The sequence below is a fragment of the Pleurodeles waltl genome, chromosome 9 (genome assembly GCF_031143425.1).
Source record: "Pleurodeles waltl isolate 20211129_DDA chromosome 9, aPleWal1.hap1.20221129, whole genome shotgun sequence".
In the NCBI taxonomy this organism is placed as follows: Eukaryota; Metazoa; Chordata; class Amphibia; order Caudata; family Salamandridae; genus Pleurodeles; species Pleurodeles waltl.
The window spans coordinates 312,005,708-312,077,796 of NC_090448.1; the positions used below are offsets into that span (position 1 = coordinate 312,005,708).

Below are 72,089 nucleotides of genomic sequence, written 5' to 3' on the forward strand. Positions count from 1 at the left end.
GTGTCATACAGGTGCACACACACCATACCTAGAGCAGAACATAACTTGGATCCGCTAATACAACAGATAATTTGTCTTTTTTAAGCATCTTGTGGGCTATCATTCTTATATCTTGAGATAAAGAGGGGGAGATCAAACAAGATTTAACAATTATGTAACTTATATAACATTTTTTCAAGTGAGAATAGAAAAAAGAAAAATAAAGGGGGGAACTGTAGCTAAAACTAAGGCAGCATTCTACTTGCAGTACTGTTTGCTTAGTCAACCCCTGCCTGAATAACCTGTCACTGCATTTACAAGACGGGAACAAACGCATTTATGTTCTAGAACAGTGGTTCCCAACCTTTTGACTTCTGTGGACCCCCACTTTACCCTTACTGGAGCCTGGGGACCCCCACTGAATCTTTATAGGACTCTGGGGACCCCCTACTGAGTCATTACTGAAAGGTGAGGACCTAATCTGTTGATGTTGTTTAGTTTTCTAAGCAGTCGCGGACCCCCTGAGGAGGCTTCGCGGACCCCCAGGGGTCCCCGGACCACAGGTTGGGAACCACTGTTCTAGAACCACTCTCTCTAAGCTGGTTTAAAAAGCCTTTAAGTAAAAAGCCATGCAAGAGTACCCCAAACCACTCATTGCTGAAAAATGCTCCTGCAACTTAAGGGTAAGCTCAATCCAGATCTTATTTTTTACACTCGACACAATACCATTTGGTACTGAAATTTTCGCCATTGAATTGAATGCATGGGGGACCAAACAACTGCGTAACCACAAAAAGACAATCTCTCCCTCGCGCAGCTTCACTGGTTGATTTTCTGTCCCCATCTACACTGAGAAGGTGATGATCCATTCAATAAGTGATGGTTTGGCCTTTTCTGCACTTGGATTTGTTATTCCACCACCTCCCCTGCACTCGCATCACCCAACCCTGACTCCTTTAATAGACATCACCTCTCTCCCCTCGTTATGGCCTGACTGACTGAATCCCTGATTCTAGTAACTACTTCTCAGTCTCCTCCCTTATTGAGCGAAGGTTCTTGAAAGATGGCAGCTATCCCAGCCACTCTCCACCTTACACAGCTTCTCCTTCATATATGCACACCTTGATGCACAAACCTGTCCTATTCTCATTCCCCTAATCATGATTAAGGGCCCCATTTTTCCGTTTTTACTGATTTTTACAGATAAATACAGACAGAAATTAATGTGTTTCCTGTCTTTCTATATTTTTTAAAAGCAGAAGAATACAGAAAATGGTCTTCATGTGAGTGACTCTCCATGCTGTCCTTCATGAATTCCGGACAATCGGCTGAGCAGATAGACATCATGGACATGTCAAGGTTTCCTTGAATAAAGGCATATGTTAACTTATATTCATACAGTAGGCTAATATTTTCTTGAAGGTGCTGCATTTTCTCATATTTGGCTCCTGAATTTTCTATAACGTGACGGGCATCAATGTATAAAGCATGTTTATCAGTGAAATAAGTGTGGAAATATACCATTTCACAACTCAATTTATTCTGAAAACATTAAATAAAAATGAAGAAATACCAATAAGGTGGACAAAAAATAAATATAGATAAATACAAACAGAAATCTTTAAAAAAATTACCATAAAACCGAGAGCCTTAAACATGATATAACTAACTTCCACTCTCTACCACCCACTCCAAAAGACTCATCTTACCAAATTGCTGATAGCACCCTCTAAATGGGAACCCTTTCAACCCACACCATACTGTCTCTACATGTACCCACTCAAACTTCTCTCTTCTTGCACCCAAAAACTTTTCTTCCATTACATTCCTAAGTCTCTCCCCGGTCCCTATTTTGCCACTTATCTCTGCAAACTCTGCTTTGGATTTGATGATAATAACATTAACTGATGCACTAACAAACTCATCTGATTCTGACGATCATGTTTCTCCTCAGACGATGGGAAGATATATATCCACTTTCTTTCACAGTTGGGTCCCTCCCAGATTCAAACTCTTCAACTCCTTCTTTGAATCAGAACTTTGCCATGTCAGACACCAATCTCTACTTGGCTCAAAACTCACTACTTCTTTGGACCTCCTCCATCACAGCTCTTAGATAAATTCTCTGAGCCAATCAGAGTTTGGCTCTAGGATTCTATGGCCAGACAACCTCCCCTCAATCAACCAATCATCATGCAATGTGTACTTTTGTCAAGAGATAACCAGGAACCTTGTCCTTACCAACCAAGCCCTTATGTCCCCAAAGAGGATATCTGTGGGGGAGGGATCCGGGCTACAGAGGACACGGACGCAGATTTCAAGAACCCTTGACAGGGATTTTACGTGATTTATTTGAGTGACAGGAGAGGTGGAACAAAAATATAATGGTAGGTCTTCTTTTCTTCCCTTGTTTTTCTTCTGCATGAGCGTTGGATTGCTACGGGTCTTTCAACGGTTTTCTTTTCTCCCTCTTAGGTGGCGCTCTGGGTGTCCTCCTCTGGGTATCGCGATTTCTCTCGAAAGAACAAAAAGGACACAGCAGGTAAGTGGGACGGTATTTCCTTGTTTCTTAATTTTAGGGTTTAGTGTGGGGGAGGTGTGAGGGGATACGAAGTGAACGATAATAAAATTAAGACAAGTGATGTTTTTAGTGGGGAGTTAGGAGCTTGTGAGGGTAGGCTGTCCTGGGCTCTGTTTAGGCTAGAGGTCGGGTGGGAAGGTGCCCTGGTAGCTCCCCAGTCCTTGTCCTCCCCCTTCTACTTCTCCCCCCTCTGCCTCCCCTTCTCCCTCCTTATGGTGGCCGCCCTTGAAGAGGGCACGTACCTTGTGCAGCCACGACCCTCCTGGGCCGTGGCAGGCTGTCTCGTTTCCTCTCGGTCGTTCCGGCTTTACAGGGTCTGTATGGAGTGCCGTTGCAGCACGGCTCGTTGCTCCGGTCACGGGCGTCTCCTCCCGGTCGGGATCTTTCCTCGTCTTCTCCTCTCTCCTCGATGGGGATCCGTGGCGTCTCTCCTGCTCCTTCTTCCTTTCGCGCTCTTCTCTCGCGGCGTCTTCCTTTTGTGGTCGCTCGGCAACCCGGAAGTCCGGTGCCGATTGTCGTCTCCGCCCCCACGCGTCTCCTTGACGACGTGGACGGAAGCCGGAGGAGGCGTTCGGCGATCGCGAGAGTTGCGCGAAGGTAGGCGAGGCGAGCGACGCCCACCTACATACCCCTTCCCATGAACGGGACTGGTATAGGACCGTGGAGTCTGGGCAGCCGGAGAGAAAGTCAGCGGGACATTGTCGAGACCCAGGAATGTGACGGACCTGAAAGGTAAAGGGTTGTAATTCAAGGAACCAGCGCAACACTCGGGAATTGGTATCCTTATGGGATGCCAACCATGTCAAGGGTGCATGATCGGTGTAAAGGATGAAAGGGCGACCCAGGAGATAGTATTGTAAACATTCTATTGCCCACTTTATGGCAAGGCATTCCTTCTCGATGGTAGGATAGTTTGTTTCCCTAGGTAACAACTTCCTACTGATATATACAATGGGGTGATCAAGTCCCTGATCGTCCGGCTGCGCTAATACGGCCCCTAACCCGACATTGGAAGCGTCGGCAAAAAGATGAAAAGGTCTGGAAAAATCAGGACATCTTAACACAGGTTCTGTAGACAGGAGTTCTTTGAGACAGTGAAACCCCTGGAGTTGTGAGGGAGAAAAAGGAGGAAGGGTGTTTGAGTATTGCTTCTTTAACAGGTCAGTAAGGGGGCCCGTAATGGTCGAGTACTGTGGTATAAACCGTCGGTAGTACCCTACCAACCCCAGAAATGAACAGAGTTCTTTCTTAGTTTTGGGGAGTGGTATCTGTCTAATGGTGTCTACCTTATCTTTTTGTGGACTCAACACTCCCTTACCGATGACATAACCAAGATAAGCAATCTGGGTCTGTCCCAGGACACATTTTTTTGGATTGGCGGTAAGGCCTGCGGCTGCCAGTGCTGAGAACACTTTCTCTAGATGGAGGAGGTGGTCTGGCCAGGTAGGACTAAAAATGACAATGTCGTTGAGATAGGCGGCTGTAAAGTCATGGAAGGGTCTCAAAAGCCGATCCATCAAGCGTTGGAATGTCGCCGGGGCACCATGAAGGCCGAATGGGAGGACGGTAAATTGATATAACCCCGAAGGGGAAACGAACGCTGTCTTCTCTTTGTCTGATGGAGCTAAGGGAATCTGCCAATATCCCTTCGTCAGATCAATAGTGGACATAAAACGGGCCTGCCCGATTTTTTCTAGAACTTCATCTACCCGGGGAATGGGGTAGGTATCGAAGAGTGACACCTCATTGAGTTTTCGGAAATCGATACAGAAGCGGACCGAACCGTCCGGTTTCGGCACTAGAACTACAGGAGAGCACCATGGACTTGTGGATGTTTCAATGACTCCTAGAGATAACATCTTTGTTATCTCTTCCTCTATAAGGATTTTTCTAGCTTCGGGGATTCAATAGGGATGTAGGCGCACAATTTGGCCCTCAGGTGTTCGAATATGATGTTGAACCAAAGAAGTTCTTCCCGGAAGTTCAGAGAAGAAGCTGGCATAACTTTGGATTAGCCCCATTAACTGTTGTGTCTCCATCTCAGAAAGGGACTTATTGATACTGGGGAGTTTTTGTGGGTCTGGTTGGGATGTGGGGCATAGTTCCAACCCTAGTGGGTTTGTCGGGGTGATCAGGTATCCCCTTGCAGGTGCATCGTTGTCGTTTCCCGGGTCCTCCCATTTCTTTAATAGATTGATGTGATAAATTTGGGTTCGTCTTGGGTGGTTATTTAGTTCAACCAAATAGGCAACCGGGGTGACCGCTTTTACTACCCGATACGGACCTTGCCATTTGGCTACTAGCTTATGTTCAGAGGTGGGTCGTAGGATCAATACCTTATCGTTGGGTTGTAGTACCCGTAGTTTGGTACCCTGATCATAGTAGTTTTTTTGATTTTCATGGGCTTTCTCTAAATGGTGTCTTACATCCTCCCAAACCGTCTGGAGATGGGTCTTTAATTTGTGAATATAGTCTAGGATGGGTCGCTCCTCATTGTTCTCCTCCTCCCACAATTCTGCCGCCATATCTAGTAAATTGCGGGGTTGTCTCCCAAATACAAGTTCAAACTGGCTATGCCCGGTAGAGGATTGTTCATGTGTCCTTATTGCATACAACACTAGGGGAAGTTTCTGATCCCAGTCTTTTCCCGTCTCGCTCACTATTTTCCTCAAAAGGGTTTTGACCGTGCGATTATATCGCTCTACTAAACCATCCGTTTGTGGGTGATATACTGACGTCTTTATCTGGAGCACGCCTAGGGACTTACATATCTGTTTCATAAGTCCAGATACGAACGGTGTCCCCTGGTCAGTAAGGATTTCTTCAGGGAAACCAACTCGGGAAAAAAATATGATCATGGCTTGTGCAACTGCCTTAGTGGTGGTACCGGTAAGTGGAATCGCCTCTGGATACCTGCTCGCATAATCGACCAGGATGAGAATATGGGTGTGTCCTTTACTGGATGGCAAAAGGGGTCCAACTAGATCCATACCAACTCGTTTGAATGGGGTATCGATAATAGGTAATGGCCGTAACGGGGCTCTTCTAGTGGCTCCCGGTTCTACTAGTTGACATTTTGGGCAGTGGGCACAATATCGTCAGATATGCGCATATACTCCGGGCCAGTAAAACCGTCTCAGTAAGTATTCCTCGGTTTTCTCCCGGCCACAATGACCTCCCCCCGGTTGGTTATGGGCTAGGAAGAGTACCTGAGTTCTGTACGGTTCGGGAACTACGAGCTGTCTCTTCTCCCCATTTACGTTTGTGGTTACTCTATATAGCAAGTCCTTGTGTACCAAGAAGTAGGGACCTACCTCTCCAGTAGAGGCGGGTTTTGGCATTCTTCCAGGCATTCCCTAGGGTAGGATCTTCGCGTTGACTCATTCTAAAAGATATGGGGGCGCTGTCTATATTGGCCACTAATCTCTCTTCTTCCTTCCGGACTGGTTTAGTTGAAAATCTCTGTTTCTCTGCTCTCTTTTCTTTTCGTGTTAACTTTTTCCTTTTGGGGGGGCTATATATAGAATCATCCCAGAAAGGATCAGTACCCCACCAATCATCCACCGGATTACGCTTCCGTGTTTGATCCAGGATCTCATTAAACCTCTGATAATCAGTCCCAATGACACACTCCTCTATTAAGTTATCCATGAGCCCCATGGAGAGGAGGTCAAGGTGAGTGTTCCATTCTACTTCTACCACCGAAAGGGGGTACTGAGCACGGTCCCCGTGAATGCAACATATCGTTACCCAATGATCGTCATTAGGTTTGACAGGGCTCATTATACTACGATGGATTACCGACTGACTACATCCAGAGTCAATCAAGGCCATGACCGGAAGTCCATTTATCCGAAGAGGGTGTTTGAAGGACACATCACTTTTCCCCAGGCACAGGACTCTTCCTCGAGTAACTCCTATTTCCATCGGCTCTACACCCTCATGTTTTTTTGGACATCCACGGGCGATATGACCCCACTCCCCACAACTGAAACACTAAGGTTGTTGCATGGGATTTCTCTCGATACTCCGGGAGGGTCCTGGTTCTTCAGCTGTTCGTCTGGGTGGAAAATGGGGAGGAGCTATAGGCATTTTACCCAAGGGCCGGGGTTGTTGATGTTTCACATCTATAGACCTGTGGTAGGCGCATGCCAGGTCAACGGCTGTCTCGGTGTCTATTTTAGGGTGCTGCCTTATCCAGTTTCGGGTGCTGGGAGGCAGGGAATCAAGGTACTGTTCTAAGATAATGACTTTGATAACGTCCTCACGGTCAGTCCCTACGGGTCCAAGCCATTTTAGTCCCAGGTCCTTCACCCGGTAATAATAGGTATGTGGGTCTTCGTTGGGTCCCCATTTAACCTTGCAAAATTTGGCCCTATAATACTCAGTATCATGACCCACACGCTCTAAAATACTTTTCTTTATCTCAGAATATGGGGTGGTGCCACCCGGATTGGCAGCCTGATAAGCGGATTGAAGAGTGCCCGTCAAGAGGGGAGCAATGTATTGGCCCCACCTATTTTCAGGCCATTGAGCTGAGGAGGCTACTCTTTCAAAGTTCGTGAAAAAAGAATCGGGATCTTCTCCCTCCTGGTACTTTTGTAATACCGAACTTGGCACGTTTGGATGTACCTTGCTGGCAGCGATTGTGTCGGTCAGTTTTTGGAGAGCAGTCTCATGGACCAGTTGATTACTGGCCATTATAGTGGCCTGACTCTTTAGTGCGGTTTGCAGGGCCTCTCTGTCCTCCTTGGCCTCCCTTTGTTGCGCTTCCCACACTAACTGGAGGTGGCGTTGACCTTCCGCAAGTTGTTTCATCATGTCCTCGAGGCTGGGTTTGTCCTCCATAGTTGTATCGTCTCTGTATGCCCGTATGGAACCGGAATCCCACTTCTGACACCACTGTGGGGGAGGGATCCGGGCTACAGAGGACACAGACGCAGATTTCAAGAACCCTTGACAGGGATTTTACGTGATTTATTTGAGTGACAGGAGAGGTGGAACAAAAATATAATGGTAGGTCTTCTTTTCTTCCCTTGTTTTTCTTCTGCGTGAGCGTTGGATTGCTACGGGTCTTTCAACGGTTTTCTTTTCTCCCTCTTAGGTGGCGCTCTAGGTGTCCTCCTCTGGGTATCGCGATTTCTCTCGAAAGAACAAAAAGGACACAGCAGGTAAGTGGGACGGTATTTCCTTGTTTCTTAATTTTAGGGTTTAGTGTGGGAGAGGTGTGAGGGGATACGAAGTGAACGATAATAAAATTAAGACAAGTGATGTTTTTAGTGGGGAGTTAGGAGCTTGTGAGGGTAGGCTGTCCTAGGCTCTGTTTAGGCTAGAGGTCGGGTGGGAAGGTGCCCTGGTAGCTCCCCAGTCCTTGTCCTCCCCCGTCTACTTCTTCCCCCTCTGCCTCCCCTTCTCCCTCCTTATGGTGGCTGCCCTTGAAGAGGGCACGTACCTTGTGCAGCCACGACCCTCCTGGGCCGTGGCAGGCTGTCTCGTTTCCTCTCGGTCGTTCCGGCTTTACAGGGTCTGTACGGAGTGCCGGTGCAGCACGGCTCGTTGCTCCGTCACGGGTGTCTCCTCCCGGTCGGGATCTTTCCTCGTCTTCTCCTCTCTCCTCGATGGGGATCCGGGGCGTCTCTCCTGCTCCTTCTTCCTTTCGCGCTCTTCTCTCGCGGCGCCTTCCTTTTGTGGTCGCTCGGCAACCCGGAAGTCCGGTGCCGATTGTCGTCTCCGCCCCCACGCGTCTCCTTGACGACGTGGACGGAAGCCGGAGGAGGCGTTCGGCGATCGCCAGTGTTGCGCGAAGGTAGGCGAGGCGAGCGACGCCCGCCTACAATATCCTTAACATTCTTAAAAATAACAGCTGACACTCCTTAACTCCTTCCTTATTCACCTCTGGCATCAACTCTTCCGACGAGTCACCTATCAGCAACAATGTATCAGCTAAAACCATCCCAAGGATCTCCGTTCTTAGGACTCAGGGGAATACTTCCCTTCAAAGATGTCAGGAATATCAACACTGTATGCATTACTTGTGGTCAGAGTGGAAGAAGTTGTCACTGGTGCTAATCAAGGTAGATGGTCATCAGCATTTATAGTTTCTTCCATTTAGTCATTCACAGAATTTCTAGTGCTTAAATGAGCCGGTGGTGTGGAGTCCACTGGCACTCACTTTTGGGGACCGGCACTTTTTCCCCTCATCAGATATTGACAGTAAGCAAGAGATAGAAAAACACACAAATAGGAAAGAAGAAGGAAGGGAGAGATAGAAAAGTGTGCAAAACGGGAGAGCACAGGGACCAGCAAGAGTGAGTTAAAGGAGCAGCAGTGTTTGGTATTTTTTTAAAAAGGCCTACGGTAAATTCAACACTTCGGAGCCTCGGTATTTGTTGCACTCATTTTTCATAGCACTGCTGGAGCAGAGCTTTGGGCACTGGTACTCATTATTTTACAAATTAAGCACTGGGCATTTATATCATGAATATTATTTTCACCTAAGTAATATTGAATGCAGATTTTAGTAAACATTCTATAATTCTAAGCTGGAAAGATGGACACTGGTATAGGGAGTGTTGGGTGTGTGTTTCCCAAACCCAGATGTCGCACAGAGAGTGGCACTCATATTTTAACTCTAGGCCCAAATTTAAGAAAAGTGGTGCTGCATTATATGCAGTGCGACTTTTCTTGTTCCCCTTAGTGCTCCCCTAACGCCACCATGTGTGTGCCTTTTTAACCCCTTCGCTGCCAGGCCTTTTCCCCCTCCTGTGCCGAGCCTTTTTTTGGCTATTTGGAGCAGTTCGCGCTTAGGCCCTCATAACTTTTTGTTCACATAAGCTACCCACGCCAAATTTGCGTCCTTTTTTTCCAACATCCTAGGGATTCTAGAGGTACCCAGACTTTGTGGGTTCCCCAGAAGGAGGCCAAGAAATTAGCCAAAAAACAGGGAAAATTTCGTTTTTTTCAAAAAAATTGGAAAAATGGGCTGCAGAAGAAGGCTTGTGGTTTTTTCCCTAAAAGGGCATCAACAAAGGGTTTGCGGTGATAAAATCACCAGCTTCCCAGCTTTCAGGAACAGGCAGACTTGAATCAGAAAACCCAATTTTTCAACACAATTTTGGCATTTTACGGGGACATACTCCATTTTTACGATTTTTTGTGCTTTCAGCCTCCTTCCAGTCAGTGACAGAAATGGGCATGAAACCAACGCTGGATCCCAGAAACCGCAACATTTTTGAAAAGTAGACAAAAATCTGAATTCAGCAAGGGGTAATTTGTGTAGATCCTACAAGGGTTTCCTACAGAAAATAACAACTGAAAAAGAAAAATATTGAAATTGAGGTGAAAAAAACATCAATTTTTCTCTACGTTTTACTCTGTAACTTTTCCAGCAATGTCAGATTTTCAAAAGCAATATACCGTTACGTCTGCTGGACTCTTCTGGTTGCGGGGATATATAGGGCTTATAGGTTCATCAAGAACTCTAGGTACCCAGAGCCAATAAATGACCTGCACCCTGCAGTGGGTTTTCAATCTATGCCGGGTATACAGCAATTCATTTGCTGAAATATAAAGAGTAAAAAATAGCTATCAAGAAAACCTTTGTATTTCCAAAATGGGCACAAGATAAGGTGTTGAGAAGCAGTGGTTATTTGCACATCTCTGAATTCCGGGGTGCCCATACTAGCATGTGAATTACAGGGCATTTCTCAAATAGACGTCTTTTTTACACACTGTCTTACATTTGGAAGGAAAAAATGTAGAGAAAGACAAGGGGCAATAACACTTGTTTTGCTATTCTATGTTCCCCCAAGTCTCCCGATAAAAATGATACCTCACTTGTGTGGGTAGGCCTAGCGCCCGCGACAGGATATGCCCCAAAACACAACGTGGACACATCACAGAAAACAGAGCTGTTTTTAGCAAAGTGCCTACCTGTAGATTTTGGCCTGTAGCTCAGCCGCCACCTAGGGAAACCTACCAAACCTGTGCATTTCTGAAAACTAGAGACCTAGGGGAATCCAAGATGGGGTGACTTGTGTGGCTCAGACCAGGTTCTGTTACCCAGAATCCTTTGCAAACCTCAAAATTTGGCTAAAAAAACACATGTTCCTCACATTTCTGTGGCAGAAAGTTCTGGAATCTGAGGGGAGCCACGAATTTCCTTCCACCCAGCGTTCCCCCACGTCTCCCGATAAAAATGATACCTCACTTGTGTGGGTAGGCCTAGCGCCCGCGACAGAAAACGTCCCAAAGCGCAACGTGGACACATCCAAATTTGTGAAGGAAATTTTGCAAAGTGCCTACCTGTAGATTTTGGCTTGTAGCTCAGCCGCCACCTAGGGAAACCTACCAAACCTGTGCATTTCTGAAAACTAGAGACCTAGGGGAATCCAAGATGGGGTGACTTGTGTGGCTCAGACCAGGTTCTGTTACCCAGAATCCTTTGCAAACCTCAAAATTTGGCTAAAAAAACACATGTTCCTCACATTTCTGTGGCAGAAAGTTCTGGAATCTGAGGGGAGCCACGAATTTCCTCCCACCCAGCGTTCCCCCACGTCTCCCGATAAAAATGATACCTCACTTGTGTGGGTAGGCCTAGCGCCCGCGACAGAAAACGTCCCAAAGCGCAACGTGGACACATCCAAATTTGTGAAGGAAATTTTGCAAAGTGCCTACCTGTAGATTTTGGCTTGTAGCTCAGCCGCCACCTAGGGAAACCTACCAAACCTGTGCATTTCTGAAAACTAGAGACCTAGGGGAATCCAAGATGGGGTGACTTGTGTGGCTCGGACCCGGTTCTGTTACCCAGAATCCTTTGCAAACCTCAAAATTTGGCTAAAAAAACTCATGTTCCTCACATTTCTGTGGCAGAAAGTTCTGGAATCTGAGAGGAGCCATGAATTTCCTTCCACCCAGCGTTCCCCCACGTCTCCCGATAAAAATGATACCTGACTTGTGTGGGTAGGCCTAGCGCCTGTGACAGGAAATGCCCCAAAGCGCAACGTGGACACAGCCAAATTGGTGAAGGAAAACAGAGGTGTTTTTTGTAAAGTGCCTACCTGTAGATTTTGGCCTGTAGCTCAGCCGCCACCTAGGGAAACCTACCAAACCTGTGCATTTCTGAAAACTAGAGACCTAGGGGAATCCAAGATGGGGTGACTTGTGTGGCTCGGACCAGGTTCTGTTACCCAGAATCCTTTGCAAACCTCAAAATTTGGCTAAAAAAACACATGTTCCTCACATTTCTGTGGCAGAAAGTTCTGGAATCTGAGAGGAGCCACGAATTTCCTTCCACCCAGCGTTCCCCCACGTCTCCCGATAAAAATGATACCTCACTTGTGTGGGTAGGCCTAGCGCCCGTGACAGGAAATGACCCAAAGCGCAACGTGGACACAGCCAAATTGGTGAAGGAAAACAGAGGTGTTTTTTGCAAAGTGCCTACCTGTAGATTTTGGCCTGTAGCTCAGCCGCCACCTAGGGAAACCTACCAAACCTGTGCATTTCTGAAAACTAGAGACCTAGGGGAATCCAAGATGGGGTGACTTGTGTGGCTCGGACCAGGTTCTGTTACCCAGAATCCTTTGCAAACCTCAAAATTTGGCTAAAAAAACACATGTTCCTCTCATTTCTGTGGCAGAAAGTTCTGGAATCTGAGAGGAGCCACGAATTTCCTTCCACCCAGCGTTCCCCCACGTCTTCCGATAAAAATGATACCTGACTTGTGTGGGTAGGCCTAGCGCCCGTGACAGGAAATGCCCCAAAGCGCAACGTGGACACAGCCAAATTGATGAAGGAAAACAGAGGTGTTTTTTGCAAAGTGCCTACCTGTAGATTTTGGCCTGTAGCTCAGCCGCCACCTAGGGAAACCTACCAAACCTGTGCATTTCTGAAAACTAAAGACCTAGGGGAATCCAAGATGGGGTGACTTGTGTGGCTCGGACCAGGTTCTGTTACCCAGAATCCTTTGCAAACCTCAAAATTTGGCTAAAAAAACACATGTTCCTCACATTTCTGTGGCAGAAAGTTCTGGAATCTGAGAGGAGCCACGAATTTCCTTCCACCCAGCGTTCCCCCACGTCTCCCGATAAAAATGATACCTGACTTGTGTGGGTAGGCCTAGCGCCCGTGACAGGAAATGCCCCAAAGCGCAACATGGACACAGCCAAATTGGTGAAGGAAAACAGAGGTGTTTTTTGCAAAGTGCCTACCTGTAGATTTTGGCCTGTAGCTCAGCCGCCACCTAGGGAAACCTACCAAACCTGTGCATTTCTGAAAACTAGAGACCTAGGGGAATCCAAGATGGGGTGACTTGTGTGGCTCGGACCAGGTTCTGTTACCCAGAATCCTTTGCAAACCTCAAAATGTGGCTAAAAAAACACATGTTCCTCACATTTCTGTGGCAGAAAGTTCTGGAATCTGAGAGGAGCCACGAATTTCCTTCCACCCAGCGTTGCCCCACGTCTCCCGATAAAAATGATACCTCACTTGTGTGGGTAGGCCTAGTGCCCGTGACAGGAAATGCCCCAAAGCGCAACGTGGACACAGCCAAATTGGTGAAGGAAAACAGAGGTGTTTTTTGCAAAGTGCCTACCTGTAGATTTTGGCCTGTAGCTCAGCCGCCACCTAGGGAAACCTACCAAACCTGTGCATTTCTGAAAACTAGAGACCTAGGGGAATCCAAGATGGGGTGACTTGTGTGGCTCGGACCAGGTTCTGTTACCCAGAATCCTTTGCAAACCTCAAAATTTGGCTAAAAAAACACATGTTCCTCATATTTCTGTGGCAGAAAGTTCTGGAATCTGAGAGGCGGCACGAATTTCCTTCCACCCAGCGTTCCCCCACGTCTCTCGATAAAAATGATACCTCACTTGTGTGGGTAGGCCTAGCGCCCGTGACAGGAAATGCCCCAAAGCGCAACGTGGACACAGCCAAATTGGTGAAGGAAAACAGAGGTGTTTTTTTCGAAAGTGCCTACCTGTAGATTTTGGACTGTAGCTCAGCCGCCACCTAGGGAAACCTACCAAACCTGTGCATTTCTGAAAACTAGAGACCTAGGGGAATCCAAGATGGGGTGATTTGTGTGGCTCGGACCAGGTTCTGTTACCCAGAATCCTTTGCAAACCTCAAAATTTGGCTAAAAAAACTCATGTTCCTCACATTTCTGTGGCAGAAAGTTCTGGAATCTGAGAGGAGCCACGAATTTCCTTCCACCCAGCATTCCCCCACGTCTCCCGATAAAAATGATACCTGACTTGTGTGGGTAGGCCTAGCGCCCGTGACAGGAAATGCCCCAAAGCGTAACGTGGACACAGCCAAATTGGAGACGGAAAACAGAGGTGTTTTTTGCAAAGTGCCTACCTGTAGATTTTGGCCTGTAGCTCAGCCGCCACCTAGGGAAACCTACCAAACCTGTGCATTTCTGAAAACTAGAGACCTAGGGGAATCCAAGATGGGGTGACTTGTGTGGCTCGGACCAGGTTCTGTTACCTAGAATCCTTTGCAAACCTCAAAATTTGGCTAAAAAAACACATGTTCCTCACATTTCTGTGGCAGAAAGTTCTGGAATCTGAGAGGAGCCACGAATTTCCTTCCACCCAGCGTTCCCCCACGTCTCCCGATAAAAATGATACCTCACTTGTGTGGGTAGGCCTAGCGCCCGTGACAGGAAATGCCCCAAAGCGCAACGTGGACACAGCCAAATTGGTGAAGGAAAACAGAGGTGTTTTTTGCAAAGTGCCTACCTGTAGATTTTGGCCTGTAGCTCAGCCGCCACCTAGGGAAACCTACCAAACCTGTGCATTTCTGAAAACTAGATACCTTGGGGAATCCAAGATGGGGTGACTTGTGTGGCTCGGACCAGGTTCTGTTACCCAGAATCCTTTGCAAACCTCAAAATTTGGCTAAAAAAACTCATGTTCCTCACATTTCTGTGGCAGAAAGTTCTGGAATCTGAGAGGAGCCACGAATTTCCTTCCACCCAGCGTTCCCCCACGTCTCCCGATAAAAATGATACCTGACTTGTGTGGGTAGGCCTAGCGCCCGTGACAGGAAATGCCCCAAAGCGCAACGTGGACACAGCCAAATTGGTGAAGGAAAACAGACATGTTTTTTGCAAAGTGCCTACCTGTAGATTTTGGCCTGTAGCTCAGCCGCCACCTAGGGAAACCTACCAAACCTGTGCATTTCTGAAAACTAGAGACCTAGGGAAATCCAAGATGGGGTGACTTGTGTGGCTCGGACCAGGTTCTGTTACCCAGAATCCTTTGCAAACCTCAAAATTTGGCTAAAAAAACACATGTTCCTCACATTTCTGTGGCAGAAAGTTCTGGAATCTGAGAGGAGCCCCGAATTTCCTTCCACCCAGCGTTCCCCAACATCTCCCGATAAAAATGATACCTCACTTGTGTGGGTAGGCCTAGTGCCCGTGACAGGAAATGCCCCAAAGCGCAACGTGGACATAGCCAAATTGGTGAAGGAAAACAGAGGTGTTTTTTGCAAAGTGCCTACCTGTAGATTTTGGCCTGTAGCTCAGCCGCCACCTAGGGAAACCTACCAAACCTGTGCATTTCTGAAAACTAGAGACCTAGGGGAATCCAAGATGGGGTGACTTGTGTGGCTCGGACCAGGTTCTGTTACCCAGAATCCTTTGCAAACCTCAAAATTTGGCTAAAAAAACACATGTTCCTCACATTTCTGTGGCAGAAAGTTCTGGAATCTGAGAGGCGGCACGAATTTCCTTCCACCCAGCGTTCCCCCACGTCTCTCGATAAAAATGATACCTCACTTGTGTGGGTAGGCCTAGCGCCCGTGACAGGAAATGCCCCAAAGCGCAACGTGGACACAGCCAAATTGGTGAAGGAAAACAGAGGTGTTTTTTTCGAAAGTGCCTACCTGTAGATTTTGGACTGTAGCTCAGCCGCCACCTAGGGAAACCTACCAAACCTGTGCATTTCTGAAAACTAGAGACCTAGGGGAATCCAAGATGGTTGTGATTTGTGTGGCTCAGACCAGGTTCTGTTACCCAGAATCCTTTGCAAACCTCAACATTTGGCTAAAAAAACTCATGTTCCTCACATTTCTGTGGCAGAAAGTTCTGGAATCTGAGAGGAGCCACGAATTTCCTTCCACCCAGCGTTCCCCCACGTCTCCCGATAAAAATGATACCTGACTTGTGTGGGTAGGCCTAGCGCCCGTGACAGGAAATGCCCCAAAGCGCAACGTGGACACAGCCAAATTGGAGAAGGAAAACAGAGGTGTTTTTTGCAAAGTGCCTACCTGTAGATTTTGGCCTGTAGCTCAGCCGCCACCTAGGGAAACCTACCAAACCTGTGCATTTCTGAAAACTAGAGACCTAGGGGAATCCAAGATGGGGTGACTTGTGTGGCTCGGACCAGGTTCTGTTACCCAGAATCCTTTGCAAACCTCAAAATGTGGCTAAAAAAACACATGTTCCTCACATTTCTGTGGCAGAAAGTTCTGGAATCTGAGAGGAGCCACGAATTTCCTTCCACCCAGCGTTCCCCCACGTCTCCCGATAAAAATGATACCTCACTTGTGTGGGTAGGCCTAGCGCCCGTGACAGGAAATGCCCCAAAGCGCAACGTGGACACAGCCAAATTGGTGAAGGAAAACAGAGGTTGTTTTTTGCAAAGTGCCTACCTGTAGATTTTGGCCTGTAGCTCAGCCGCCACCTAGGGAAACCTACCAAACCTGTGCATTTCTGAAAACTAGAGACCTAGGGGAATCCAAGATGGGGTGACTTGTGTGGCTCGGACCAGGTTCTGTTACCCAGAATCCTTTGCAAACCTCAAAATTTGGCTAAAAAAACTCATGTTCCTCACATTTCTGTGGCAGAAAGTTCTGGAATCTGAGAGGAGCCACGAATTTCCTTCCACCCAGCGTTCCCCCACGTCTCCCGATAAAAATGATACCTGACTTGTGTGGGTAGGCCTAGCGCCCGTGACAGGAAATGCCCCAAAGCGCAACGTGGACACAGCCAAATTGGTGAAGGAAAACAGACATGTTTTTTGCAAAGTGCCTACCTGTAGATTTTGGCCTGTAGCTCAGCCGCCACCTAGGGAAACCTACCAAACCTGTGCATTTCTGAAAACTAGAGACCTAGGGGAATCCAAGATGGGGTGACTTGTGTGGCTCGGACCAGGTTCTGTTACCCAGAATCCTTTGCAAACCTCAAAATTTGGCTAAAAAAACACATGTTCCTCACATTTCTGTGGCAGAAAGTTCTGGAATCTGAGAGGAGCCCCGAATTTCCTTCCACCCAGCGTTCCCCAACATCTCCCGATAAAAATGATACCTCACTTGTGTGGGTAGGCCTAGTGCCCGTGACAGGAAATGCCCCAAAGCGCAACGTGGACATAGCCAAATTGGTGAAGGAAAACAGAGGTGTTTTTTGCAAAGTGCCTACCTGTAGATTTTGGCCTGTAGCTCAGCCGCCACCTAGGGAAACCTACCAAACCTGTGCATTTCTGAAAACTAGAGACCTAGGGGAATCCAAGATGGGGTGACTTGTGTGGCTCGGACCAGGTTCTGTTACCCAGAATCCTTTGCAAACCTCAAAATTTGGCTAAAAAAACACATGTTCCTCACATTTCTGTGGCAGAAAGTTCTCGAATCTGAGAGGCGGCACGAATTTCCTTCCACCCAGCGTTCCCCCATGTCTCTCGATAAAAATGATACCTCACTTGTGTGGGTAGGCCTAGCGCCCGTGACAGGAAATGCCCCAAAGCGCAACGTGGACACAGCCAAATTGGTGAAGGAAAACAGAGGTGTTTTTTTCGAAAGTGCCTACCTGTAGATTTTGGACTGTAGCTCAGCCGCCACCTAGGGAAACCTACCAAACCTGTGCATTTCTGAAAACTAGAGACCTAGGGGAATCCAAGATGGTTGTGATTTGTGTGGCTCAGACCAGGTTCTGTTACCCAGAATCCTTTGCAAACCTCAACATTTGGCTAAAAAAACTCATGTTCCTCACATTTCTGTGGCAGAAAGTTCTGGAATCTGAGAGGAGCCACGAATTTCCTTCCACCCAGCGTTCCCCCACGTCTCCCGATAAAAATGATACCTGACTTGTGTGGGTAGGCCTAGCGCCCGTGACAGGAAATGCCCCAAAGCGCAACGTGGACACAGCCAAATTGGAGAAGGAAAACAGAGGTGTTTTTTGCAAAGTGCCTACCTGTAGATTTTGGCCTGTAGCTCAGCCGCCACCTAGGGAAACCTACCAAACCTGTGCATTTCTGAAAACTAGAGACCTAGGGGAATCCAAGATGGGGTGACTTGTGTGGCTCGGACCAGGTTCTGTTACCCAGAATCCTTTGCAAACCTCAAAATGTGGCTAAAAAAACACATGTTCCTCACATTTCTGTGGCAGAAAGTTCTGGAATCTGAGAGGAGCCACGAATTTCCTTCCACCCAGCGTTCCCCCACGTCTCCCGATAAAAATGATACCTCACTTGTGTGGGTAGGCCTAGCGCCCGTGACAGGAAATGCCCCAAAGCGCAACGTGGACACAGCCAAATTGGTGAAGGAAAACAGAGGTGTTTTTTGCAAAGTGCCTACCTGTAGATTTTGGCCTGTAGCTCAGCCGCCACCTAGGGAAACCTACCAAACCTGTGCATTTCTGAAAACTAGATACCTAGGGGAATCCAAGATGGGGTGACTTGTGTGGCTCGGACCAGGTTCTGTTACCCAGAATCCTTTGCAAACCTCAAAATTTGGCTAAAAAAACTCATGTTCCTCACATTTCTGTGGCAGAAAGTTCTGGAATCTGAGAGGAGCCACGAATTTCCTTCCACCCAGCGTTCCCCCACGTCTCCCGATAAAAATGATACCTGACTTGTGTGGGTAGGCCTAGCGCCCGTGACAGGAAATGCCCCAAAGCGCAACGTGGACACAGCCAAATTGGTGAAGGAAAACAGACATGTTTTTTGCAAAGTGCCTACCTGTAGATTTTGGCCTGTAGCTCAGCCGCCACCTAGGGAAACCTACCAAACCTGTGCATTTCTGAAAACTAGAGACCTAGGGGAATCCAAGATGGGGTGACTTGTGTGGCTCGGACCAGGTTCTGTTACCCAGAATCCTTTGCAAACCTCAAAATTTGGCTAAAAAAACACATGTTCCTCACATTTCTGTGGCAGAAAGTTCTGGAATCTGAGAGGAGCCCCGAATTTCCTTCCACCCAGCGTTCCCCAACATCTCCCGATAAAAATGATACCTCACTTGTGTGGGTAGGCCTAGTGCCCGTGACAGGAAATGCCCCAAAGCGCAACGTGGACATAGCCAAATTGGTGAAGGAAAACAGAGGTGTTTTTTGCAAAGTGCCTACCTGTAGATTTTGGCCTGTAGCTCAGCCGCCACCTAGGGAAACCTACCAAACCTGTGCATTTCTGAAAACTAGAGACCTAGGGGAATCCAAGATGGGGTGACTTGTGTGGCTCGGACCAGGTTCTGTTACCCAGAATCCTTTGCAAACCTCAAAATTTGGCTAAAAAAACACATGTTCCTCACATTTCTGTGGCAGAAAGTTCTGGAATCTGAGAGGCGGCACAAATTTCCTTCCACCCAGCGTTCCCCCATGTCTCTCGATAAAAATGATACCTCACTTGTGTGGGTAGGCCTAGCGCCCGTGACAGGAAATGCCCCAAAGCGCAACGTGGACACAGCCAAATTGGTGAAGGAAAACAGAGGTGTTTTTTGCAAAGTGCCTACCTGTAGATTTTGGCCTGTAGCTCAGCCGCCACCTAAGGAAACCTACCAAACCTGTGCATTTCTGAAAACTAGAGACCTAGGGGAATCCAAGATGGGGTGATTTGTGTGGCTCGGACCAGGTTCTGTTACCCAGAATCCTTTGCAAACCTCAAAATTTGGCTAAAAAAACACATGTTCCTCACATTTCTGTGGCAGAAAGTTCTGGAATCTGAGAGGAGCCACGAATTTCCTTCCACCCAGCTTTCCCCCACGACTCCCGATAAAAATGATACCTGACTTGTGTGGGTAGGCCTAGCGCCCGTGACAGGAAATGCCCCAAAGCGCAACGTGGACACAGCCAAATTGGTGAAGGAAAACAGAGGTGTTTTTTGCAAAGTGCCTACCTGTAGATTTTGGCCTGTAGCTCAGCCGCCACCTAGGGAAACCTACCAAACCTGTGCATTTCTGAAAACTAGAGACCTAGGGGAATCCAAGATGGGGTGACTTGTGTGGCTCGGACCAGGTTCTGTTACCCAGAATCCTTTGCAAACCTCAAAATGTGGCTAAAAAAACACATGTTCCTCATATTTCTGTGGCAGAAAGTTCTGGAATCTGAGAGGAGCCACGAATTTCCTTCCACTCAGCGTTCCCCCACGTCTCCCGATAAAAATGATACCTCACTTGTGTGGGTAGGCCTAGCGCCCGTGACAGGAAATGCCCCAAAGCGCAACGTGGACACAGCCAAATTTGTGAAGGAAAACAGAGGTGTTTTTTGCAAAGTGCCTACCTGTAGATTTTGTCCTGTAGCTCAGCCGCCACCTAGGGAAACCTACCAAACCTGTGCATTTCTGAAAACTAGAGACCTAGGGGAATCCAAGATGGGGTGACTTGTGTGGCTCGGACCAGGTTCTGTTACCCAGAATCCTTTGCAAACCTCAAAATTTGGCTAAAAAAACTCATGTTCCTCACATTTCGGTGGCAGAACGTTCTGGAATCTGAGAGGAGCCACGAATTTCCTTCCACCCAGCGTTCCCCCACGTCTCACGATAAAAATGATACCTCACATGTGTGGGTAGGCCTAGCGCCCGCGTCAGGAAACGCCCCAAAGCGCAACGTGGACACATCCAAATTTGTGAAGGAAAACAGAGGTGTTTTTTGCTAAGTGCCTACCTGTAGATTTTGGCCTGTAGCTCAGCCGCCACCTAGGGAAACCTACCAAACCTGTGCATTTCTGAAAACTAGAGACCTAGGGGAATCCAAGATGGGGTGACTTGTGTGGCTCGGACCAGGTTCTGTTACCCAGAATCCTTTGCAAACCTCAAAATTTGGCTAAAAAAACTCATGTTCCTCACATTTCTGTGGCAGAAAGTTCTGGAATCTGAGAGGAGCCACGAATTTCCTTCCACCCAGCGTTCCCCCACGTCTCCCGATAAAAATGATACCTCACATGTGTGGGTAGGCCTAGCGCCCGCGACAGGAAACGCCCCAAAGCGCAACGTGGACACATCCAAATTTGTGAAGGAAAACAGAGGTGTTTTTTGCTAAGTGCCTACCTGTAGATTTTGGCCTGTAGCTCAGCCGCCACCTAGGGAAACCTACAAAACCTGTGCATTTCTGAGAACTAGAGACCTAGGGGAATCCAGGATGGGGTGACTTGTGTGGCTCGGACCAGGTTCTGTTACCCAGAATCCTTTGCAAACCTCAAAATTTGGCTAAAAAACCACATGTTCCTCACATTTCTGTGGCAGAAAGTTCTGGAATCTGAGAGGAGCCACGAATTTCCTTCCACCCAGCGTTCCCCCACGTCTCCCGATAAAAATGATACCTCACTTGTGTGGGTAGGCCTAGCGCCCGTGACAGGATATGCCCCAAAACGCAACGTGGACACATCACATTTTTTCATTGAAAACAGTGCCTACTTGTAGATTTTGGCCTCTAGCTCAGCCGGCACCTAGGGAAACCTACCAAACCTGTGCATTTCTGAAAACTAGAGACCTAGGGGAATCCAAGATGGGGTGACTTGTGTGGCTCGGACCAGGTTCTGTTACCCAGAATCCTTTGCAAACCTCAAATTCTGTCTAAAAAAACACATTTTCCACACATTTCGGTGACAGAAAGTTCTGGAATCTGAGTGGAGCCACAAATTTCCTTCCACCCAGCGTTCCCCCAAGTCTCCCGATAAAAATGATACCTCACTTGTGTGGGTGGGCCAGGTGCCTGCAACAGAATAAGGCCCAAAACTTGTAGAGATAGAGGGGATAGCACAGCAAGTTTATAAGGACATATTGTTTTATACATCTTTAGACTGACTCTGCTTTGGGGACCCACATAAGTGAGGTGTCATTTTACTTGGGAGGCTGAGGGGAACACTGGGGAGTAGGAATTTTGTGCTGCAGTGGTGATCCTACGAAGAAAAGTAAGGAAAATATGCTTTTTTAAGCACATTTTGAGGTTTACAGAGGAGTCTGGGTAAGAAAATGTTGGGGGATCCACGCAAGCCACACCTCCCTGGACTCCTTGGGGTGTCTAGTTTTATAAAATGTCTGGGTTTGGTAGGTTTCCCTAGATGAAGGCTGCACACAGGACCAAAAACATAGGTGCCCTCTCCCCCCCAAACACAGGTAGTTTTGTAATGTATCGTTTTGATGTGCCCACATACGTCCGTGATGTGCCAAACACAAAAATTTTGAAAAGAAACACAGTTAGGTTATGTGAAAAAGACCCCTCACCCACCAACCAAGTTGGTGGCATGCTTCATCATCGGGGTCCCACCTGAGGCACCTAGCGTGTCACAGGTGTGCTGCGACGCCTGATTACAGCGGAGCAGGTTTTGTCATTTTTACCACACATACTGGTTGGATTTGGCACGAGGGTGAGTGATGGTTCAGTGGATCAAATTTTACTAACAAGAGCTTTCACAAAAATGAAATGCACTGTTAGTAACTGAAAGGCAAAAAACTGAACCAATGACTCAGCTCGTGAGCTGTAAAGCCGCGACAAGGCACCAACCGCTTTACAGTCCATTCACACAACTTTCATACATGACACACACAAGGCCATTCACACCGCCAGCCACGGGCCCAGCACATTACAACACTCACATCGACAGACAGCGCCACTCAAGGGCCCATCACTTACATATGCCCACATGCCTGATACAACAATCACACCAGCTGATGGGAGTGTGTGGACTGGTGTTTGGCTGGCAGTGTGTTGCAGTAGCCAACAGCAAGTCAATATGTACACTCTCAGCCAAGCCCCACTCCACCCACAATGGCATCATTTTTTTATTTTTTTTTAACAGAGGAACCCCTACTAAGTAGAAAGAATTACAAAACTACAAACACAAAAGCTCTAACTAAGAACATGACAGAAATGCTAACCATGAAACTAAACACATGAAAATACAAAACAGACATGAGTTTACACTCATGGTTGTTCCCAGAAATTCTTCTGGGTGTGGTAATTCTTAAAACAAGCACCGACACACAGCCCAGGCTTTGAAGGACAATCTGGGCAGTACATTCGAGTCTCCCTCCGGATACCTCTTCGAAAACACACTCTACATTTCTTAGCTGGAAAGTCTTTTTTGGGTGTGGGAGGAATGTGCTCAGCAAAGTGGCGATCTTTCAATCTAGCCACATCCTCCACCACTGCTCCTCTAGGAACTCTGGCCTGTTCCACCACAATAAGGCTCTCTATCACTGACTCCTGAAATTTCACAAATGTCATCTTTGACTCTGGAGACCTATCCCTAAACACAATAAAAGCATTGAAGGTTGCTAAGTGGAAGAGGTGAAGTGCTAACTTCTTATACCAAACGTAAGACTTACGAATAGCAGTATAAGGTTCCAACCTCTGGTCAACTCTATCTACACCTCCCATGTGCTTATTATAATCTAAAATGCACACAGGTTTGCGCACTTCAGCAACCTGGCCCCAAACAGTCACAGGGGAAGTACTCTCATCATGGATGGTACTTAGCATGTAGACATCCCTCTTGTCTGAAAATTTCAAAGCTAGCAGCTCCTCGTTCCGCAAGGCACAGCACTGTCCTCTCTCAAGTTTTTTACAGACAAGCTCCCTTGGATAGCCTTTCCGGTTAGAACGTATTGTGCCACAAGCAACTGTGTCCACTCTAAACAATTCTTTGAACAATTGCACACCAGTGTAGAAGTTATCTACATACAAATGGTGACCTTTGTTGAACAGTCGTCTACCAAGATCCCACACAATTTTCTCAGTAACTCCAAAAGTGGGAGGACAACCAGGGGGGTCAATATTGGAATCCCTACCAGTGTACACACGGAAACTATACACATATCCTGTCCTACTTTCAGACAGCATATACAATTTAATTGCATATCGTGCCCTTTTGCTAGGAATGTACTGCCTAAAAACCAAACGACCCTTGAAGAGGACCAAAGACTCGTCCACACTTAACTCTTTGCCTGGAACATAGACCTCCGAAAACCGATCTACAAAATGATCAAGGACAGGCCTAATCTTAAAAAGACGGTCAGAATCTGGGTGATCTCGTGGCAAGGCTAATGCATTGTCAACAAAATGCAGCATCCTAAGAAGAAGCAAATACCGATTACGACTCATGGTCGCTGGAAATATAGCTGTTGCCATCAAGGGACTAGTAGACCAATAAGAAGCCAGTGACGGCTTCCTTATCAACCCCATCAAAAAAGTCAAACCCAAAAACTTTTTTAACTACTCAAATTTGTGGGAATCCACTGGGCAGCTCTAGAGTGTGGCCTAAGTCTAGCAGCGTTGTCCCTCAAATGCTGCTCCGCATACAAATTAGTCTGCTCAACAATCTCTTCCAAAAACACATCATCCATGAATAACTCAAAGAAATTGATAGGCATAAAGTTCTCTGTATTGGCGTTACACCCCGGGAGACCAGTAAAGGCAGGCAACTCTGGCTGCTCCATGTTTGGGGCAACCCAGACATCAGGTCTTATAACGGGAAACCTTTCAGCCCCAGGTTGCTGCACTATTGGCACATCAATGTCCTCCTCTAAAACAGGCCCTTCATCTGCACTGAGTGTGGCTTCATCATCAGAAGATTCCCCTCCAAGAGAAACATCACTGCCAGAATCTCTGACTTCCTCCTCTGCCTCAGATGCAGAGTCCGTCTCATAGTCATGATCAGACTGTGACTCAAAAAGCATACCAACCACCTGCTGAGCGGTCATCCTGCGGCTAGCCATGATCTCTCCTGCTAAAATTAACTGGACAAATTCACCACCAACAACCAGCACTGTGTAAGACAAGTAACAAAGTGTAGCTTTGTTAGTAAGAGTTATAAACTCAAAAACGATACCGCTCACTTGCCTGAAAAAGCTTGATTCACCAGCTACTACACAGCAATCACCAATGATATCCCACTAAAAAAAAGAAAGAAAGGCAAATTAGAAATAAGACAAAACAAATATCATTGTGCACAAACCTAAGGACAATTTCACACACAATCCTGCATTTAGTACACCCCCTACAAACATGTCATTCATGCATGGCAACAATACTCCTTTGGAGAAAATTGTTTTTACTTACCTAAAACATGCAACTGTGCAAACTGCAGGTCAACCACCGCCAAAACCGCAAGGAGCCACAGCAAATAAAGCAAAAGCTTTGAACTAGAACAAAAAGGAGGAAAACATTTTTTATCACAAATGCAAAGACTTCTTCAGTTGACAAACACCCCACCATCAAACATTTAGAAATTGGTGCCTAAGTGGATTCTGCCATAGGGGCAGATGGGCCTACTAATAAAATAGGCCTGTCTACCCCAAGGAAGCCAGAAAATACCTTTAGTAGTGTGTCCCCATGGAGAGCGACCCTTGCCAAAGGGGACAGCCCTAAAAAAAAAACAAAAAAAACACACACAACACTATCCCTGGTGCCTAAGTGGCTTCTACCCCCCTTGGGGGCAGGTGGGCCTAACAAAATAGGCCCATCTGCCCCCAGGGGGTGTAGAAATGGCCAACAGGTGAATGCCTCCCTTGGGGGGGTGCCCCGTGACCAAGGGGACGGCCCCCCCCCACAAAAATAAACAAATAAAAAAAAATCCCTGGCGTTCTAGTAGTTTCTGCCCCCCTTGGGGGCAGACCAGCCTAAAAATAATAGGTTGATCTGTCTCCAAGGGGTGCAGAAATGGCCTGGGTACATGTGCCCCCAAAGTGGGGGGCGACCCTTGCCCAAGGCCCCCCCCATCCACTAACACACACACACACACACACACTATCCCTGGTGTCTAAGTGGCTTCTGCCCCCCTTGGGGGCAGGTGGGCCTAAGAAAATAGGCCCATCTGCCCCCAGGGGGTGTAGAAATGGGCAACAGGTCAATGCCCCCCTTGGGGGGGGGGCGCCCCGTGACCAAGGGGACGCCCCCCCACAAAAATAAACAAATTAAAAAAATCCCTGGCGTTCTAGTGGTTTCTGCCCCCCTTGGGGGCAGACCAGCCTAAAAATAATAGGCTGATCTGTCTCCAAGGGGTGCAGAAATGGCCTGGGTACATGTGCCCCCAAAGTGGGGGGCGACCCTTGCCCAAGGCCCCCCCCATCCACTAACACACACACACACACACACTATCCCTGGTGTCTAAGTGGCTTCTGCCCCCCTTGGGGGCAGGTGGGCCTAACAAAATAGGCCCATCTGCCCCCAGGGGGTGTAGAAATGGCCAACAGGTCAATGCCTCCCTTGGGGGGGGCGCCCCGTGACCAAGGGGACGCCCCCCCACAAAAATAAACAAATAAAAAAAAATCCCTGGCGTTCTAGTAGTTTCTGCCCCCCTTGGGGGCAGACCAGCCTAAAAATAATAGGCTGATCTGTCTCCAAGGGGTGCAGAAATGGCCTGGGTACATGTGCCCCCAAAGTGGGGGGCGACCCTTGCCCAAGGCCCCCACCATCCACTAACACACACACACACACACACACACACTATCCCTGGTGTCTAAGTGGCTTCTGCCCCCCTTGGGGGCAGGTGGGCCTAACAAAATAGGCCCATCTGCCCCCAGGGGGTGTAGAAATGGGCAACAGGTCAATGCCCCCCTTGGGGGGGCGCCCCGTGACCAAGGGGACGCCCCCCCACAAAAATAAACAAATAAAAAAAAATCCCTGGCATTCTAGTAGTTTCTGCCCCCCTTGGGGGCAGACCAGCCTAAAAATAATAGGCTGATCTGTCTCCAAGGGGTGCAGAAATGGCCTGGGTACATGTGCCCCCAAAGTGGGGGGCGACCCTTGCCCAAGGCCCCCCCCATCCACTAACACAACACACACACACACACACTATCCCTGGTGTCTAAGTGGCTTCTGCCCCCCTTGGGGGCAGGTGGGCCTAAGAAAATAGGCCCATCTGCCCCCAGGGGGTGTAGAAATGGGCAACAGGTCAATGCCCCCCTTGGGGGGGCGCCCCGTGACCAAGGGGACGCCCCTCCCAAAAAATAAACAAATAAAAAAAAATCCCTGGCGTTCTAGTAGTTTCTGCCCCCCTCGGGGGCAGACCAGCCTAAAAATAATAGGCTGATCTGTCTCCAAGGGGTGCAGAAATGGCCTGGGTACATGTGCCCCCAAAGTGGGGGGCGACCCTTGCCCAAGGCCCCCCCCATCCACTAACACACACACACACTATCCCTGGTGTCTAAGTGGCTTCTGCCCCCCTTGGGGGCAGATGGGCCAAAGAAAATAGGCCCATCTGTCCCCAGGGGGTGTAGAAATGGGCAACAGGTCAATGCCCCCCTTGGGGGGGCGCCCCGTGACCAAGGGGACGCCCCCCCACAAAAATAAACAAATAAAAAAAAATCCCTGGCGTTCCAGTGGTTTCTGCCCCCCCTGGGGGCAGATGGACCTAAAAAAAATAGGCCGATTTGCCCCCAAGGGGGGCAGGAAAGGCCAACAGTTCTCTGCCCCCTTGGGGGGGGCGCCCCTTGCCCAAGGGGGCCCCCCCCCCACATAAATACCCATAAAAATAAAAAAAAACTGGTGATCTAGTGTTTTCTGCCCCCCTTGGGGGCAGATCTGGCTAAAAAGTAGCCAATCTACCCTCAAGGGGGGCAGAAATGGCCCTAAAAGACATGCCCCCCAAAGGTGAGCGACCCTTGCACAAGGGGGCGCCCCCCCATCCACTACACACACAATCCCTGGTGCCTAAGTGGCTTCTGCCCCCCTTGGGGGCAGATGGACCTAAAAAAAATAGGCCGATGGGGGCAGAAAAGGCCAACAGTTCTCTGCCCCTTGGGGGGGGCGCTCCTTGCCCAAGGGGGCACCCCCCAACACATAAATGCAAAAACAATTATAAATCCCTGGTGATCTAGTGTTTTCTGCCCCCCTTGGGGGCAGATCTGGCTGAAAAGTAGCCAATCTACCCCCAAGGGGGGCAGAAATGGCCTAAGAAATTGCCCCCTAAAGGGGAGCGACCCTTGCCCAAGGGGCCGCTCCCTGCAAGCCGAAATCGGCAAACATATACAAAAAAAAACAATCCCTGGTGTCTAGTGGGCATTCCTGCTGCCCGATCGCAATGCGATCGGGCAGCAGGAATGCTCAAAGAGACACCGGGGGAAAGGAAAAGCCTTTCCTTTTCCCCGGTGCCTCTTTCTACAAAGCCCCCCACCCACCGGGAAGAGATTCTTACCTCTTCCTTTCTCGCCGCACAGGAAGCAAATGGCTTCCTGTGCGGCGAGAACCCCATAATGAAGTCAGCGCGCGATCGCGCGCTGACGTCATTATGGGGGGGTGGGGGGGTCGGGGTGGAAGGGGAAGGGCTTCCCCTTCCATCCCTGACTTTGGGGGGTGGGGGGAAGCACACAGAGGGAGCGAGAGCGCTCCCTCTGGGCTGTGTGCCGAGGACGTAGTGGTTACGTCCTCGGCACAGCAGCACTGTGCCGCGGGACGTAACCACTACGTCCGCGGCACAGAAGGGGTTAAGGATATGGTGCACCATGGCGCAGGTTAGGGACAATAGCATCAACATTTTTGACGCTATTGTAGTACATTGCACTATTAGCGCCAACAATTTTGGCGCTGATCCTAAAAGGTACATAGCGACCCATTAAGTATAATGGTGTGCCCCTTTTTAACGCCTGCTCTGTGTAAAGGGGTATATAGTGGCACAATGCATGCATTGCGCCACTTTCTAAATCTGCCGAGGTGAGGCGTATTTGGCCTCGTTGTACCACATTAGCATCCTAGTGGAGAAGTGTAGCACAATGGGTAGAGCGGCAGACCTTGATGCAGAGATCTGGTCCAGGACCAGGGTTCAATTCCCTCCTCAGTTTGTCTTGGGCTCAATTCCCTTGGACCAGATAATTCTCGCCTTGGTGCCTAATCTAATTAATGGGTCCCACTCTGTAACTCTGGGCAATAGCTTGCTTAATCTCCACAACAGCGCTTGGATGCTTGGCTTCACCCTGGGGCTGTCCAGGAGTGAGTGCCTCACATGGAAAAGCCAGGAGGGGTTCCACAGCAGTATGTGTACAGCACACTGAGACCCTAACGGGTGAGTAGTGCGCTATACAAGTGCAAAGTTTACATCCTAAAAAATTACGCTAATGTGGTGCAAGGAGGCACTAGTGCCTCCTAAATTTGAGCCATTATGCCTGGAACAGACCTAATGTGGCGAAAGGGGTTACAAAGTGGCACAATGCATGCATTGAGCCACGTTGGAAATCTGGTGCGGCGAATTTGGCCTTGTTGAGCCTCATTAGCATTATAAAAAATGACGCTAATGTGGCCCAAGGAGGCGCTAGGCCTTCCTAAATTTGGGCCTTTGTCTGCTTATATCGTTCTATTTGAAATCTAAATAGTATTGATCTTCTTAATGTTATCCTTTTCGTGGGCTTGGCTGGAGTTTTTTAGTGGAACTGCTTCTTGTTGGAAAACCATCATCTGGGTTTGTATGAACTTGGATATTTCATTAAAGCCTGTTATTTTTCTTGCCTGTTTCTATTTGAACTAAACTTAAGTTTTCGGCCAGGGAGTCACAATCTCCCATTTTTCTAAAAACGTTGAATCCAATACTAGTTGTGATTTCCTGAACGTATTTTAAGCTCCATTCCATATTAGTCAAGCCAGTAAAGGATTGGGTTCTGCACGCATACATCATTGCATTGCAGGAGGGTCAGGCTTCGACTAATGTCATATTAAATGTTGCAGGTAAGCCATTTACATTCACAAGCACACACAGCTACAGAAATGCTACCCAGCTCTAAAAGGTATATTGTGCACAGTATTTTAGACAATGTGAGGTAGTTCAGTTGAGAAGACAATATAGTAATTATTGTTTGCTTATTCTCTTCAGGACTCGAATGCATAAGACAAATACATATCAGCTACAAGAAAGGGTGCTACGCAGTAACATGTGTCTTCCTCAATTCCCGACCCCCCTCCTTGATCTCGGGAATGTCTTTTAGCCTCCTCAGAGTACAAAGTGGGTGAGACGGAGCAGCCTCAAAGTCCAGACACCCTCATAGTGGAACTGTGAGCCTGACAAAAGGGGAGTTAAACAAAGTAATCTCCTCAAGATTCTATTAGATTCCCTCCCAATGCCATATTAAATCTTTTATCAACTCTGCCAAGAATCTCCAGTTTGAAGTAGTCAGATTGGCAAACAAACTGACTTTTTCTCTTAAATTTCATGACACTACTGCAAAATCTAAAATATTTGCTGCATTCTTTTATCGTAAAGTCAACAACTGTAGCTATGCCTTCCAGATTCTTGGAAGCACATCCTTCCCAAATCTTAATCAAAGTCAACATGCTTGTCTTCGATCAAGCCTCCGTAGATGATGTCAGAAAAATGATCAAACCACTCCAATGACCTGGTACCATGGAACAATTCCAAAGAACTGGCAACCTGCTTTTGCCTAAATGAGTGAAGTTAGAAAACATTTCTCTTTGGCAAGTTGTGTTCTTTAATTTTTTAAAAATTAGGCTGATCATGTCTTTTCATAAAAAATCCACAAGAGATTTTAATAACGTTTGTCCTTTTCCTGCCTCCTTCTGCTTTGACACGGCAATTGAAAGCTGTATGCCGGCACAGCTTACCCAGTGTCTCTAAAAATGATCTTTTTGATGAGCACCAGTCTGACCTTAACCCAGCTCAAAGTACTGAAATCATATTGTTACAAGTTGTAAATAATGCACATTGCATACTTGATTCTGCCAGCTCCTGTTGTTTTGTGCTGCTCGACCTATATGTCACATTTGATACAGCAAACCATTCATGCATATCAGGATTCTTCATGAGCGTATGGGGATTGACAGATTTATTCTGAAATAGCTTGACTTTCATCTTTCAAAGTGCTGACAGCAAATAAAAATTGATAATTGTATGTTCAGGCACAGTGATGCTCAAACAACTGGTCGCACAGGGTTCCATCCATACTCTTTATAACCTCTAAATTGAATCCCTTAGATTCTGATTCAGGTACTTCGGCATCAAGGGTCATCAAGAAGGGTGGTTCCTCTATTGGGGCGCTGGCGCATTGCCCCTCTGTTTATTTTGCCCTCTTGATAAAATGTGAAAAGAAATAATGTACAATGTGTGTTTTGGGCCACAGGTGACATAATTTTATTTTCAGCCATGGCGCCGGCGGGCCGGGCCCTGTTGAACTGCAGTAGGAGAGTGAGGTGGTTATGAGGCTGGCAGGGCTGGGGCTTAAAATTGACATGACTTCTCAGCACTGTCTATATTAACTGGCAGCAGGTAGCAATGAATGGGAATTGCACAATTTGCACTCACAATTGAGCATGTCAGATTGGCCCGTTGCCTTTCAGCATATGTTAGAGGCTAACTAAGAGTTTTGATCACATGTCACCTGCGCTCCTAACTTTTCAATGGCTTCTAATAGAAGAAGGGGCTAAGACAGCATGCATCGACCACAGAGTTCTACATACCGACAGTATGGGTTAGCACTGCAGCAAAACTGAAACGATGCAGTGGGTCCAGATCCATGCATACCTCTGAAAGACTTCTAGGTCCTCCAACTTTCAAATTAGAAAACACAAGGACACGATATTTCTTTGGGAATGTGACTCCAATCTGGAACTCCCTTCTCCCAGATCTGTGAATCTCTACATCCTTTTTTAATTCTTTCTCACTTGCTAGTCTTAAGCTCTCTTAATATTGCTAGACCTATCTCTACATTGTATTACTTTATGTTTCCTGCTCACCATTTTTAAAAAAATCATCTTTATTGAAGGTTTGACAAACTGTTCATAATACAAACAGAAAATTGCTAAAATCAATGGATGAACATCATCAAACATGTACATAATACCGAAACATTACTTGAAATTGCACTCAAATTTTCGTTATCTCAGTAAGTGCTGATACTGATAATATACTATGAGGGTAACAAAACACTGCTGTATCATATAGCAAATTATAAACACCTGTCCATATCTAGCAAGGATTTTGCTGAAGGCTGTCGGCTAAGCTACATTAAGAACATAAGAACAACAGGTAAACTTATGAAACCCTGCACCCCCGCCTCACCTGGAGCCCTACAACAGAGTCAGATGTGAGTAGGAGACTCAATGCCAGTTACCAACATCAGAACTAGCATCTGGATTGTATTTTTGTTACCTAATGTGCTAAAAAGGAGGCAATAGCCATCAGTGCTACAAGATGAATGAAGAGGGTGAATATAAGGGAGTGATGAATCAAGCCGGGGTAAGTAAGGCCTTGGTCATGTGCTTGGGGATGGGGCAGGAAGCCCTCTTAAAGCCATGAGAGAAGGATGCATGAGAGTGTCTGGCAATCACGTTGTCTTAATTAAGGGGGTTTAGCATCGCCCTTTGAGTACTTTTTGAAATCTTCATGTTTCCTACTCACCAAATAACCTCCTGTTTTTTGATTTCCTTGCCTTGGGTCTGCACCACTCACACGAACTTTTCTTCTCTATATTTTTCTGCTAATCCCGGCAGTTTCTCTAATCTTCACATGGATTAGGACACTCCCCTGCTCCAGCTTCCCTTAGCATCCTACTGTTTCCTTCAAGGTATACGTTTGCATTGTTGTTTGTTACAATGATGTTAATCTCTTCTGCATCAATATTCTTTTTGTTTTTGAATAATTTTTAACCGTATCCCTACGTCTTTTGCTCTGATGCCTTTGGGGCAAGTGGTTCCTATTTAGAACTGCATAAATAAATACATAAATAAATACATTGCTAGCATTGATAACAGTTCTTGTACATAAAAACAATAAAGAGAATGTTCTAATGCTGTTACTTTGAACCCCCTCCTCTTGCTACGTGTGTTTTGTTGATGTTTTGACTTTCATTCGTGTTTTCCTTTTCCTCTCTAAAAATTGAAATGTTGCTGTTTTTATTGTATTGTTTGCAAATAAATAGAAATTATAAAAAAGTTTATTTCTTTGAACAGTGGATTTGTTGCTCCTTTTTGCTTGCTGAAATGCAAAAACTTAACAAATGTGGAGTCAATTCGAGAAACCTTGTGTGATGATTGGTAAGAGTGCCTTGTTATTGACCATAATGCAACATTATTCTGAAGCTAGTACTCCATGAGAGATGGGTTATGTGTAGAAAAATAGTTGAGGCCCAATTCACAAAGGTATTTACGTCTAGTTAAGTTCTGAGTGTGGAGAACTGCAGTGTGGAGATTTCACTCCGAGTGTGGAGACTCCGCCACAGGTGCACAGACTCTGCACATGCAACTTGACTACACATAAGTACTTTGTGAATTTTGCCCATACAAAGCTTGGTATAAAGAATAACTTTACATATGGTAGCAGTGTATAAGCCAACTGCACATCCCAGACCAGTGAATGGGCTTAGTACAATAATGCACCAAATGTTCCCAATGACACAATTTGTAAAAGCAAGGCTGCTGTACATGTTGCACTATTGCTTCCTACTAGATACACACAGAGGGCATCATTTCCAAGAATCTGATGTGCTGCTCTATGATCCCTTAACAACACAATGGATGCATTGTAGTTACAATACAGAGCTTCATGGCACATGTTTTCATAGATGTGTCAGAAATTCTGATGCGCCTGTTGGCGCTAATTTCATGCATTGCTTGACTAGCATAAAAAAATGAGGCTACTCCGGCAATGCGACGAGGCCCCCATAGAGAAAAGCTCTGTGTCAATTTTACGCCTGCTCTGAGGTAAAATTCTGATGCAGTGAAGTCTCAGAATGATGCAGTGAACTGTTGTAAATTTCACTGTGTCAGTTCTGCGTGGCTTTTCGCGTGGGAATGCTGACCCTACATTCAATGTACCTGGCGCAGTTATAATGTGATGCAAAGGTTTACAAACTGACGCATATGGCCCAATGAGTCAGTATGTGAATCTGGAGCAGTGTAGAGCAAGGCCAGTACTACTCCTCTGTCAAAACAAAATGATGCTATGATGGCATAAGGGCTTTGCAAATGAGGCCCAGAGTGTGAAAAAACCCACATTCAATAAAGCCTTGTAAAGGATCCGGCGAATGCCTCCACAGAAGGTCCATAAGTAAAGTATCACAGAATTATAAGTATGTAAAGTAAAGAAATACATTTAAGGAATGTATTAAATACAAAAATACCATCAATTCATGTCCGCAGGTTAGCAAAATGTGGTAAAAAATAATACGTGAATTTTCAAAATACAAGTACATAACAGCGTTTCATCCTACGTTAAAGATTCTATAGTGTGGTCAGGATTATGTTACTACAGGTGTGACCCCACTCTCTAAAAAAACGTCCCATATGAGAATTCTCTTAATTTATTCCTTGGCTGCTACTGATATTTTGAGAAGTCTATATGTGATTAAAAAATTGCAAATATTTAAATAAATAACTGCAAGGAAGATATTTATTTAAAAAAACCTTTCACATCATGAACGCCTTGTCATTTTTGAAAGATAATTTAACTAAGCCTTGAAGAAGTCACCTTTTGAAGAAACAAATGTCGGCTGTTGCTACAACCCCACAAGTTGTGCTCTACTGTACATCTTCATAAACTCCAGCTTCTGATTAATTCAACTATGAGTTTCCATCTGCCTTTGTCTCAAGTCCTCACTTGTTGTTTTGAACAAATTTTGTTAACCTGTGAACATGGATTCAGTGTATTTTCGTATTTAAAACTTTCAGGAAATATTTTTATTTAATTAACCTACTTTTTCGGATGTTTTATTGATTGTACATTTATAAGACTAAAACTTTGGGTGAAAGTAATAGCAGTCTGACATCAGCATTTATCAGCATCCCACGTGAGGCCACCAAACTTAATTAAAAACAGAAGCGTAAACAGTGAAGTCGACATAGGTTACAAGCGTCACATTCCCTTTAGGGGCATAACAAACTGCTGGGCCCCTGAAGGTCTGGTTGACGGTACAGGCTTGGCCAAACGAAGACAAGACAGCAATCACAGGGGTGATAGCACAGGAGGTAGTGATGCTCCCGTGTGTGGAAGATTGTCCTATGAGTTCCCCTTAGAGCTCTCAAGAGGTCCTGCCCTCCCCTAGGCACAGGGGGAGGACCTCAGGTGTTCGTAGAACCCATCCAGGGCGCGGGACCTAGAGCAGGGCCCAACCGTCCTCTCATGTATCATGGTTGCATGGCCAGTATGATAGAAGAGAGATCAGTGAGGATCAGGGTATTCTGTGATACTTATGGACCTTCTTGGGGATGTGCGCCGGATTCTCTACTAAGCTTGTAAAGCTGGCATCCATCCAGTCCAATGCACCAGAGGGGAGGGTTACAATAAATGCATTTGGCCTGGTGTATTTAAATGTTGAATAATTGGGTATTGCATGAAGAATCGGTGGAATGTTTGGTGACGTCAGTGTGGAAGGGAATCACAATTACCTACACATCAGAGTTATCATATATGGAAATCCAACTCCTAGATCATTTATGGCTGAAACCCCGATCTCAACTAAATGAATACATGACATTGGGATTTGTGTGGGACCATGTGCTGTTCTTTCTCAGGCTGGCATTGCAACCAACAAAACAAGAAAATACAAGGAGGGACGTGACAAATTACAATCTTTCGTGTTATAAAAAGAAGGGAAATGATGCAGCATGAAACAAGTCTCAGTAGGGCTTTCTTTGATGTAAAGCAAATTGAATAGGATATGATGTCATCGGAGTAGTGAATTTGTGCGTGCTTGATTTGATGGGCAATTATATTTAAAAAAGTGGGAATTGTGTTTTCTGCTGAAGACAAAACAGAAATCATCTAACTTAGAACATGTCAAGCATTACCGGCCCATTTGGAGAGAAAAAAACTCATTTTTTTCTCGCTGTGCTTATAAGCATTTTAATAATACATCACTGGACTGAAATAGCAGGTGGGTTATTATAGGCAGCTGCAAAAATGGCAACAATAACACGACACATAATGCAACAATAATACTTGGTGAATAACACATCAGTAAAAAGCATCTTATAATACCCACAGGAAAGCCAAAGTCAATGAGATTAACAAGCATTTGCAATGCAACGGGTCTCGCGCTTGCGTTGTAAACTCCTAACCAGACTTTTCTTGCCACATAAATTGAAAATGAAAAGTAAAATAGTTTCACTTAAGCGAGCCGATTCACAGTGCCACGGCCGCCATAAGCATCAGCGTGAAGAGACACACAAAAAGAAAAAGAAGTTCGCTTGCAGTCAAAAGTGCAATTAGCCATGTAACAGGGGGGATGGCCAAGGTGGTAAAAAAACCTCCCCAACGAGGGACAAACGTAAACCATTTACCAATGTCATCAAAGGATTTTTGAAGGGCAAGCCCACGAACGAGTGATAGTGATGGGCGTGCGGTGGACGTGGTTAAAGCCCAGATACATACCAACACGTCGGAAAAGCAGCGCTTGCGCACTGCCATGCTCGACCTAACAAAGGACTGGTGGTTCACTACCAGCACATTGCATGAAGGAGGAGAATTTTGGGGTGATAGATGCCCAGATTACAACCAATGATCATGAGTTATGAAGACATCACAAGGACCTTTCACTTTTGACATTCTAAGCAAAGGTGAACAAAAATGCTTTGAATGAAACAAGGCAGTGTGTAAATAGTGCAAATTATTTCCCAAATGTTTCAGTTGCAGTAGCCTGCCCACATATCCACCTGGTAGCACCAGAGCAATGAAACATGTTTAGGAACAGGAAAATGCGACACACTGTTAGCATGAAGAGGTATGTGACATTCATTTACCATTCACATGTGTGTACACTTCAGAACAGCTGCATTCTAATGAGAGCTTGGCTCCAAGGGAGGATGGAAAGTAAAATGATTCCCACTGTCAATCAGCACAGGGCTGACTGTGTCTCATTCTAACAGGAGAGACCTACATGGAGCGGTCAGCAGGACAGAAGGACGAGGTAGGTATAGGTTGTTGAGGGAACATTGGCACAGCTCAGGGAGTGTGTGTGGCAATGTGCCACCATCCACTAGTCAAAAGGCGCTGGAACTAGCCAGAGACCCAGTTATCCCTTGTTCCAGAGCTATGGGTCTAGTGCTTAATTTGTGTGGATGGGTGGAGGTGGCATGCACCAGCACTCATTGTTGGGGACACAGACTGAATTGTTATCATCAGACTTTGCCCCAGACCAAAGATACCAAGGAATAACCAAGGTTGAAGAGAAAGATAAGAAAACAGAAACAGAGGAGGGTAGAAGGAATAAACCTGCAAGAAAAAGATATGGGATTTAATGTGGTGGAACGAAATAGCAGGAGGTGAAATCAGCACTAGACAGACCAAGTGTTCAGTAGGCCTGACCGTCAGACATACTGTGATTGCCTCCAAAGAAACACCTTCGGTGCCTGCACCAGATTGTCACTTGTTCTACATTTTAAACAGTGTTTTGTTTTTCTCTAGTCAGAAGTACAGATCTAATTCCTTACACTGCACTATCTGCCAAAGGATGATGTATTTTGCTGGCCCACTGTAGTTGGTGTCAAGGTGATAACACAGGAAAGATGGGACATTGATAGTGTGACAATAACATGACATATGTATTGATATCACACATTCACCATTGTGGCATCTTGGCACTGAGCAACAAATGTTTATTGTTACCTTACCCATTTGTATTGATTTTATCAACCCAGACTGACCTCTGTGTCAAGATCCTCCTCTGTTCTATTAGGAAAATAATCATCAAGCGTTGGGAGATATTACGAACTGAAAAGGATTTTGGTAATTAATTTGCAGAGAAACTTGTGTTTGCTTATCAACGCTCTAAGGGCCTCATTTACGAGGCCCGTGGTGCAGGGCAGAGCAGCAAGTGCTTTGCTGAGCCACTGGGAAAAGGCAGAAATGCCTGTATCTACAAGTTACGGCACATTTCTGATCTCTACCCCTACGCTGGAGCTGAAATTGCTGTCTAGCATCAACGCAGGCACCCTTCCACCATCGAGCAAGGATGCCTGCTTTGCCTGCGTTTTTTGTGCAGGAAGGAGCACCTTCCTGCACAAAAAGAGAGGTGTTTTCCTCTTCCTATGTGTAATGTAGAATGCAGCACACATAGAAAGAAATATTTCTACTCGTTATGTCATTCTTGCTCCACCCCTGAGGTGGTGTAGGAATCTGACGCATTTCCAGACTTGTAAATCTGGGAATGTGTCAGATTCATTCAGGTTCCATGGATGTTGCGTGGGAACACCCCAAGCAACACCCATGAAATGCCCCTTTCACATAGTGTTATGATTGAAAGGGGTCCATATTTACAAGGCCATGAAAATCAATGTAAGGTGACTTTGTGGGGCCTTGTAAATATGGGCTCCCAGACTCTGCCACCAGTGCGTAAAATAAAATTACACTCCGTTGGCGCAGTGTGCCGCTAGGGCCTCATAGATGAGGCCCTAAGAATTTAAAAGAGATCTTGTCCAGTACAAAGAAAAACAACACAAACTTGGCAGAGACACAATGACATGTAATATCTGTGTTCATTGTAATTATGCAAAAACTGGCAATATGGTGTATTCTGCTTTGCTTCAGACTGAGAGGGAAAAAAGCTAAAGAATGCAAAGAATGCAGCACTCTTAGTCTGAGTAACTAATTTATTAAGGCACTTCCCAGGTTTCAGATATACGAAAAAAATAATGTGAGCACTTAATGTGAATGCAACAACATGCATGCAACTCTTAAAATAATCACAGCAGTTGAATAATAATAATCAAAGAAAATGCAAATACATCAACCATGAATCTATATGCAGTGACTATGTATATTTATGCATCCACACAGTAAAGCTAGATATTAAGAATTGAAAGTGAATCACTATGGGGATTGAATCCACCATCATCCTTGTCTGTCAACGTCAAGCTGTGGAACCCGTGACAGCTGAGACAGGAGAGACCACCCCAACCGGATTACGCTGAGCAATGCATCCACTCTCAGAGATGAGTTCCTGTCGCTCAGTGTCAAGCTTCCCCACCTTATATACCTTAAACAAACTTAAGAGGAAGGTTCTAGAAACCACCTCCCATTGAGTAAGTTGTGAAATTCAAGCACTGGCCGTATTAGGTCAGTGTTGAAAAAACACACCAGATACTGGCCAGATCCCAAGGTGTATTTCCAAGACCGAGCTGTATCCTTCTCTACCATAAACATTCTCAACCTTGTACATTCTTATTAGTGTTTCATCCCCCACATTATTTTCCCTTCCCTAGTGAGAAAAGCGAAAACATGTTAACAAGCTGTGCGTGGAAAAATACCTGCGCCACCAATGTGACAGTACTGGAAGCTAAAGTAAGCACAAAACTGAGTCAGAGGTCAAGATGGAGTTGGTGGTTAAATGCAGATAGCATTACACGGTGTTACATCCCACAAAAGGTTACAAGATCACTTTGAAACATTCATCACCCTGTGACTGTAAGAACTGTACATATGCACAGAAATGCCCATGTGGATTCCTTTATAGTGGAAAAACAAAGAGAAAAATAACAACATGGTTATATGAGCATAAAAGCAATATAATAAAACACAATATGAAGTCCAGCATGGTGCTTTAGTGACATGAGTGCAACATATCATAAGCCAATCAGGATTTCAGGTTTCATACGGTCATATCACCGGAGGCTGATAAAAACAGGAAATTATTACAAACAGAAATCATGTGAATTAAATGTTTGAATACTCTTCTACTAATGAGGGTAAATGATATACTTGAAATGCCATGCTTTCTTTAATTGTTTTTGCGATGTAAAAATAGTTTGAATATTTAGTTTATTTTTCAAACGTGTTTTTCAATGGGAATATAGTCCTTGCTATAGTGACACCTTCCTTATTTCCATTGGGTGATCAGTGATCATTCTCATAAGTCATTTATACAGCACACATTTTATTAGCTATGTTTACTTGTCAGCTAAAACACATGGATGTGGGCACACGCTAGCTACGGTGACAAATGTGGCATTCTGACAAGAATGTTTTTTGCCTGGTTTTAACACGCATCCGGTTTTGTACTAATCTCACTACACCCTACTTTAATTAATGATGCCTCTGTTGTGATTTTTTTAGCATGGATTACCGAGGACAATTACCATTACAAGATGGTGCCCACATTTGTTATTAACTTCATTTCACTCTACTGAGTAGGCCCCATGGCACTCTCGGTAGCGTGTTCATGTCACTAATAGATAAATGTCTATTTATCCCCGCTGGCTAAGGTGATCACTCCCTACAATTTGTCTTTGGTCACCTACGCCGACAATACTCAACTTGTGGTGTCCCTATCCAGCTCCGGGGACTCGTCGGCAGCTAACCTCTCGTGCTGTATGAAAGACATTGGAGCTTGGATGGTCCAGTCTAAGCTCAAATTCAATGACAGAAAGTCAGAAGTCATCGTACTAGGCAATTCCCCCCCAGCTCTTTCGCTTCCGCTGTACTCTGAGGCTTTCAATAATCTTCCTCCCCCTAAGGACCAGGTAAAAAGCCTTGGTTTCTGGGTGGATTCTCGTCTGACCATGGATTATCAAGCAAAAAGAGTCTCCTCTATATGCTTTGGCATCTTAAGAGTTCTTAGGAAAATCTCGATTCTTCTTCCCCCTATGGCCAGAAGAATCCTCGTTCAAACTCTTATCCTCTCCCGGTTGGATTATGGGAACTCACTTTTTCTCAGCGCCCCGGCTTATGTTATAAAAAGGCTACAAACAGTCCAGAACGCAGCCGCCCGGCTTCTTGTCAATCTTCCCAGACATGTATCCGCTAAACCTGCTCTTTCCTCGCTTCATTGGCTCCCCTTCAAGCAACGTACCTATTTTAAGGCCCTATGCATTGTTCATAGAGCTCTTCAACATAAGGGCCCAATGTTCTTTAGAAAGCGGCTATGTCTTTATGTTCCTTCTCGAAGTCTGAGGTCCTCCTCCTCTCGTCTTGTGACCATCTTGAGGTCTAAGAGAGCTTGGGGGGCCAACTCCTTCCTTACCAAGGCCGCCCGTCTTTTGAATGATCTTCCTTCCGATCTACGTCAGGAACATTCAGAACTACTTTTTAGGAAAAAACTCAAGACCATTCTTTTCTGTAGGTAGCGCTCTCAACTCTCCTAGTGACAGCGCCGGTCAGGTTAGGTTAGCGCTGGGATGCCTTCGGGTCACTACGCGCTTTATAAATTCTTAAACTAAACTAATGGCGCTGTTTAAATGCACACTTGAGGTGTTTGGGTTGTGTGGTAGTGATCCAGATAAGACCTTTTAGACTTCGGTCAATGGCAGGGATGTTATCTGTGATCACTGTTTAGATGTTTCTGTTCACGCAATAGTGGCATTTCAGACTGTAAGGACCATGTTTTCCTGAGGTTAGTTGAAGGATACTTCCTGATGATTCTGTGGTAATGTTCTCAGCACTCAAGGAGCTCCATTCACAAAAATGTTTTTTTGCATTGTGCCATGGAATTTTACTTAGTTTTCACTACTTGTGCGCATGTTCACTGGGTGTCCTTTTAAAATTATGGAACAATTGTGCTGGGATGGTTTCGGAATTGATCGATCAGTACCAGGAACTCCAGGTGTGCAAGTCATTGAGTTTTTGATGTGCCTTAAAAGTTTTTCTGGTTTAACTTGATGGTACTTTTTTAACCATGATGTAAAAAGATGTTTTGTTCACTTGTAGAAATATCTCCCTGACGACAGAACATTCAGGTCCGAAATGCTTTGAGGTAATTGATGTTTGGGGATGTGAGATGGTTTTCTGAAATAATGTAAATACTACTGAGGAGAGTCTCCAAGTTTTGTGTCTAGAGAAATATAATTATATGAAGATTTTTTTTACCACAGAGATGAAGGAAGATACAAATTGAATGCACACCAGTGCTTAATTTGTGCTTGTTATTTCCCCGGCACTTGTTTTTGAGAGCTGGGGCTTATTCTTATGCCTCAAGCATTTGCTGCGAGCAAAAGCCTCATATGGGAAAGACGGAGGAAGAGAAAAACGAAAAAGCGTCACAAAGGGAGAATGTAGAAAGCTGCAAGAGTGAGCCGAAGGGCAGGGGATGGCTTTATATGGATTGAAGAGGCCTGAGATGGCTTCAGGATTAAGCTGCTTCAGTATTCCGTGTTCTCACATTTAATTGTGGCAGCTGCATGTTTAAGAGGAGGGCTTTGGGCACCGGCATGTTTTTATTTACAAATTAAGCACTGATGCACACCAAACAATATTTAAAAATCATTGTGGGTGTAAAAGCTTTATTTTTCATTCAATCAATCAATCAATCAATCACTGCATTTGTAAAGCGTGCTACATACCCGCGAGGGTCTCAAGGCGCTGGAGAGGGGGGGTGCTACTGGTCGAATAGCCAGGTCTTGATGAGTCTTCTGAAGGCCAGCAGGTCCTGGGTCTGTTGTAGGATGGTGGGGAGAGTGTTCCAGGTCTTGGCGGCGAGTTAGGAGAAGGATCTGCTGCCGGCGGTGGTTTTTCAGATGCAGGGGACTGTGGCGAGGGCGAGGTTGGCTGAGCGGAGGCTTCGGGTGGGGGTGTGGAAGCTGAGTCGGTTGTTGAGGTAGGTGGGTCCGGTGTTGTGCAGTGCTTTGTGTGCGTGGATCAGGAGCTTGAAGGTGATCCTTTTGTTGACGGGGAGCCAGTGCAGGCCTCTCAGGTGGAGTGTGATGTGGCTGCGGCGGGGGACATCGAGGATGAGTCAGGCAGAGGCGTTCTGGATGCGTTGGAGTCGTCTCAGGAGCTTGTTTGTAATTCCTGAGTAGAGGGCGTTCCCGTAGTCGGGTCTGTTGGTGATGAGGGCCTGGGTAACGGTTTTTCTCATGTCGAGGGGGATCCATTTGAAGATCCTGCGGAGCATACGGAGGGTGTTGAAGCGGGACGCGGAGACGGCGTTGACTTGCCTGGTCATGGAGAGAGTGGAGTCGAGGATGACCCCCAGGTTGCGTGCGTGGTCCGTGGGTTCCGGGGCTGTGCCTAGTGATGTGGGCCACCAAGAGTCGTCCCAGGCTGATGGGGTGGGTCCGAGAATGAGGACCTCCGTCTTGTCTGAGTTCAGCTTCAGTCTGCTGTCCTTCATCCAGTCGGCTACGGCCTTCATTCCTCGGTGGAGGTTAGCTTTGGCGGTTTGGGGATCTTCGGTGAGGGATATGATCAGCTGGGTGTCGTCGGCGTAGGAGATGATGTTGAGGTTGTGTTGTCGTGCGACGTGGGCGAGGGGGGCCATGTAGATATTGAACAGTGTTGGGCTGAGGGAGGATCCCTGTGGGACGCCGCAGATGATCTCTGTGGTTTTGGAGCGGAAGGGTGGGAGGCGGACGCTCTGGGTTCTGCCGGAGAGGAAGGATGTGGTCCAGGCCAGGGCCTTCTCTTGGATACCGGCTTCATGGAGGCGTGCTGATAGGGTGCGGTGGCAGACTGTGTCAAAGGCTGCTGATAGGTCCAGGAAGATGAGGGCGGCTGTTTCTCCTTTGTCCATCAGGGTCCGGATGTCGTCAGTGGCGGCGATGAGGGCGGTCTCGGTGCTGTGATTACTGCGAAAACCGGATTGGGAAGGGTCCAGGATGTTGTTGACTTCGAGGTAGCGGGTCAGCTGTTTGTTGACAATCTTCTCGGTCACTTTTGCCGGGAAAGGGAGCAGGGAGATGGGCCGGAAGTTCTTGAGGTCCTTGGGGTCCACCTTGGGCTTCTTCAGAAGGGCGTTGATCTCGGCGTGCTTCCAGCTTTCTGGGAAGGTTGCTGTCTCGAAGGAACAGTTGATTGTTTTTCGGAGGTGGGGCGCGATGGCTGCGCTGGCTTTGTTGAAGACATGGTGAGGGCAGGGGTCCGATGGGGATCCGGAATGGATGGAGTTCATGGTTTTGATGGTGTCTTCGTCGCTGACGCTGGACCAGACGGTCAGGCGACTGGTGCGAGTGGTAGTCGGTGGGGTGGTGGACTCGGTGGTGGGTGCGGGGGGATCGGGGTTGAAGCTGTTGTGGATGTCAGTGATCTTGCAGTGGAAGAAGGTGGCCAGGGAGTCGCACAGGTCTTGAGATGGCGGGATGTCGTTGGTGATGGAGCTGGGGTTGGAGAGTTCTTTCACGATGCTGAAGAGCTCTTTGGTGTTGTGTGCGTTGTTGTCTAGGCGGTCCTTGAAGGCGGTCTTCTTGGCGGTCCTGATGAGTTGGTGATGTCTGCGGGTGGCGCTCTTGAGGGCTGTGTGGTTGTCTGGTGTTCGGTCGTGGAGCCATTTCTTCTCCAGCTTCCGACAGGTGTGCGTGGAGATCCGGAGGTCCTCGGTGAACCAGGCGGCTTTCTTGTTGGTGTGGTTGGTTGTAAAGGTCTTGAGAGGGGCGAGGGTGTTGGCGCAGTCGTTGATCCACTGTGTGAGGTTGGTCGCAGCGGTGTCTGGGTCGGTGGGGTCGGTGGGTGGTCTCAGGGCGAGGGCGGTAGTCAGTTGGTCCTCGGTGACCTTGCCCCAGCAGCGGCATGGTAGCTGTTGGGTGCGGTGGTGTGTGGTGGGTTTTCTGAAGGTGAAGTGGACGCATCTGTGGTCGGTCCAGTGTGGTTCGGTGGTGTGGTTGAAGGAGATGTGGGGGCTTGTGGAAAAGATGGGGTCGAGCTTGTGTCCAGCGGCATGAGTGGGTGTCGTTACGAGCTGTTTGAGTCAGAGGTTGTCGGGGTTGTCGATCAGGGCGGTGGAGTTGGCGTCGTTGTTGTTCTCGAGGTGGAAGTTCAGGTCCCCGAGGAGGATGTAGTCCGTGGAAGCGAGGGCGTGGGTGCAGATGAGGTCGGCGATGGTGTCACTGAACTGTGGGTGGGGTCCGGGAGGTCTGTAGATGAGAGTTCCTCTGAGGGTCTGAGGGTGGTGTTGGGGTCGGTGTGGATCTGGAAGTGCATGTGCTCGGCGGTGGTGAGGGTGTCATCGGTGTTCGTTGAGATTTTGATGGAGTCTTTGTGGATGATGGCAATTCCTCCTCCCACTCCGTTGGTGCGGTCTCTGTGGGAGATCTTGTAGCCCTGTGGGATGGCTATGGCGATGTCTGGTGCTGAGGTGGCGTTCAGCCAGGTCTCCGTCAGGAAGGCGACGTCGGGGGCGGTGGAGTCTAGGAGGTCCCAAAGTTCAATGGCGTGCTTGCGAGGGAGCGGGTGTTGAGGAGGATGCAGCGGAGGTGGTTGGGTTCTCTGGCTGGTGGTGTGGAGGGTTGGATGCTGGTGAATCTGCAGTTCCGGCAGGTGAAAGGTCCCTGGGTGCGTTTCGGGATGGCCCGGTAGCAGGGGTGGTCTCGTCTGGTGTTGAGTGCGTGGAGGGTGCTTGCGTTGTAGTGCAGTCTGGCGTGGCGGGGGGTGCGAGTTCCAGGGGTTCTGGTGCTGGGTGCGTTCCAGGCGCGGATGGGCGCAGACGGGCTTGCCTTAGGCGCGCCAGTGGCGCGCGCCCGCTTCGCGGCCTCCATATGAGGGCAGAGGGAGGGAGGAGCAGCTGTGAGGTGGGAGCGGGGCGGCCAATGGGAGTGAAGGGGGCGGGGCAGCAGGGGCTCAGCAGCAAGGGAAAAACCCGGGGGAAAACCCGGGGAAAAAACGGCGGGAAAAGACAGCGGGAGAGGGACAACAGAGCACAGGGATACAGAAAGCAAAACACAGGGGCACAGAATGAAAAAACAAAGTGGCACAGAAGCCAAGCGCAGTGGTACAGAAAAAAGGGAGCGAGTAGTCAGGCGGCAAAAGCGGCAACGGAGGTTCAACCCACAGGGGGGCTGCGTGGCAGATGGGGGGAGCGACCTGCCTGGTGACAGGGTCAAAGTTTCTAAGCACCATCTAAGATGATAAAAAATGCCAAGACTATTCCCATGATCAGGAAATGCTGTATTTTAATTGATTGCATCCACCTGAAGAAGATGAAAAGCTGAGTGAAAGCTGCCAGGATTCCAACCAATGTCTAAGCATCCAAATGTGTAATTCTATAGAACGTGTGTAGTCTATTGAGCTCCCACTACACTTTAGTCCCTATTCATACTCCTGAAATCTTCGTCTAGTGAGGGATGAGAGGTGCTATATTACTGTACGTGCAAAACAATTCAAAAGAAGAATGGTGTGCAGAGGCACTTGGGTCTCTGCTTCCCCACCTCCTTCTGTCAAAACATTAAAGCCAGCACCCACCGAGACATCAGGAGAATCACTACTTCTGTTGTTTCAAAATTCATTTTTTAATCTCCAACATATATGCAATATCTCCATTATATCACCAAGAATGTGTAGTATTTTTAATTTGTCAAAAGTAGAATGACCTCCTTTCACGCCTATGTAAAACTAGTTAAATTAAAGCTGCTCAGAATTTTATTTCACATTTTAAGGACCACAGTGCAATTCAGTGTAGATGAAAATACATTGTATTTTTCTGATTTTATGACAAGACCGGGGGCTCCCATTATGCTTTCTTTTCTTGTTTGTTTTAAATAGGAGCAGTCAAGACAAAAACTACAAATGCCAAGAGTCGAATGGTATTAGCCAATGGGAAGAAATGTGTAGTTCTAAGTAATACACCAATGACAAATGAGTTTCTCCCATATTACTTATCTTAACCGTGAACAGCCCTCTTTCCTTGCTGCTCGCAGTCAAGGTAGGTATATTTTCACAGTACTCTTTACATTTTATACATAATGATGATTATTAACTGTGTATTTATTTGTTTATGCGTGTCTGCTTATCGCACGGTCTCTTTTTCTCCAGTCAGCTTGTAGTCGCACATTGCTTTGCACTCCTGCCTCGCATGCGCCTGCCGTTCCCGAATCTTCGACGTTTCCCTCAGCTTGCGGTCGCCATTTTTGAGGACAGTTGAGGGGAAACGTTGAATTCCAACCTTTGCTGCGCTTCCACTCTTCAGGTCTGCAGTTTTAATTCACTGCATATTCCGACCGCTTGCATTGTGGTCCTCCTGAAGGTTGCCTCTGTTTCTTTGCCGTTTCGTTGTCGGCCCCTCCCTTTTCTCTGCCCATAGGTGGAGCCATTCCATTTTTTCCTCAATTTGTGAGAGGACTTAACCCTTTCTTCACCAGAACTTTAAGAAATAACAGTTTTAACTAATAATTGTTATGAGATTGATAATTCTCCTATTTCCCATGCTCTGAATGGGGAGGAGGAGGCTATTAAAGAAAGCTTGAATTATTTTATTCAACTCTCTGTGGAGCAGGCACTCTCTGCCTCAATTGATAAACTGTCAGAAAAATTAGAAAATTCAGTTATTAATTTGGTTTCAAAGACTATTTTGGCCCAGTCTGTAGAGGACAGCAGAAAGCGTCCTTTTTCTACAAAAGTTCCTAGGGTGGCGCTATTGGTTGGTGAGGGTTCCTCACAAAAGGCAGAGGACGTGGTTCCTCAAAGGCCTCCCTCACGGGAGGGGATAACCAAAAATAAATTGTCTTAAAAGTGTATCTCTAAACCTAAGCACTTGTCTCCCCCAATATCATATCAAAGATCCTTGATACTGATGAGGATTTACAAGATGCTGACTCTGACACGGGTAAATCTGACAATGATGACAGGGACTTGTTTCCCCCCTCCCCCCCCCCATCCTCCCAAGAAAGCCAAACATTCGGTTTAAGAACTTTCCAAACCTTGAAAAAATTACTGACACTGAAGGGGTTCCTATGTTTGACCCAAATGATATTCATCACCCACATTCCACTGAATGGTTTCCTGCTGACCATGTGGCAGAGTACATAGCTTCTAGACTACGCACTCCTCTGGACAAGCAAGTCAGAGCAAAATTAAGATCAGAATGTCCTCGCCCTTCCCTATAATCAAAGATAACTGTAAGTTCTGCTATCGGCCCTTCTCTTATTTCCTTTTTTACAAAGTTCAGCAAGGATCACCGCAAGGGAGTGTATAAGGCATGGTCCACATAACAGGACCAGCTGTTAGACATTGTGGCCCTCTAACTCACATTTGTGACCTGGCTGAGGCTGCTTGTTTGGATAATGGTCCTGTTAGCCCAGCTGACTTGTCTTTATGGGTTCATCAAGCTATATGTTTACTGGGCAATGCCTGCTCAGCGATCACCCATGAGCGCAGGAAGGGAGTCCTGCTCAAACTTGATCCAAAACTGGTAAATCTCGTCACGGATCCAGGTATTAAGGCGGAAGGTCTCCTGTTTGGGGACTCATTCATAAAGGAGCTTAGTAAATGTGTGGCAATGTTCGCTTCTCTGGACAAAGCTCATGTTTTCCAGTTGGGTTTTTGCCAGGGCCGGCAGAGGCAGGAACCGCTTTGCTGGTCATACATACAATAACCAAGGTTCCTGTGGTGCCTACAACAACTCTTACCTGAAGTTCAGACCACAGTTATATCCGCAGAGAAGCTGTGGTTCCCGCAACAAAGGCAACAGGAGTTCCAGATACGCCTCCCAGCCCAGTAAGTCACCTTTCTGGCCTTCCTACTGTAGGAGGTCGACTTTTACTATTTCTTCCAAAATGGCATTAAATGACTGCAGATGCATGGGTTTTAAACACCGTTCAAGGACATACTATCAAGCTTTTCTCAAAGCCTTTTCAGTCAATGTTTCTTCAACCACCCCAGTTTTCTACGAAAATGACACACTTAATTTTGTCAAAGATTCAAACCCTCCTCCAAAAACAGGCAATCGTCCCTTCTCCACTCGATTTTTTAGGATTCATCAGTTCAGTCTTTCTAGTCCAAAAGAAGATCAAAAAGATGCATCCTATAATCAACTTTAAACATTTCAATCACTTTCTCGTTTATCTACATTTCAAAATGGAAATCATCTTGCATCTCAGAGATTCTCTTCTTCAGGGCGACTGGATGGTTATCTTGGATCTTCATGATGTGTATCTCACCGTCCCCATGCATCCGGACTCCAGGAAGTACTTACAATTCCAATGGCTAAATCAGTCTTTTCTTTTCTGCTCCCTGCCTTTCGGCTCCATGGTGTTTCACAAAGCTCATCAAGCCAGTAGTAGCTTTTCTCAGAGCTCAAGGAGTCAGGTTGATCATTTACTTGGATGATATCCTTCTTATGAACCAAAATCGTTCATCTCTTCCATCTCACGTCAAACTAACTTGTACTCTTCTGACAGATCTCAGCTTTATTGTCAATGACAGAAAGTCATCTCTAGTTCCAATTCAAAAGATATAGTTTTTAGGTTTTCCAGTGGATTCCGTCTCGACTACTCTACTCCTTCCCCCAGCAAAAATAAAGTCCATAGAATCAGAAATTCTTCAGACATTACCCATTTCTCTTATATTCATCGGATCCCTAGCAAGGATATAAGGCCTTTTGTCTTCTTCAATGCAAGCCATACTTCCAGGCCCGCTTCATTATCGGGCCCTTCAAAGGCTGAAGATATGTCATCTTCAAAAAGGTCTCGCTTATTCAGACACTATTGCCCTGGATCAAGAATCTCGTGTAGAATTACAGTGATGGATAGACCATTTAGACGCCTGGAACACTTTTCCTACGTTCATTATGATCAACAGATTGTTAGCACAGGTAAGACGTCAACATGCAGCCCCCTTTTGGCAATCCCAGGTGTGGTTTCCCACCCTCCTGGAGCTATCAATCGACTTCCCCTTTCTTCTTCCTTCATTTCCGGATCTGCTGTCCAATTCCCTCGGTCTTCCTCACAGCTTAATTTTAGAGAATCTCCTTACCCTCTTGGCTTGGAAAATATCAGGGAATCCCAGGCAGTCCCTGCTGTTTCGGCAGAAGCTTCAAATTTCATTGAACTCTCTTGGGATCCTGGAACAAAAAAGGCCTATAGATCAGCTTGGTCTTTGTGGCATAGCTGGTGCATTGGAAAACATATTGATTTCCTTTCAACGGATGTAGCCTTTATTGTTAATTTCCTTGCAGCGGAAGCTAGTAAAAAGTAAGACTGATGGCACCATTAATACGTATAGGTCAGCCATTTCCTCCTCTCACCCTTACATTAATGGAAAGCCAGTTGGAGAATACCTGTTGGTCTGCCGTCTTTTGAAGGGAGTAAAATTTTCCAATCCTCCTCAACCAGATTACAGTACTTTGTGGGATGTCAATAATGTATTAAAACTATTCGTATCTTGGCCAGATAACACAATGCTTCCTTTGAAAAAGTTGTCACTAAACTTACCATGTTGTTGTTATGCCTTGTTTCTTTTAAACGCCTTTCAGATGTTAGAGCCATTGATATCACTGCTCATCATTTTACCCCAACAGGTGTTTTGTTTAATATCCGTAGATGTACTAAGAATAATCTATCATCTGTATTTTATCCCTATTTCCCTGACCACCCTAAATTATGTGTGGGTCAATGTTTGAAAATATATGAACAAAAGACAGACGATTTGAGAAATTTCTCAGCATCCCAACTCCTTATTTAATTCAGGAAACCTTTCAAACCCGTCTCTCCCCAACTCTTGCCCGTTGGGTTAAGTGGATTATGTCCTTAGCGGGCATTGATACTTCTTCCTTTGGGGCCCATTCAGCTAAAGGATCTATGGCTTCTAAAGCTTTCTGGGCATGTTCCTGGCTCGAGGACATTCTCAGATCGGCTGACTGGTCTAATGATAATATTTTTAAAGTATTTTATTGTAAACCAGTACAACATGCCTCGTTAACTGTTATTGATTCGCTTTAAACAAGCATAATAGGAGCCTCCGGTCTTGTCATAAAATGTAGATTTTCCTCGTAATTCATGAAGGAAAGTCTTAATTTTATTAAAGACATGGAGACGAGTTTTATCCAGCCTCAACAGTTGCTTACCAATTGTTTTTCTCCCTCCCTACCAGTGTCATCGACTACTTCGCAGGCTTCATCCTAAGGACATCCTTTCTACTCAGCACCTTATGGGGGTTCCTGCAGCATGGATGGTTCGACTCAACAATGATCACTCAGACGTCTAGGTTCTACTGAGTTTCCTTCCTGGAGTTGTGAACTTTTTACAAGAACTTTTGTCTGTAGTCATGGCAATTTGCATATGTTGTTCTATTTTTCCATTATTTGTTATTGTCTAACCCTCGCACAAGAAAAGAGGGCCGTTTACGGTCAAAATAAGTAATATGGGAGCAGCTCATTTGTGATTGGTTTATTACTTAGAACTACACGTTTCTTCCCATTGGCTACTGCCGTTCACCTCTTGGGATTTGTAGTTTTTGTTTTGACTGCTGCTATTTAAAATAAACAAGAAAAGAAAGCATAATACTCGCCTCTGTGTCTTTAATAAAATTAAGACTTTCCTTCATAAATTACTAGGAAAATCTACATTTAGAAGTGCTTTTGGGAAGGAAAGTTGAGAGTTTGTCGTGAAAGTGCTTAAAAGTAACTCGTCCATCCCCATAGCTGCTGTGTTGTTCTTTGATGCCAACCCGCAGACACCTCTTAAGTGGTTTTATGTCAGAGATTCTTTCCTCCCACTTTTTCCTTACTGCTGCTTCTATGGGCATTTACTTGTGCTCTCTCTCGCCTTTACCCACTGCAGTTGCCCCCACAGCGTGTCTCAAACATGGCAAGAGACCCGGTTCAGGCGGGAGATTCCCGAATTTTATTGAAAAACTGGCATGTTTTTTGTCCTCCGTCTAAAACTCCCTCTGTTTCACTTTTATTTAATGGCGACATTTAATTTCCGATGTTTTCATTGTCTCCCTCTGTCTTGTTTCCAAAGCTTTACATTTATGGCCTTCTACCCTTCAAAGCTCGTCCTGCCCGACTCCTGCACTGAATTATTAACACAGATCGAGGGATCGCACCCGTAGTTTCTTCCTCCAATTTCCAGCAGTTATTTGGTGAAGCCGAAGTAGTTTAATAATTCTCAGCTATGAATACTCTTTCTGCTCGGAGTTCTTTGTATTTTATTAATGGGAGAGTCCTCTGGAGCCGGACTGAAGCTCTTGCAATTAACATTGACTGATTCTTATTTTATTAAGGATCGCAAGCCCTAGTTTCAACCTCGAATTTTCAGTAGATATTTGGTGAAGCCATAGTCGTTTAATATTTGTCAGTTTAAATACTGTTGCTGGTCGGAGTCCTTCGTATTTTATTAATGGGAGCCTCTGGAGCCGGCTGATTTGCTTTTAATTAATTTCCCGAAACTTTTCATCGCGATCGCTGGGCCTTGCTTTCTGTGAAAATTTCACCCGACCTCTACCTTCGTCGGCTGGGTTTGCTGTGGATACTGCACCTGCAGTCGGAGCTGAACTGAATGACGAACGCAAAAATCTATAACAAATAATTCCACAACGTACAATATATTGCGATGAAAGAACAAACCTTGGGTGAGAAGGAGAGAATGCTGTATATAAAGCCTCATTCTGAAAAGATTTTAAACTCAGAGTGATCTCAAGAAGACGGAGCCGCTGCCCACCTGCTCTACACTGTCCTCTCGCAACTTTCAAGTATATCACCGGTCTGTGTAAAATAAATTAATAAAAAGAAGGAAGCAGCACACATTGGTATCCAAGCCCGTGGCATTATGGGAATGCAAACAGCCTGGAAATGGCTGCTTTCTCACGCTACAGTTGCGGACCAGTAAGACATGAAACCGATTTTGGGAGTGAAGGAAACATAGAGTTTCTCAATAATGCAGCTGTTCAGCATGGGAGCAGCACAGGTATTGTGAAAAGACTCGTAATTACACAGAATTACCACGTTTTTAAACAAAACACATACGTTTAAAGATTTGCTAAGCGTTTCACAGTGAATATTACACATACTATCAGTTGTGCTTGGAGCAATTTTCAGAGAAGGGGTCCTGCCATCAATGGTACATCCCTGAACTCAGATCACAACAAGGATTTGAAATGCAATTGGTCTCGCATTTGCTTGATTTAGAGCTATTGGTGTTGTAAATACATAAGTGGACTTTCCTTGCCACATAAATAGGTCAACCCTTCTGCATAATTTGGGCCTCTCTGCCACATAATTCCAGTGTCCCAGCATATAACTAAACCACTTCCATTCACCTTCTTCCTCTATTTGCAGCAAAAAAGACAAATATTGCCATTTTTTGTTTTATATATTTCATAGCACAGCAGCAGTGCAAGCTTCCCTCACACACCGAATTCCAGCACAGGCAGAAGCAGTGCAAGCTTCCCTCATACACAGCAGATACAGCACATCAGCAGTGCAAGTTTCCCTCACACACAGAAGATACAACACAGGTGGCAGCAGTGCAAGCTTCCCCCATACACATCACAGATACAGCACAAGCTTCCCTCATACATAGCAGATACAGCACAGCAGCAGTGCAAGCTTCCTTCACATAGCAGCTACAGCACATCAGCAGTGCAAGCTTCCCTCACACATAACAGCACAAGCAGCAGCGGTGCAAGCTTCACACACAAACAGCAGATACAGCACAGGCTGCAGCAGTGCAAGCTAAGATACAGCACAGCAGAAGTGCAAGCTTCCCTTGCAGCAGCAGTGCAAGCTTCCCCCACACACAGCGCAGATACACCACAGCAACAGTGCAAGCTTCCCTCACATACAGCAGGTACAGCACAGGCAGCAGTGCAAGCTTCCCTCACACACAACACAGATACAGCAGAGCAGCAGTGCAAGCTTCCCTTACACACAGCAGATACAGCACAGCAGCAGTGCAAGCTTCCCTCAAACACAGCACAGATACAGCACAGAGGCAGTGCAAGGTTCCCTCACACACAGCAGACACATACAGAGCAGGCAACTGTGGAACCTTCCCTCACATATAGCAGATATAGCACAGCAGCAGTACAAGCTTCCCTCACACAGGGCAGATACAGCACAAACAACAGCAGTGTAAACTTCCCTCAAACACAGCGCAGATACAGCACAGCAGCAGTGTAAGCTTCACTCACACACAGCAGATACAGATCAGACAACAGGGCAAGCTTCCCTCACACATGGCGCAGATACAGCAAAATAGCAGTGCAAGCTTCCGTTACAAGAGCAGATACAGCACAGCAGCAGGGCAAGCAGCCCTCACACAGTGCAGATACAGTACAGGCAGCAGTGCTAACTTCCCTCACTCTCAGAGCAAATACAGCACAGCAGCAGTACAAGCTTCCCTCACACACAGCAGATACTACACAGGCAGCAGCAGTGCAAACATCCCTCACACAGCGCAGATACAGCAAAGGAGGTGTGCAAGCTTCTCTCACACACAGAATATACAGCACATGCAGCAGCAATGCAAGCTTACCTCACACACAGCAGATATAGCACAGCAGCAATGCAAGCATCCCTCACACAAGCACAGATACAGCTGTAGTGCAAACCTCCCTCACACACAGCAGATACAGCGCAGGCAGAATTGCAAGCTTCCCTCACACACAGCAGGTACAGAACAGGCAGCAGTTCAACCTTCCCCCACACATAGCAGATATAGCAGAGCAGGAGTGCAAGCTTCCCTCACACAGAGCAGATACAGCACTGACAGCTACAGTGCAAGCTTCTCTCACGCAGCGCAGATACAGTAAAGTAGCAGTGCAAGCTTCCCTCACAGTGCAGATACAGCAGAGCAGCAGTGAAAGCTTCCCTTACACACAACAGCAGTGCAGGCTTTCCTCACACACAGTGCAGATACAGCACAGCAGCAGTAAAAGCTTCCCCTACACACAGCTGATACAACACATCAGCAGTCAAAACATTCCTCACACACACTGCATATACAGCACATCAGCAGTGTAATCTTCAATGACACACAGGACATAGAGGACAGCAGCAATGCAAGCTTCCATCACACACAGGAGATGCAGCACAGACAGCAGCAGGGCAAGCTTCCCGAACACAGCCCAGATAGAGCACAGAAGCAGTGCAAACTTCCCTCACTCACAGCAGATACAACACAGCAGCAGTACTAGCTTCCCTCACACACACAGCAGATACAGCACAGGCAGCATCAGTGCAAGCTTCCTTCACGCACAGTGCACATACAATACAGCAGCAGTGCAAGTTTACCTCCCACACAGCAGATATAGCAGAGCAGCAGTGCAAGCTTCCCTCACACAAGGTGCAGATACAGCACAGCAGCCTGCAAACTTCCCTCACACACAGCAGGTACAGCACAGGCAGCAGTGCAAGCTTCCCTCACACACCGCAAGTACAGAACAGGCAGCAGTACAAGCTTCCACCACATATAGCAGATATAGCAGAGCAGCACTGCAAGCTTCCCTCACAAAAAGCAGATACAGCACAGACAGCTGTAGTGCAAGCTTCTCTCACACACAGTGCAGATACCGCACTGCAGCAGTGGAAGTTTCCCTCACACAGCATATGCAGAACAGCAGCAGTGAAAGCTTCCCTCACACACAGCAGATGCAGAACAGGCAGCAGTGCAAGCTTCCCTCAAATACAACACAGACCCAGCACAGCAGCAGGGCAACCTTTCCTCATACACAGCAGATACAGCACAGACAGTGAGCAGTGCAAGCTTCTCTCAGTCACAACAAACATACAGCACAGCAGCAGTGCAAGCTTCCCTCACACTCAGGAGATACAGCAGAGCAGCGGTGCAAGCTTCCCTGATGTACAGCAGATACAGTACAGGCAGCAGTGCAAGCTTCCCTCACATACAGCGCAGATGCAGCACAGCAGCAGTACAAGCTTCCCTCACACACAGCTGATACAGCACAGCAGCATGGCAAGCTTTCCTCAGACACAGCACATACAGCAGTGCAGCAGAGTGAGCTTCCCTCACACACAGCAAACATACAGCACAGCAGCAGTGCGAGTTCAGTCGCACACAGCAGATACGGGACAGCCAGCAGTGCAAACTTCCGTCACACACAGCAGATACAACACAGTAGCAATGCAAGCTTCCCTGACACACAGCAAATACAGCACAGACAGCAACAGTGCAAGCTTCCCTCACACAACACAGATACAGCAGTGCAAGCTCCCCTCAAATTCAGGGCAGCTACAGGATCAGCAGTAGAAGCTTCCCTCATACACAGCAGATACACCACAGGCAGCATCAGTGCAAGCTTTCCTCACACAAAGCGCATATACAGCACAGCAGCGCAAGCTTTCCTCACACACAGCAGATAAAGCACAGGCAGCTGTGCAAGTTTCCCTCACACACAGTGCAGATACAGCACAGCAGTAGTTAAAGATTCCCTTACACACAGCAGATACAACACAGCAGCAGTGCAAGCTTTCCTCACACACAGCGCATATACAGCACAGCAGCAGTCCAAGCTTCCCTCACACACAGCAGATAAAGCACAGGCAGCTGTGCAAGCTTCCCTCACACACAGTGCAGATACAGCACAGCAGTAGTTAAAGATTCCCTTACACACAGCAGATACAACACAGCAGCAGTGCAAGCTTTCCTCACACATAGCACACAGAGCACAACAGCAATGCAAGCTTCCCTCACACACAGCAGATGCAGAATAGACAGCAGCAGTGCAAGCTTCCCTCACACAGCGCGGATACAGCAAAGCAGCATTTCAAGCTTCCCTCACACACACAGCAGATACAGCACAGGCAGCAGTGCAAGCTTCCCTCACATTCAGAGCAAATACAGCACAACAGCAGTACAGGCTTCCCTCACACACAGCAGATACATCACAGGCAGCAGCAGGGCAAACATCTGTCACACAGCGCAGATACAGCACAGCAGATGTGCAAGCTTCCCTCACACAGAAGATACAGCACAGGTATCAGCAATGCCAGCTTACCTCACACACATCAGCTATGGCACAGCAGCAGTGCAAGCATTCCTCACACAAGCACAGATACAGCACAGCAGCAATGCAAGCTTCCTTCACACACAGCAGATACAGCACAGGCAGCATTGCAAGCTTCCTTCACACACAACAGGCACAGAACAGGCAGCAGTGCAACCTTCCCCCACACATAGCAGATATAGCAGAGTAGGAGTGCAAACTTCCCTCACACAGAGCAGATACAGCACAGAACGCTGCAGGTCAAGCTTCTCTCACACAGCAGAGATACAGTAAAGCAGCAGTGCGAGCCTCACTCACACACCAGATACCGCACAGGCAGCAGTGCAGGCTTCCCTCACACACCAGATACAGCACAGGCAGCAGTGCAAGCTTCCCTCACACAGTGCAGATACAGCACAGCAGCAGTGAAAGCTTCCCTTTTCCTCTGCTGATATAACACAGCAGCAGTGTAAACTTTCCTCACACACACCGAATATACAGCACCACAGCAGTGAAGCTTCCCTCACACACAGCATAGATACAGCAGCAGTACAAACTTTCCTCACACACACAGCAGATACAGCACAGGCAGCAGTGCAAGCTTCCCCCACACATAGCAGATATAGCAAAGCAGTAGTGAAAGGTTCCCTCACACAGAGCAGATGCAGCACAGACAGCTGCAGTGAAAGCTTCTCTCACATACAGCACAGATACAGCACAGTAGCAGTGCAATCTTCCCTCATACACACTGCAGATACAGCACAGCAGCAGTGAAAGCGTCCTCTACACAGAGCAGATACAACACAGCAGCAGTGCAAACTTATCCCACACACAGAGCATATTCAGCACAGCAGTAGTGCAAGGTTCCCTCACAGAGCAGATACAGAACAGGCAGCAGTTCAGGCTTCCCTCACTCACAGATATAGCAGAGCAGCAGTGCAAGCTTCCCTCACCTTCTGCGCAGATACAGCATATCAGCAGTAGAAGTTTCCCTCACACACAGCAGATACCGCACAGGCAGCAACAGTGCAAGCTTCGCTCACACACAGCACAGATACAGCTCAGCAGCAGTCCAAGCTTCCCTCACACATAGTAGATACAGCACAGGAAGCTGCAGTGCCAGCTTCCCTCACACAGCAGAGACAGCACAGGCAGCAGTGCAAGCTTCCCTCCCATGCAGCACATACAGTACAGGCAGCAGTGGAAGCTTCCCTCACACCCATAGCAGATACAGCACAGCAGCAGTAGAAGCTTCCTTCACACACAGCAGATACAACACAGGCAGCAGCAGTGGAAACATCCCTCACACAGCGCAGATGCAGCACAGGAGATGTGCAACCTTCTCTCACACACAGCAGATACAGCACAGGCAGCAGCAATGCAATCTTACCTCACACACAGCAGATATAGCACAGCAGCAGTGCAAGCACCCCTCACACAAGCCCAGATACAGCCCAGCAGCAGTGCAAACTTCCCTCAAACACAGCAGATACAGCACAGGCAGCATTGCAAGTTTCCTCACACACAGCAGGTACTGAACAGGCAGCAATACAACCTTCTCCCACACATAGCAGACATAGCAGAGCAGGAGTGCAAGCTTCCCTCACACAGAGCAGATACAGCACAGACAGCTACAGTGCAAGCTTCTCTCACACAGCGCAGATACAGTAAAGCAGCAGTGCAAGCTTCCCTCACACACCAGATACAGCACAGGCAGCAGTGCAAGCTTCTCTCAAACAGTGCAGATACAGCAGAGCAGCAGTGAAACCTTCCCTTACATACAGCAAATACAACACAGCAGCAGCGCAGGCTTTCCTCACACACAGTGCAGATACAGCACAGCAGCAGTGAAAGCGTCCCTTACACACAGCTGATACAACACAGCAGCAGTATAAACTTTCCTCACACAGACCTCATATACAGCGAAGCAGCCGTGCAAGCTTCCCTTGTACATAGCGCAGATACAGCACAGCAGCAGTACACACTTTCCACACACACAGCAGATACAGAACAGGCACCAGTGCCATCTTCCCTCACACACAGGACAGCAGCAATGCAAGCTTTCCTCAAACACAGTAGATGTAGCACAAACAGCAGCAGTGCAAGCTTCCCACACACAGCACAGATAGAGCACAGCAGCAGTGCAAGCTTCCCTCACACACACACAGCAGATACAGCACAGGCAGCAGTGCAACCTTTCCTCACGCTCAGCGCAGATATAGCACAGCATCAGTACTAGCCTCCCTCACACACAGCAGATACAGCACAGGCAGCAGCAGTGAAAGCTTCCTTCACGCATAGTGCAGATACAGCAGAGCAGAAGTGCATGCTTCCCTTACACACAGCAGATACAGCACAAGAAGCATCAGTGCAAGCTTACCTCCCACACAGCAGATATAGCACAGCACCAGTGCAAGCTTCCCTCACACACAGTGCAGATACAGCACAACAGCCTGCAAACTTCCCTCACACTCAGCAGGTACAGCACATGCACCCGTGCAAGCTTCCCTCACACACAGCAGGTACAGAGCAGGCAGCAGTTCAAGCTTCCCCCACATATAGCAGAATTAGCAGAGCAGCACTGCAAGCTTCCCTCACATAAAACAAATACAGCACAGACAGCTGTAGTGCAAGCTTCTCTTATATACAGTGCAGATACAGCACTACAACAGTGGAAGTTTCCCTCACACAGCATATGCAGCACAGCTGCAGTGCAAGCATCCCTCACACACAGCAGATGCAGAACAGGCAGCAGTGCAAGCTTCTCTCATACACAGCAGATACTGCACAAACAGCAGCAGTACAAGCTACACTCACAGACGGCAAACATACAGTACAGCAGCAGTGCAAGCTCCCCTCACACACAGAGCAGATGCAGCACAGCAGCAGTGCAAGCTTCCCTCATACACAGCTGATACAGCACAGCAGCGTTGCAAGCTTCCTTCAGACACAGCACATGCAGCAGTGCAGCAGTGTGGGCTTCCCTCACACACAGCACACATACAGCACAGCAGCAGTGCAAGCTTCTGTCACACACACTGCAGATACAGGACAGGCAGTAGTGCAAGTTTCCATCACACAGAGCAGATAAAGCACATCAGCCTTGCAAGCTTCACTTACACAGCACAGATACAGCACAGGCAGCAGTGCAAGCTTCTCTCACATTCAGGGCAGATACCGTATCAGCAGTAGAAGCTTCCCTCACACGCAGTAGATACAGCAAAGGCAGAAGCAGTGCAAGCTTCCCTCACACACAGCACAGATACAGCTCAGCAGCAGTCCAAGCTTCCCTCACACACAGCAGAGACAGCACAGGCAGCAGCAGTGCAAGCTTCCCTCACACACAACAGATGCAGAACAGGCAGAAGTACAAGCTTCCTTCATACACAGCAGATACTGCACAGACAGTAGTAGTGCAAGCTACTCTCACACACGGCAAACATACAGTACAGCAGCAGTGCAAGCTTCCGTCACACACAGCACAGATGCAGCACAGCAGCAGTGAAATCTTCCCTCATACTAAGCTGATACATCACTGCAGCATTGCAAGCTTCCTTCAGACACAGCACATACAGCAGTGCACTAGTATGAGCTTCCCTCACACACCGCACACATACAGCACAGCAGCAGTGCAAGCTTCTGTCACACAGACTGCAGCTACAGAACAGGCAGCGGTGCAAGCTTCCCTCACACACAGTAGATACAGCACTGCAGCATTGCAAGCTTCCCTCACATTGAGGGCAGATACAGTATCAGCAGTAAAAGCTTCCCTCACACACAGTAGATACAGCAAAGGCAGAAGCAGTGCAAGCTTCCCTCACACACATCACAGATACAGCTCAGCAGCAGTCCAAACTTTCCTCACACACAGCAAAGAAAGCACAGGCAGCAGCAGTGCAAGATTACATCACACACAGCGGATACGGGCACAGCAGAAGTGCATGCTTCCCTCACATACAGCAGATACAGCACAGGCAGCAGAGGTGCAAGCTTACCTCACACACAGTGCAGATATAGCACAGCAGCAGTGCAACCTTCCCTTACACACAGTTGATGCAACACAGCAGCAGTGTAAACTTTCCTCACACACACCGCATACACAGCACTGCAGCAGTGAAGCTTCCATCACACACAGCACATATACAGCACAGCAGCAGTACAAACTTTCCGCACACACAGCAGACAGGCAGCCGTGCAAGCTTCCCTCACACACAGCAGGTACAGAACAGGCAAAGGTGCAAGCTTCCCCCACACATAGCAGATATAGCAGAGCAGCAGTGCAAGGTTCCCTCACTCAGAGCAGATACAGCACAGAGAGCTGCAGTGCAAGCTTCTATCATATATAGCACAGATACAGCACAGCAGCAGTGCAACCTTCCCTCAAACTGCAGATTCAGCACAGGGAGCAGTGCAAGCTTCTCACACACACACTGCAGATGCAGCACAGCAGCAGTGAAACCTTCCGTTACACTGAGCAGATACAACACAGCAGCAGTGCAAACTTTCCTCACACACAGAACATATACAGCACAGCAGCAGTGCAAGGTTCTCTCACAGATCATATACAGAATAGGCAGCAGTTCAGGCTTTCCTCACACACAGATATGGCAGACGATCAGTGCAAGCTTCCCTCACATTCAGTGCAGATATAACACATCAGCAGTAGAAGCTTCCCTCACACACAGCAGATACAGCACAGGCAGCAGCAGTGTAAGCTTCACTCACACACTGCGCAAATACAGCTCAGCAGCAGTCTAAGATTCCCTCACACGTAGAAGATACAGCACAGGCAGCAGCAGTACAAGCTTCCCTCACACAGCAGATACAGCACTGGCAGCAGTGCAAGCTTCCTTCACACACAGTGCCGATACAGCACAGCAGCAGTGGAAGATTCCATTACACACAGCAGATACAACACAGCAGCTTTGCAAGCTTTCCACAGACGCAGCACATATACAGCACAACAGCAGTGCAAGCTTCCCTCAAACAGCAGATTCAGCACAGGGAGCAGTGCAAGCTTCTCTCACACACACTGCAGATGCAGCACAGCAGCAGTGAAACCTTCCGTTACACCGAGCAGATACAACACAGCAGCAGTGCAAACTTTCCTCACACACAGAACATATACAGCACAGCAGCAGTGCAAGGTTCTCTCACAGATCATATACAGAATAGGCAGCAGTTCAGGCTTTCCTCACACACAGATATGGCAGACGATCAGTGCAAGCTTCCCTCACATTCAGTGCAGATATAACACATCAGCAGTAGAAGCTTCCCTCACACACAGCAGATACAGCACAGGCAGCAGCAGTGTAAGCTTCACTCACACACAGCGCAAATACAGCTCAGCAGCAGTCTAAGCTTCCCTCACACGTAGCAGATACAGCACAGGCAGCAGCAGTACAAGCTTCCCTCACACAGCAGATACAGCACAGGCAGCAGTGCAAGCTTCCTTCACACACAGCGCCGATACAGCACAGCAGCAGTGGAAGATTCCATTACACACAGCAGATACAACACAGCAGCTTTGCAAGCTTTCCACAGACGCAGCACATATACAGCACAGCAGCAGTGCAAGCTTCCCTCACACAGCAGATACAGAACAGGCAGCAGTGCAGGATTCCCGCAAACACAGCAGATATAGCAGAGCAGCAGTGCAAGCTTTCCTCATACAGCACAGCAGCAGTGCAAGCTTCCCTCACCTAGCACATGCAGAAAAGCAGCAGTTGAAACTTATTTCACACACAGCAGATACAGCACAACTGCAATGCAAGCTTCCCTCACACTCAGAGCAGATACAGCAGCAGTACAAGCTTTCCTCACACAGCAGATACAGCACAGGAAGCAGCTGTGCAAATATCCCTCACACAGCGCAGATGCAGCACAGCAGATGTGCAAGCTTTCCTCACAAACAGCAGATACAGCACAGGCAGCAGCAATGCAAGCTTACCTCACACACAGCAGATATAGCACAGTAGCAGCGCAAGCACCTCTCACACACAATGCAGATACAGCACAGCAGCAGAGAAAGATTCCCTTACATACAGCCGATAAAACACAGCAGCTGTGCAAGCTTTCCACACATACAGCTCATATACAGCACAAGCTTCCCTCACACAGCAGATACAGAGCAGGCAGCAGTGCAGGCTTCCTGCAAACACAGCAGATATTTTAGAGCAGCAGTGCAAGCTTCCCTCATAGAGCACAGCAGCACTGCAAGCTTTCCTCACACAGCACATGCAGCACAGCAGCACAGCAGCAGTGGAAACTTACCTCACACACAGCAGATACAGCACAACAGCAATTCAAGCTTCAGTCACTCTCAAAGCAGATACATCACAGCAGCAGTACAAGCTTCCCTCACACACAGCAGATGCAGAACAGAGAGCAGTGCAAGCTTCCCTCACACACAGCAGATACTGCAGAGAAAGCAGCAGTGCAAGCTACTCTCACACACTGCAATCATACAGCACAACAGCAGTGCAAGCGTCCCTCACAATCAGCAGATACAGCAAAGCAGCGGTACAAGCTTCCCTGACTTACATCAGATGCAGCACAGGCAGCAGTGCAAGCTTCCCTCACACACAGCACAGATGCAGCACAGTAGCAGTGCAGGCTTCCCTCACACACAGCTGATACGGCACAACAGCATTGCAAGCTTCCCTCAGACACAGCACATACAGCAGTGCAGCAGTGTGAGCTTCCCTATCCCACAGCACACATACAGCACAGCAGCAGTGCAAGCTTCTGTCATACACAGCAGATACAGAACAGTCAGCAGTGCAACCTTCCATCACATAAAACAGATACAGCACAGCAGCAATGCAAGCTTCCCTCACACAGCAGATACAGCACAGGAAGCAGCAGTGCAAACATTCCTCACACAGCGTAGATACAGCACAGCAGATGTGCGAGCTTCTCTCACACACAGCAGATACAACACAGGTAGCAGCAATGCAAGTTTACCTCACACACAGCAGATATAGCACAGAAGCAGTGCAAGCATCACTCACCCACAATGCAGATACAGCATAGCAGTGGTGAAAGATTCCCTTACACAGCGATACAACACAGCAGCCGTGCAAGCTTTCCTCACACGCAACGCATATACAGCACAACAGCAGTGCAAGCTTCCCTCACACAGCAGATACAGAACAGGCAGCAGCGCAGCCTTCCTGCAAACACAGCAGATGTAGCAGAGCAGCAGTGCAAGCTTCCCACATACAGCACAGCAGCCCTGCAAGCTTCCCTCACACAGCAGATACACTACAGGTAGCAGTGCAGACTTCTTGCAAACACAGCAGATATAGCAGAGCAGCAGTGCAAGCTTCCCTCATACAGCACAGCAGCACTGCAAGCTTCCCTCACACAGCACATGCAGCACAGCAGCACAGCAGCAGTACAAACTTACCTCACAAACAGCAGATACATCACAACAGCAATGCAAGCTTCAGTCACACTCAAAGCAGATACAGCACAGCAGCAGTACAAGCTTCCCTCACACACAGCAGATACAGCACAGGCAGCAGCAGTGCAAACATCCCGCACACAGCGTAGATGTAGCACAGCAGATGTGCAGGCTTCTCTCACACACAGCAGATGCAGGACAGGCAGCAGCAATGCAAGCTTAACCCATACAGCAGATATAGCACAGCAACAGTGCATGCATCCCTAATACATGCACAGATACAGAACAGGCAGCAGTGCACTCTTCCCCCAGACATAGCAGATATAGCAGAGCAGGAGTGCAAGCTTTCCTAACACAGAGCAGATACAGCACAGACTGCTGCAGTGCAAGCTTCTCTCACAAACCAGATACAGCACAGGCAGCAGTGTAAGCTTCCCTCACACAATGCAGATACAGCACAGCAGCAGTGAAAGCTTCCCTTACACACTGCTGATACAACACAGCAGCAGTGTAAACTTTCCACACACACACCACATATACAGCACCGCAGCAGTGAAGCTTCCCTCACACACAGCACAGATACAGCACAGCAGCAGTACAAACTTTCCTCACACACAGCAGATACAGCACAGGCAGCAGTGCATGCTTTCTCACACACAGCAGGTACAGAACAGGCAGCAGTGCAAGCTTCCCCCACACATAGCATATATAGCAGAGCAGCAGTGCAAGGTTCCCTCACTCAGAGCAGATACAGCACAGACAGCTGCAGTGCAAGCTTCTGCCACAGCAAAGATACAGCACAGCAGCAGTGCAAACTTCCGTCGCACAGCAGATTCAGCACACCCAGCAGTGCAAGCTTCCCTCACACACACTGCAGATACAGCACAGCAGCAGTGAAAGCTTCCCTTACACACAGCAGATACAACACAGCAGCAGTGCAAACGTATCTCACACACAGAGCATATACAGCACAGCAGCAGTGCAAGGTTCCCTCACACTGCAGATACAGAACAGGCAGTATTTCAGGGTTCCCTCGCACACAGATTTAGCAGAGCAGCAGTGCAAGCTTCCATCACTTTCAGCGCAGATACAGCACATCAGCATTGGAAACTTCCCTAACACACAGTAGATACAGCGCAGGCAGCAGCAGTGCAAACTTCCCTCACACAGCAGATACAGCACAGGCAGCAGTGCAAGCTTCACTCTCATACAGCAGATACGTTGCAGGCAGCAGTGCAAGCTTCACTCACACTCAGAGCAGATACAGCACATCAGCACTACAAGCTTCCCTCACTCTCAGACTAAATGCAGCACAGCAGTAGTACAAGCTTCCCTCACACACAGCAGATACAGCACAGGCAGCAGCAGTGCAAACATCCCTCACACAGCGCAGATACTGCACAGCAGATGCGCAAGCTTCTCTTGCACACAGCAGATGCAGCACAGGCAGCAGCATTGCAAGCTTACCTCACATACAGCAAATATAGCACAGCAGCAGTGCACGCATCCCTCACACAAGCACAGATACAGCACAGAAGCAGTGGAATCTTCCCTCACACACAGCGGACACAGCACAGGCAGCATTACAAGCTTCCGTCACACACAGCAGATACAATACAATCAGCAGTGCAACCTTCCCCCACACATAGCAGAGCAGGAGTGTAAGCTTCCCTCACACAGAGCAGATACAGCACAGACCGCTGCAGTGCAAGCTTCTCTCATACAGCGCAGATACAGCAAAGCAGCTGTGCAAGCTTCCCTCACACACCAGATACAGCACAGGCAGCAGTGCTAGCTTCCCTCAAACTGTGCAGATACAGCACAGCAGCAGTGAAAGCCTCCCTTACACACAGCAGATACAACACAGCAGCAGTGCAGGCTTTCCCCACACACAGTGCAGATACAGCACAGCAGCAGTGAAAGCTTCCCTTACACACAGCTGATACAACACAGCAGCAGTGTAAACTTTCCTCACACACACCGCATAAGCTTCCCTCACATACAGGGAAGATACAGTAGCAGCAGTAGAAACTTCCCTCACATGCAGCAGATACAGCACAGGCAGAAGCAGTGCAGATACAGCACAGCAGCAATGAAAGCTTCCCTTACACACAGCTGATACAACACAGCAGCAGTGTAAACTTTCCTCACACACACTGCATATACAGCACTGCAGCAGTGAAGCTTCCCTCGCACACAGCAGGTACAGAACAGGCAGCAGTGCAAGCTTCCCCCACACATAGCAGATATAGCAGAGCAGCAGTGCAAGGTTCCCTCACTCAGAGCAAATACAGCACAGAGAGCTGCAGTGCAAGCTTCTCTCATACCCTACACAAATACAGCACAGCATCAGTGCAAGCTTCCCTCACACACTCTGCAGATACAGCACAGCAGCAGTGAAAGCTTCCCTTACACAGAGCAGATACAACTCAGCAGCAGTGCAAACGTTCCTCACACACAGAACATATACAGCACAGCAGCAGTGCAAGGTTCCCTCATAGAAGAGATACAGAACAGGCAGCAGTTCTGGCTTCCCTCACACACAGATATAGCAGAGCAGCAGTGCAAGCTTCCCTCACACTCAGCGCAGATACAGCACAGCCAGCAGCCAGCAGTGCAAGCTTCCCTTACACAGCGCAGATACAGCACAGGCAGCAGTGCAAGCTTCCCTCACATTCAGGAAAGATACAGTAGCAGCAGTAGAAACTTCCCTCATTGCAGCAGATACAGCACAGGCAGAAGCAGTGCAGATATCGCACAGCAGCAATGAAAGCTTCCCTTACACACAGCTGATACAACACAGCAGCAGTGTAAACGTTCCTCACACACACCGCATATACAGCACCGCAGCAGTGAAGCTTCTCTCACACAAAGTACAGATACAGCACAGCAGCAGTACAAACTTTCCTCACACACAGCAGATACAGCACAGACAGCAGTGCAAGCTTCCCACACACACAGCAGCTACGGAACAGGCAGCAGTGCAAGCTTCCCCCACACATAGCAGATATAGCAGAGCAGCAGTGCAAGATTCCCTCACTCAGAGCAAATACAGCACAGACAGCTGCAGTGCAAGCTTCCCTCATACACAACACAAATACAGCACAGCATCAGTGCAAGCTTCCCTAACACAGTAGAGTCAGCACAGGCAGCAGTGCAAGCTTCCCTCACACACACTGCAGATACAGCACAGCAGCAGTGAAAGCTTCCCTTACACAGAGCAGATACAACACAGCAGCAGTGCAAATGTTCCTCACACACAGAACATATACAGCACAGCAGCAGTGCAAGGTTCCCTCATAGAACAGATACAGAACAGGCAGCAGTTCTGGCTTCCCTCACACACAGATATAGCAGAGCAGCAGTGCAAGCTTCCCTCACACTCAGTGCAGATACAGCACAGCCAGCAGCCAGCAGTACAAGCTTCCCTTACACAGCGCAGATACAGCACAGGCAGCAGTGCAAGCTTCCCTCACATTCAGGAAAGATACAGTAGCAGCAGTAGAAACTTCCCTCATATGCAGCAGATACAGCACAGGCAGAAGCAGTGCAGATATCGCACAGCAGCAATGAAAGCTTCCCTTACACACAGCTGATACAACACAGCAGCAGTGTAAACTTTCCTCACACACACCGCATATACAGCACCGCAGCAGTGAAGCTTCTCTCACACAAAGTACAGATACAGCACAGCAGCAGCACAAACTTTCCTCACACACAGCAGATACAGCACAGACAGCAGTGCACGCTTCCCTCACACACAGCAGCTACAGAACAGGCAGCAGTGCAAGCTTCCCCCACACATAGCAGATATAGCAGAGCAGCAGTGCAAGATTCCCTCACTCAGAGCAAATACAGCACAGACAGCTGCAGTGCAAGCTTCCCTCATACACAACACAAATACAGCACAGCATCAGTGCAAGCTTCCCTAACACAGTAGAGTCAGCACAGGCAGCAGTGCAAGCTTCCCTCACACACACTGCAGATACAGCACAGCAGCAGTGAAAGCTTCCCTTACACAGAGCAGATACAACACAGCAGCAGTGCAAGGTTCCCTCATAGAACAGATACAGAACAGGCAGCAGTTCAGGCTTCCCCCAAACACAGATGTAGCAGAGCAGCAGTGCAAGCTTCCCTCACATTCAGCGCAGATACAGCACATCAGCAGTAGAAGCTTCCCTCACACACAGCAGATACAGCACAGGCAGCAGCAGTGTAAGCTTCCCTCACATACAGCACAGATACAGCTCAGCAGCAGTCCAAGCGTCCCTCACACGTAGCAGATACAGCACAGGTAGCAGCAGTGCAAGATTCCCTCACACCGCCAATACAGCACAGGCAGCAGTGCAAGATTCCTTCACACACAGTGCAGATAGAGCACAGCAACAGAGAAAGATTCCCTTACACACAGCAGATACAACACAGCAGCCAAGCAATTGTTCCACACACGTAGCGCATATACAGCACAACAGCAGTGCAAGCTTCCCTCACACAGCAGATACAGAACAGGCAGCAGTGCAGGCTTCCCGCAAACACAGCAGATATAGCAGAGCAGCAGTGCAAGCTTTCCTCACACAGCACATGCAGCACAGCAGCAGTGCAAACTTGCCTCACACACACAGATACAGCACAACAGCAATGCAAGCTTCCCTCACCCTCAGAGCAGATACAGCACAGCAGCAGTACACGCTTCCCTCACACAGCAGAAACAGCACAGAAAGCAGCAGTGCAAACATCCCTCACACTGTGTAGATATAGCACAGCAAATGTACAAGCTTCTCTCACACACAGCAGATATAGCACAGGCAGCAGCAATGCAAGCTTACCTCACACACCGCAGATATAGCACAGCCTCAGTGCAAGCATCCCTCACACACAATGCAGATACAGCTCAACAGCAGTGAAATGATCCCTTACACACAGCAGATACAGAACAGGCAGCAGTGCAAGCTTCCCCCACACATAGCAGATATAGCAGAGCAGCAGTGCAAGATTCCCTCACTCAGAGCAAATACAGCACAGACAGCTGCAGTGCAAGCTTCCCTCATACACAACACAAATACAGCATCAGTGCAAGCTTCCCTAACACAGTAGAGTCAGCACAGGCAGCAGTTCAGGCTTCCCCCAAACACAGATGTAGCAGAGCAGCAGTGCAAGCTTCCCTCACATTCACCGCAGATACAGCACATCAGCAGTAGAAGCTTCCCTCACACACAGCAGATACAGCACAGGCAGCAGCAGTGTAAGCTTCCCTCACATACAGCACAGATACAGCTCAGCAGCAGTCCAAGCTTCCCTCACACGTAGCAGATACAGCACAGGTAGCAGCAGTGCAAGATTCCCTCACACCGCCAATACAGCACAGGCAGCAGTGCAAGATTCCTTCACACACAGTGCAGATAGAGCACAGCAACAGAGAAAGATTCCCTTACATACAGCAGATACAACACAGCAGCCAAGCAATTTTTCCACACATGTAGCGCATATACAGCACAACAGCAGTGCAAGCTTCCCTCACACAGCAGATACAGAACAGGCAGCAGTGCAGGCTTCCCGCAAACACAGCAGATATAGCAGAGCAGCAGTGCAAGCTTTCCTCACACAGCACATGCAGCACAGCAGCAGTGCAAACTTGCCTCACACACACAGATACAGCACAACAGCAATGCAAGCTTCCCTCACCCTCAGAGCAGATACAGCACAGCAGCAGTACACGCTTCCCTCACACAGCAGAAACAGCACAGAAAGCAGCAGTGCAAACATCCCTCACACTGTGTAGATATAGCACAGCAAATGTGCAAGCTTCTCTCACACACAGCAGATATAGCACAGGCAGCAGCAATGCAAGCTTACCTCACACACCGCAGATATAGCACAGCCTCAGTGCAAGCATCCCTCACACACAATGCAGATACAGCTCAACAGCAGTGAAATGATCCCTTACACACAGCAGATACAGAACAGGAAGCAGTGCAGGCTTCCCTCAAACACAGCAGATATTGCAGAGCAGCAGTGAAAGCTTCCCTCATACAGCACACCAGCACTGCAAGCTTCCCTCACACAGCACATGCAGCACATGCAGCACAGCAGCAGTGCAAACTTACCTCACACACAGCAGATACAGCACAAAAGCAATGGAAGCTTCAGTCACACTCAAACCAGATAGAACACAGCAGCAGTACAAGCATCCCTCACACACAGCAGATACAGCACAGGCAGCAGCAGGGCAACTATCCCTCACACAGCACAGATACAGCACAGCAGATGTGTAAGCTTCTCTCACACACAGCAGATACAGGACAGGCAGCAGCAGTGCAAGAATCCCTCACACAAGCACAGATACAGAACAGGCAGCAGTGCAACCTTCCCCCACACATAACAGATATAGCACAGCAGGAGTGAATGCTTCCCTAACACAGAGCAGATACCGCACGGACAGCTGCAGTGCAAGCTTCTCTCACACCACGCTGATACAGTAAAGCAGCTGTGCAAGCTTCCCTCACACACAAGATACAGCACATGCAGCAGTGCAAGCTTCCCTCACACAGTGCAGATACAGCACTGCAGCAGTGAAAGCTTCCCTTACACACAGCAGATACAGGACAGCAGCAGTGCAGGTTTTCCCCACACACAGTGCAGATACAGCACAGCAGCAGTGAAAGCTTCCGTTACACACAGCTGATACAACACAACAGCAGTGTAAACTTTCCTCACACACACCGCATATACAGCCTAGCAGCAGTGCAAGCTTCCCTTGCACACAGCGCAGATACAGCACAGCAGCAGTACAAACTTTCCTCACACACAGCAGATACAGCACAGGCAACAGTGCAAGCTTTCCCCACACACAGCAGATACAGAACAGGCACCAGTGCAATCTTCCCTCACACATAGGACATACAGGACAGCAGCAATGCAAGCTTCCCTTCCACACAGCAGATGCAGCACAAAGAGCAGCAGTGCAAGCTTCTCTCACACAGCGCGGATAGAGCACAGCAGCATTGCAAGCTTCCCTCACACACACACAGCAGATACAGCACAGGCAGCAGTGCAAGTTTCCCTCACACTCAGCGCAGATACAGCACACCATCAGTACAAGCTTCTCTCACACACAGTGCAGATACAGCACTGCAGCAGTGAAAGCTTCCCTTGCACACAGCAGATACAGGACAGCAGCAGTGCAGGTTTTCCCCACACACAGTGCAGATACAGCACAGCAGCAGTGAAAGCTTCCGTTACACACAGCTGATACAACACAACAGCAGTGTAAACTTTCCTCACACACACCGCATATACAGCCCAGCTGCAGTGCAAGCTTTCCTTGTACACAGTGCAAATACAGCACACCAGCAGTACACGCTTTCCTCACTCACAGCAGATACAGCACAGGCAGCAGTGCAAGCTTCCCTCACACACAGCAGATACAGAACAGGCACCAGTGCAATCTTCCCTTACACACGGGACATACAGGATAGCAGCAATGCAAGTATCCCTCACACGCAGCAGATGCAGCACAGGCAGCAGCATTGCAAAATTCCCTCACATAGCAGAGATACAGCACAGCAGCAGTGCAAGCTTCCCTCACACACAAAGCAGATACAGCCCAGCAGCAGTACAAGCTTCCCTCACACACAGCAGATACAGCACAGGCAGCAGCATAGCAAGCTTCCTTCATGCACAGTGCAGATTCAGCACAGCAGAAGTGCATGCTTACCTGGCACACAGCAGATATAGCACAGCAGCAGTGCAAGCCTCCCTCACACACAGTACAGATACAGCACAGCAGCCTGAAAACTTCCCTCACACACAGCTGGTACAGCACAGGCAGCAGTGCAAGCTTCCCTCATACACAGTAAGTAGAGAGTAGGCAGCAGTGCAAGCTTCCCCACATATAGCAGATATTTCAGAGCAGCACTGGAAGCGTCCCTTACATATAGCAGATACAGTACAGACAGCGGTAGTGCAAGCTTCTCTCGCCCACAGTGAGATACAACACTGCAGCAGTGGAATCTTCCCTCACACAGCATATGCAGCACAGCAGCAGTGCAAGCTTCCCTCACACACAGCAGATGCAGAACAGGCAGCAGTGCAAACTTCCCTCAAATACAGCGCAGATCCAGCACAGCAGCAGTGCAACCTTCCCTCATACGCAGCATATACAGCACAGGCAGCAGCAGTGCAAGCTTCTCTCACACACAGCAAACATACAGCACATTAGCAGTGCAATCTTCCTTCAAACTCAGCAGATACAGCAGAGCAGCGGTGCAAGCTTTCCTGACATACAGCAGATACAGCACAGGCAGCAGAGCAAGCTTTCCTCACACACAGCGTAGATGCAGCACAGCAGCAGTGCAACCTTCCCTCATACGCAGCATATACAGCACAGGCAGCAGGTC

At 47.5% G+C, this 72,089-nt stretch overlaps 1 long non-coding RNA gene across 1 annotated transcript; it reads left to right on the forward strand.

The window, feature by feature from the left end:
- Positions 1 to 7,569: 7,569 nt before the first annotated feature.
- On the forward strand, positions 7,570 to 50,839 carry LOC138258616 (uncharacterized). Its single transcript, XR_011198457.1, has 4 exons — positions 7,570 to 7,731; positions 41,346 to 41,391; positions 46,107 to 46,266; positions 50,430 to 50,839. It is a non-coding gene; the product is annotated as an uncharacterized lncRNA (long non-coding RNA).
- The last annotated feature ends 21,250 nt before the right edge of the window (positions 50,840 to 72,089 follow it).